At 47.1% G+C, this 64044-nt stretch overlaps 2 protein-coding genes and 1 pseudogene across 2 annotated transcripts; 2 read left to right on the plus strand and 1 right to left on the minus strand.

Annotated features, from left to right (window-relative positions):
- The first annotated feature begins 1183 nt into the window (after nucleotides 1–1183).
- Nucleotides 1184–4274, plus strand: LOC115318850 (annotated as a pseudogene).
- Nucleotides 4275–12951: 8677 nt separating this feature from the next.
- LOC115309428 (transcription initiation factor TFIID subunit 4-like) lies at nucleotides 12952–13698 on the plus strand. Its single transcript, XM_029967681.3, has one exon. The coding sequence runs from the start codon at nucleotides 13009–13011 to the stop codon at nucleotides 13696–13698; it is 690 nt and encodes a 229-aa protein (XP_029823541.1). The 5' UTR covers nucleotides 12952–13008.
- Nucleotides 13699–38200: 24502 nt separating this feature from the next.
- On the minus strand, nucleotides 38201–39766 carry LOC115309431 (transcription initiation factor TFIID subunit 4-like). The gene has a single exon (XM_040500398.2). It carries the CDS (start codon nucleotides 39764–39766, stop codon nucleotides 38201–38203), a length of 1566 nt encoding a protein of 521 aa, XP_040356332.2.
- Nucleotides 39767–64044: the final 24278 nt, after the last annotated feature.

Raw genomic sequence — 64044 nt, forward strand, 5'->3', positions numbered from 1 at the left:
TCCGCTCAGGACAGCCGTCTCCAAACCTCAACATCAGTGTGTTTGAGACCGTTGTCCTGTCCCCTTTTCTATTTCTTCTTACACTATTTCTTTCGAATTTTATTCCCAGTCTCGGGATTTTGCATCATGATCAACATACACCAGCTCGCCTGCAAGGGATTTTGCATTTCAAATCAAATCAAATCAAATTTATTCGTTGTCACATTTTACATGACAACAGGGACTGGGGCAAAAAGCTGCTAAAGAGCAGCTTGACAAGGGTCCCAGCCCCCGTACAGTTTGCGACAGCTTCAAACAATTTAACGACTAAAATTTAGTTTACAACTACACAGTGTTACAGAGACTAGTACACACCAGAGCTGGGCAGTATCGAAGATACATGTATCTTCGATACTATCTTTCGATACAGTTGAGTATCTTGTATCTGGTATCGCTTGCCAGAAAAACATGTATCGAAGTATCGGTATCGAAGATACTTTTGAAAGTATCGTGTATTGTAAAAATACCCGATACTTGCAAAAGTGCGCTTCTAAATCGGAGCTGCGTTTTCTTTCACTCTTGTTCAGGGGAAGCTAGAGCATAGAAGGCCTCCGAAAAGACAACATCAAGTAAACAAATCTTGTGTCCGCGGCTAAAACAACAAACAAAGAAACACGATCGAAAGAAAGTCGAGCGGTTTCGCAATCTCTGCACGGGCATTGTCCCTTTTTTTGTCTGTCTATAGCAAACCCCGGGTTGCACGGCCGCCCAGAGCACTACAGGAGCCAGACAGGAGGGGCCGTTTGCAAAACGCTAGGCGGCCAGGCTGAGCTCTGTCCCTGGTTTTCTTTTCCGCGGAACTTCACTTGATATTTCCGACTGTATGGTGCGCACTTCGCAGTCCCAGTCTTAGAGTTGAAAGTTATTTGTTCCGCCGCGTCGATGGGCTAGCAATGGCAGACAACGACAATACTCCTCGCTGTGCCATCTTGGACGGGAAGTATTTTACCGTGATTTCATCTAGGGACGACAGAGTAAAGGCTGCCTGTTCGTTTTGTAAAGCGACCATCTGTGGCGCCTACTCGTCAACCTCGAATTTCAAGCTTCACCTAAAGGTAGGTGCAGAATCAACGTAAATTAAATTTTTTGTTTGCTCGTAACATGCCAAGAAATGCATTGAGTCGAACAGAGTGTATCTATATGTATCTAATTTTTCAGTGCTGTCTTATGTATCAAAACGGTGCATTTGCATAGCTTACGGAAGTACGCTTTGTGTGATATTACTTGTGTGGCGGCTATATAATTAATCGATACTTATTTTGTTTCAGCGCGTGCATCCACAAGAGCTAAGAAGGTTCGATGAGTACAAAGAAGGGTGGAGAAAACAAGCAGTCAAGAGAAAGGCCGACGCCCCTGCTGACAAAATGCGCCAAACGAAACTGTTTTGCTCTCCCGGGAGTCAACTGACTCAGCCTAAAGTAGACAATCTGATCGTCAAGTTCGTTGTGGATTGGTTGCATTCATTATCGATAATCGAAGAGCCAGGCTTCATACAGCTTGTAACAGGTGAGCTTTCAATTCTATGCGAAATCAGACTGCATTATAATTGTACATTGTCTCTTTTTCTATTTTAGGCTTGCGCCCAGGAACTAGTGTGATGTCGCGACGCTCCCTAGGTCGGCGAATTGATGAGGAATGGGAAAAGTTTCTGGATGACGCGCGAGAGAAGTTGTCTGGTCAAAGCTATGCTGCAACCACAGCTGACATCTGGTCCACTCACCATCGTAGCTTCATGGGTGTCACGGTTCATTGGGTAAGCGCTTTGTGTTTTGAATAAAACAAAATGTGTCCCTTTCCTTCACTACCGTGGCAAAGGCAGTGGTAACACAGAATGTGTACGCATTATTTTTGGGAGCTTCCATCAGCTTGCTGAAAACAGCGTCTCCGGAAGAAAGCCCTGCCAAAAGTAGCGCTCGAGCGGGGGTGGAACGCGTAGGTCACGTAGATTTTATGCTTCGCCCACGTATAAGGTGAATCGAAGCATATGGTTTCCTCATAGAGCGGTAGTACAGTGGTTAAGACATCGGATTCACAGTGCGAGGGTCAGAGATTCGTAAAAAAGTCGCTAGTAGTTCAGTGTTTAAGACATCGGATTCATAATCTGAGGGACGCTGGTTCGTATCGGAGCGCTGCCGGTGTCTTTTATATTTCAATTTTCGTGTTCCGCACCTTCGTTACCTAGAAGGCGTCGCTGGAAGTGCCTGAGGCCATTCCTATAACATATTCTGTATTAAAAAGTAGAAGTTGTGGAAAATCATGATTAAGTAACTAATGAATGATAATATTTGTATATTTATTTAGATCGATGCTGACACCCTTTCTCGGAGGTCGCTCGCACTGGCCTGCAGGAGGTTTCCTGGAAGCCACACGTACGACAGGATAGTAGAAATGCTGGAAGACATTAGGCAGTCCTTCGACATCTCGCGGGAGAAGGTCGTAGCCACGGTCACAGACAACGCCAGCAACTGCGCCAAAACCTTCAGGGAGTTCGGCTTTTGTTCTGAGATTACTGACCAGGGTAAGGGTAATGCTGTACTTATTATCAAACATTTTTTTCAGATTTTTAAGGACTGATTTACGTCTGTCTCAATAACCTAAACCCAAGTGGGTAACGTGCGATTACAAATGCAAGAAGTGTGAAAAATATCCGTCATGTTATGCACCGATTCTAATTTTCCTCTTGTCTGTTGCAGCTGACTTGGTTAATTTTTGTGACACATATAATTCTTCTTTTGATACGCAATACAAATAATTGAAGATGAAGCCACGGGAGCTAATGCAAGCGAGAGTGTTTTTGATTATTGCACAACTGTTTTTCTTTTAGTTTCTATGAATATGTGTTATTCACCGTAAAAAGTTTCCAAACATGTAATCTTGAGTGCTGTTTTAAGTATTTCGGCTAAATGTGTTCCTTTTTTAACTGGCAGATGATGTCGCCGCCGTCTTGTCCTTTGAAATTATGGTCGAACCCGACAACCTGGACGATGCTGAAATCAACTTGCCTCGTCATCTTCGATGCGCATGTCACACGCTGAGTCTTGTGGCAACTTCAGATGCGAAGGCAGCCTTGTCGACACCGTCCTTTGAACGTGCTAACACATCGGTCATGTCAAAGCGTTCGGCTCTATGGAACTGCGTTCGAAACCCAAGTCGTCTGAAGTTGTGGACATCCTAGGGCATTCTCTGAAAACGCCATGCGTAACACGCAGGAATTCATTGTATGGCAGCATGAAAGACCTCCTTCGCTCGAAGGATAAACTGCGAGATGTCTGCGATGGACTAAATCTGAAGAGATTCCAAGAAAGAGACTTAGCATTTATTGCCGAGTACTGTGAGATCCTGCAGCCCATTGCCTCCGCTCTGACGCGACTCCAAGCGCAGTCCGATTGCTTCTTCGGAGAGCTGCTGCCAACGCTTTTTACCGTAAAATCAAAGCTTCAGGAGAAGGCTAGTATGGACTTCGTCTACTGCAGACCACTTTTGGATGCGGTTACATCTGGGTTCATTCGCAGATTTGACGAGCTTCTGCAAATGAAACCAAGTGCAAATGAAGCGACTGTTGCTGCTGTTCTTCACCCTTACTTTAAGTTGCGGTGGTTGTCACGAGAACCTCAAGATGTCCGCGAGCATGGCCAGCAACTCACAGAAAAAGCTGTAATTGACTTTGTAAATGCAACCAAGCATACCACGCGTCCTTTGGCGTGCGCGCCATCAACCTCTGCAGCCTCTGACGTATCGGCTGATGCATTCTTTTCTTTTGAAGCCCACTGCGGCACGAGCCCCAGTTGTCAGGAAGATCAAGTCAAACTTGAGTTCCTGAGCTACCTGCAAGATCCTCGAGTTGAATTCGATATGCTCCGCTCATACCCTTCTCTGAGAAGCGCCTTCATTAGATACAACACCCCAATGTGCTCCTCGGCTCCTGTAGAACGGCTGTTCTCCTTCGCGTCGCTAATCTTACGCCCGCATCGTGGCGGACTTTCAGACCGGCGTTTTGAGCAAATGCTTCTGCTTAAGGCTGCGGTCCCACAAGTGCCATCGTGACCGAAGGGTTTTTCAACCGCCAGGGCGGCAAAAACGGCAGCAAGCTCTTGCGCGACAATATTACAATAAAGCGACCAGAACGAAAAGACGCAAAACATGGTGCTAAATTGCTGCCTACTTGTACGTCTATCTAAAAGTGTCTGTCATTTCTTGAGGATTCAGAACGCAAGTAAACTCAAGGGACTAATATGAAAACGAGACAGACACCGACTGCCATGTCTGTCTCATATTTCTGTGTGTCCCTTCTTCTTACTTGCGTTCTAAATCCTCCTCATGAATGTTAAACCAACACGCTCTCCTGATTCTTTCAATGCCTGTATTTGTTTTTCGAGCTTCAGCCCCCGACAGCTGCAGTAGGGAGTTTCAGTATATCGTTTTCATTGGATCGATACCACTCCATGCGCGCGCTTCAGAGCATGCTTCGATGTGGCAGCGTGAGCTCCCAGTACAAATATCTTTCCCTGAAAACACGATCTACTATAACTCGTTCACACCACATAGTCCGTGTTTCTGAAAAAAACTTGCGGAGACTAAAACTCAATTATAGATAGAACGTTTTGGTTTGGTAGATTCTGTGGATTTGAAATAGCGTGTATCTTTATACCTCGCTGCTCTCTTGGCTGCAATATTTTTACGGAGGTTTGTACGTTTGTGTAAACGTTTGAAAAAAAGACGCAATATAACAAACACAAGAATTCAACTGATACCTTTGTTAATTAATCTAAAGCAATAAGATACACCCATTTTAAAGTACTTCGGATGAGGTTTTAGCGATGTATCGAGGTATCTAAAATACAGTATTCAGTATCTGTATCGGAGATTAGCTTTGCATCTGTATCTTGTATCGGTATCTCAAATACAATTTTCGCGGGTATCGAGTATCGGTATCGAAGATACAATTTCGAAGTATCTTGCCCACCCCTGGTACACACCAATGCAGAAACTTGATTTATACAATACTAAATTTGTTGAAAACATATAGACGAAAAACACACAGGCCAGTGAAAGAAGAACTCGAATAATTAAAGCAATGATACAATCGTACATGAAATAATACATCCAGTTCATAACGAAAAATATCAGCAGTATTCAAAAATCGCCTAGAAAAGTAAGTTCTTTTAATTCCCTATGTGATAGTGATTCAAAATGGCGACCTTTTCTGTACAAACTATTTAACATGGTGGACAATCTGAAATGGAGCGTCTGATTTAGGTAATTTGTACGCGTTGGGCGAATCATCCAGGGTTCATTTTGTCTTAGGTTGCGTAGGATGACGCGATGTTTTAGGTTGACTAGTTTAATAAAATGAACATTATTGTGTTGAAGAGCCCTGCGATACGTTGACAGAAGCTTGTAAGGATACATTTGCTCAACGGTTTTGACATTTAGGGATTTAAATAGTGATTTAGTTGGATGAAGAAATGGAGTTCCTGAAATTGCACGTACGGCCTTCTTTTGTAATAGATGCAACTTATTCAGATTACTTTTTGTTGTGGTGCCCCATATCAGGTTACAGTAATTTAAGAGAGAAGAAATTAATGTATTATATATAGTTAATTTAATTCGAGTAGGAAGTAAACTTTTAAATCTTGTAAGCAGGCCTACATTTTTAGATATTTTTGCTTGCATGTAGTCTATGTGTGCATTCCAGCTCATATCATAAGAAAACAACACACCCAAAGTTTTAATACAATCCACAAACTCAATTTCTTCATTGTTTATTGTAAGATGAGGTAGGTTATTTATTTTCCTATTTTTGGGCCTAAACAAAATAGCTTTGGTCTTTTTACAGTTTAATTTTAGTTTGTTGTTAAGCGTCCAGGCGGCGATTTTTTTTAGCACTTCGTGCACTGTAGCAATAGAAGTAGAAAGATTGTTATGGGAGAAAAAAATACTTGTATCATCAGCGTAAATTATCAGCTTTACATCATCGCTTTTGGCCACATGCACAATATCGTTTATGTATAGTATAAATAGCAATGGGCCTAAAATGCTACCCTGAGGAACACCCGATTTGATAGAAAGCCTGTCCGAATGAAAATTCAGAAAAGACACGTATTGATTCCTATTTTCTAAGTATGATTTTATGAGATCGAGTGCTACGCCTCTTATTCCAAAAAATGGTAATTTGGCAAGTAAAATATCATGATCGATGGAATCAAAGGCTTTTGAGTAATCAAGAAAGACGCCTAGTGTCATCTTTCTTTCGTCAAAATCTTTCACAATTTGTTCTTTCTGGTTTAATAAAGCCAATTCGGTAGATCGATGTTTACGAAAACCGAATTGCGCATCGGAAATTAAAGCGTGCTTATCAAGATGTGTTATGAGTCTATTGTGTATTAGTTTTTCAAGTGATTTAGAAAAGACAGGAAGGATTGAGATGGGCCTATAGTTATTTATGTCAAGCCTATCACCACCTTTATGAAGAACACTAATTTTTGATACCTTCATTCTCAGGGGAAAACAGCCTGTTTCTAATGCGAGGTTATATATGTATGTTAAATATGGTGCAATAATATCAATGACGTATTTTATAGGTTTTACCTGCATGTTATCAGCGTCGACGCTTTTGCTATTTTTAAGATTTATGACGGTCGAGTAGACTTCTGACTCATCCGTGGGGAATAGGAACATCGATTTCGTATACGATACTGGCATGAAATCTAGAACTTTGTTTAGGCAGGACGATGACACACCAGAAGTACCAACATTTACAAAGAAATTATTGAAAGCATTTGCCATGTTCACTCCTGTTATTTTAATGGAGTTTATACTTATTTCATGGGGCACGTTTTGAAATGGCTTATGATTCAGTACTGACCGTATCTTCTTCCACATAACGTCAGGTTTCTTAGTTTCTAACGGATCGAAAAGATTATTGTAGTAGTCACGCTTAGCATTTCTTAGCAGACTTGTGAGTTTGTTGCGGTATTTCTTAAAGGTTTCAAGCTTGCTAATTTCTTTTGTTCGTAAAAAATTTTGATATAAATTAGTCTTAACCCGTATCATTGAGAGTAGCTTTGGCGTGACCCAAGGCCTACGCGACTTCTTAGATGCTTTGAGGTTGACAAAAGGAAAATGTTTACTATAAATTGCACTAAATGTATCGAGGAATAAATTATATGAGGAATTTGTTGATTTTGTTGAAAAAAATATGTTGCCAAGATGTCTTTTCAATTTCTTCTCGAAAACTACGCAATTGATCAGGGGTGATAGACTGAATTTTAACCATTGGAACAGGGTCACTGCGGTTTTTCTGGGAGTGCTCACTGTACAAGCAAAAATAAATGGGAAGATGATCACTGATATCAGTAGAAAGAACACCTGATGATACCACCGATTTTTCATAGTTCGTGATGAACAAATCAAGCATAGAAGATGACGTATTTGTTATTCTTGTAGGATGTGTGATAATATTCGACAACCCATTTGAAGCAATAAGATTTGAGAAAGAGATTTTTTGGCCAGAGTTCGAAATCATATCAATGTTGAAGTCACCACCCATGATTACCTTGTAATTGTTATCATTGACATAATTGAACAATGTCTCCGCAAAATTAAAAAATGGTATGACCGGAGAATTTGGTGGCCTATATACGACGGAGAGCAGAGTATTTTTGAAACGTACAGTTACAACCTCATAAAAATCAGTAATTTCACAGAACGATTCTAATATCTCACAATTTTTTTCATTTTTTACCAACATAGCAACACCACCGCCTAGCCTATCATTTCTATTTAGGTTGAAATGAGAATATCCCGGAAGCAGAAAGTAATCAGCACTACAACTGTACCACGTTTCAGTTAGCATGACGACGTCAATATTCGGTCCAATGCAGTCAAACAAAACAGCGAGGTCATCGTGCTTATTCCTTGCAGATCGAACATTTAGGTGGATAATTGTCATTTGAAATGCAGACTCATTCTCAAGTAGATTTTTTAGTTTAAAAGGTGAAATGAAGGATTCAGACATCGTTTTTCAAGAGACAACAAAAAAAAAAAAAAAAAATTTTTGCTAGCTCGCCGTTATCTTGCACACGTCATCAGCACACGTTACTTTCAGAAACGGCGTCTGTTCAGCCTTACGAGCAAATATGCTACCGTTTCGGACCCAAACGAATTTCCAGTTGCATTCCTTCTTTTTTGCTACAGTCACTCCCAGCAGTTTTTTTAGCGCGGGGCAAAGGTGCTCGTTCACATACACAGAGCTACCCGAACTAATGCCAAGGTCCTCGCAACTGACGCGTCGTTTTTTGGCATGCCCAAGGAAGTTATCTCGCCTGTCCCGGCGTATGAACTGAACAACAATGTTCCTAGCCGTACGATCATGATGCACGTACTGTGCATCATGATCAACATACATCAGCTCGCCTGCACCTTGACAATTCTTTAGTTTGTGATTGCTTTGGAGGTTTATTTTCCGAGACGGAATAAACGCCGAGCAAAAAGCACAGAAGCTGACAAAACTTGAGATCGAGGAGCGTTCTACCATACCAGTAGCGCCGGAAGAGAAAAACGGGGGGAAAAGGTGGGGGGGGGGGGGGGGGGGGGGGGGCGGGGAGGGCTCCAACCTCTCTCTCTCCCGCCCCCCCCCGCCCCCTCACCCCCCCCCCCCCCCCCCAATATTTCGAACTGTTAAAGAAAACAATACGGGGAAAGAGGGCATGGTCGAGCTTATTTTAATCTGAAATTATTTATGCATATGTATAGCTACTGTCGCTCTTCACTGCATAAAAGGTTGCGTAGATGGTCATTGTTAGAAACTCGTTGTCAGAAGGCACTACTCGTCACATGCTTAGTGGTTCGGAAGTTCAAAGCTGTCTTTTCGACCTAAATACCTGCGCCGATAGTAAAAAAAAAAAAAAAATAATAAATGCGGGAATAAAAAGCAGGAGAAAAAAAAAAAAACTATCAAGAATTCGTCGGAAGTGTTCTATTCTTGCATATTCAGAGGTTCAGAACTTCGAAACAAGTTTCTTTTACCAAAATGTGTACAGACTAAAAGAAACACGTCCCAGGAACGTGAAGCGAAAAAAAAAATGTTTTCGTTTAATGACGTGCTGAACTTAAACACTATTAGATATGTACTGTCTGTGGTGTTAATTTAAATGCGATACCTCAAACAACTTAGACGAAAATAAATATCAAGTTTAGGTCATAATTGCATGCAGATACATGTTTGGATATTTCTTCGAAACTCACGTTGAATAACAATCATCACAACTTAAGACGGCACTTACCTAGGCTATACATAGATCATTCTTAAAAAAAGTATACCATAAATAGCTCCGGCTGCAGCGTGCTTCAAATGCGGCACAAATGATAATCGTCAAAAACCCGTCGTCCTTCCTCGCCCCTTCGGGGATTTATTTCTTTAAACCTAAGCATGCCAGAACATTGAAATAAACGACATTGTCTTTTTTGTAAGGAACGCAGCACCGCGTGTGAAAGTTCGAGAATAAAAAAATACGAATGTACCCCACTACTTGAAATCAAATGAAACCGTCCGCCGGTCTTTCGAAGTTCGACGAACGTCGAACTTTTGCCCTAAAATTTCGAAGTTCGTCGAACTTCTGACATTTCAGAATTCGAAAGTTCGAAACTTTTCGAATTCTCTAGATAAATAAGTTCGAAAATTCGAAATTCATCGAATTTTTTTGGTCAGTCAAGTTCGAAAGTTCGACAAGCATCGAACCTTGCAGCGCAATAAGTTCGAAAGTTCGAAAAAGATCGAATTTTTTTAGCGTAATAAGTTCGACGGTTCGAAAAGCGTCGAAGTTCTTAGCTTAACAAGTTCGAAAATTCGACCTCCGTCGAATTTTACGATATAGACAATTCGAAAAATCGAAATCTTTCGAACCTTTCGAACCGCTTGAATCGATCATCGAAACTTCGATTCGAAAAAAGTTCGCGGCATCCCTAATGCACACGGCAACAATCCATCCGTCGACGAATATTTGGATTCGCGTTCGTGGCCAATGAGTGCCCCTGACGGAACTTATCGTCACTTGGGAATGACAAGTTCTGCGGCGTGCTTAAAAAGCACGGTGGAAGCTAGGAGTCATCGCACCGGTGCCAAAGAATGTTACAACGACTTGATTTCGCGATTCGCCTTTGACTTGAGGATTAAAGCTAAGAAGGAGAAGTAGAAAAAATCGTTTCATGACCCCTTTAAGAGCGTTAGTGTAACTAGGATATGAAACTCCCTAATCAAAATTAGGTGCCGACAAAGGCTCGTGCAGAGGGCTATTTGTTTTAGGTTTTTGCTTTAGAACAGCTACTGCTGTATACACCTCCACGTGCAGCGAGCGAAACGCATTACTGAGCTCGCGCACCAGGCACGGGCTCTGAACGCTCATCCAGGGCAGCCTTCGAACGCCGATAGCTGAGTTTTGCTGAAGATCCACGCAAGAGGTAACAAAGACACGCTTCGCTCCCAAGTTTCACGCGAAGGTAAATCTATCCTGTATCCTATCCTGATATTAGAGTCATACAATCTATTTCATCCCGCTATTTGAGCGAACAATCACCGCTGCATGCCGATAGAACAGAAGCAGTTCTTTGTCGATCCGAGTAACCATCGGCCATGCAGGAACGCTCGTTGACGAACTTCCTCTGTCGCTGGGTTGAGACGCACAAACGCCTAGATTGCTGTTCAGGTGTGTTTGGCGTTTGATGTCTGATCGCCTACTGAGGGCCATCAGGTATTTGAGCTTAGGTTACGGGTCCGAAGGAGAGGTTTTCATCCAATCATTGAGAGCCAGGTGCCGAGTCTTATTAAGGCCCATTCACACAGTATACCGTTTCACTAGGTTTAACTACGTTATGAGGACGCACGTCGAATTGCGACCATGGGTCCCCGGGGCATCGGCGTTTCGAATGAAGCCCCGTTTCTTTCTGCCAAGGGGACATGCAGATGAGAAAGGAGTTTTCTTCAATTGACGCTCAACATCCTTATAACCTAGACGTGATGTGAAATTTTGAAAACTTTTGAAGTTGGCGTACGGGGCGAGAAACGTCATCCTAGTACACGGCTCGAGACCGAAACTAACCCGTTGAATTGCTCATGTGGCGTCGATCCCTTTGCTCTCGGCTTGCGTCGCACTGCTCACGTTACCTGAGGCGTGGGCAGGTGGGTGAGATCGACGTTACTGGCGCGCTTTGGCAGGTTAGTTTCGGTTTGAAGCCGTGCACACAGATGACATTTCTCGTCCCGTAGCGCCGACTAGAAATATAGCAATCAGAATTTCACCTCACGGCTAGGGTACAATGAGGACGAGGTCGATTCTCAAATTGCCCCACTTATCGTGACGATTTTCCCACATATAATTTCCGCCAGTTCATATAACTTACCTGCACAGACCGCACCAGTGTGCGGGTGCGGTCTTTTTCTATCTGTGAATAATATTAATAATAATAATAATAATAATAATAATAATAATAATAAAACTCTCTGTATAACATAACAGCCACTGAAAATAACAATTTCCACATTAGTTATGAACATAAAAACATCAGGTTGGGCCTCTAGCAAAATCATTGCAACTTCTGGCGCTCAAGCGAGGCTTACGTGACGCCATAGTGCCATGAATGGCAATGTAATTACTGTCGTTTTTGCATTCTTAAGAAGCTGTAGCACACGCCCTCAAGACGAAAATATGCCGATATTTAATTACTCTCCGGAACTTGGTAATTCTGCAGATGAACCCTCCAAGGCCGGTGCCCGGTGAGCCGCGAGCACTCGGGCCCCGAGTATGCCTTGAGAACCCAAGTCGACTGACCTCGCAGCCGTTAGCCACCAGAGCTGGAGGGACAACTTCAGCCGTCCAGGGTGCCCTTTCGCATCAAAGTGGGGTGACGCGTGACGCCATGCTGGTGAAGACTGAAGGCGGCCAGCTCCAAATGGTGAACATGAGCCCTGCTTTCAATTCAGGTCCGTCAGAACCAACCCTTATGAGCAGGGAGGCCTTTATACTACGGCCACCACAAGCGCGTGGAGGACAACAAATGTTCCATCAAATGCCGGCCAGATACACTGCACCTACTCAGATGGCGGGAACGGTGTTGCGGCAGAGGCAGCCAGGACCTGGCATCCTGCCAGGTGTTGAACAAGCAAGGTTAATCGGCCACGGGACGATGCAACAGCAGGGTGGCTTGAGCCCGCCGACGGTAAGAGCAGGTCACGGCGCGCAGCCATTCCCTGTTCAGACCACTCTAGCCAACCGTCCCACAGGGACCTCAACCCCGTCTCAGATGTCGCCAGACATGGCAAAAAATAAATGCAAGAACTTCCTCTCCACCTTGATTCGCCTCGCGAGCGCTCAGCCCGGGCACACTGCCACCAATGTTAGATGTCTCATTCAAGGTCTTATCGACGGAACTATTCAACCGGAATATTTCACGAAGCAGTTGGAGAAGGAGCTGAACTCTTCCCCACAACCATGTCTCGTTCCTTTCCTTAGGAACAGTCTGCCATATCTGAGGCACTCGCTACTCACGAAAGAGTCGTCTATCGAAGGAGTGCGCCCGCCAAGAACTGCCGTCCCAATGCCACCGGCGATGACGCCAGCTCAAAGCCTACAAAAAGTTCCCAATTCTCTGTCGATTTTTCCTAGTTCGGCGACACACATGCAAGTTTTGACTCCCAGATCGCTCGCCATGCAGCTTAAAAATCCTTCGAGACTTCAGGCTGTGTTTGCACAACCGCAGAGACTAGTTGCGGCGTGTTCAGCATCCACTGCGAGTGCGGCAACTGCGAGAAACAGCCTTCTACTATCGAAATCGACCGGACTCGCATCACTCTCAAGTGGGATTCTGCCGGTCAAAGGAATGCCACCAGTGGTTAGAGATCCCACCGCGATCCTAAGAGAAAAACGAGCCTCTGTGTCGCAAAAGATTGACGATGACATCAATGACGTTGCGGCGATGGGAGGCGTCAATCTAATTGAGGAAACTCGTAATATTTTGTCGTCAGACGCCGTAGGCACTGAAGTGCGCTCGTGCCAGGAGTACGATTTCCTCTTCACGAAGCCACTTCGAAGACGGATAGCAGATATGGCTGCGAAGTACGGTATCAGCGAGATTCCAGACGACGTTCTGGCCCTCGTGTCGCAGGCTACCCAAAAACGCCTCCGGTCACTCCTGGAGAAACTCATCGTCATCGTTGAGCATCGGCAAGAAAATGTCAGAGTCGACGATCGCTACGATGTCACGCAAGACGTGAGGGGACAACTGAGGTTCCTGGAGGAAATTGACAAGGTTGCGAAGAGACGACGCAGTGAACAGGAGCGAGAGAATCTGGTTCGCGCGGCAAGGAGTAGCTGCGTGATGGAAGACCCCGAGCAACTGAAGCTCAAGCACAAGGCGGAAGAATTGCACGAAGCGGACGCGAAAAAGATGCGCCAAGGAGAAGCCAACATCACCGCGTCGTTAGCAGTCGGATCACGAGAACAGCAAAGCGGCGAGAGCTCGGCTATCACGTGCTCAAGCGCAAGTTCCATGGTTCCGGTGCATCCGCGGTTGAAGAGGGCCAATGTCAGAGACGTTATTTTCCTCCTGGAGCAAGAGCACGGCAGTCGCCGGAGCGAGTTTTTGTACAAGGCGTACTTGAAATAGAGCGACAATGAGTTTACTCTGAAGGTGCAACCCCACCATGTATGTCGATTTGCTTCTTTTTTGACGGTTCATAACTTTTTGTTTTTTGTATTCTACAGTAATGAAGTTAATGTTAAATTAAATACCTGGGGGTACTCCGGCGTTTTTGGAGCTAACCAAAGAAATTGCATTTTCTGACTACACAGCCTTTAATCTTCACGGTATGCTATTTATTTTCTCGAAATTCAAGATAGGAATTGAGAAAACCATAAATGAAGATGAGCCGAAACCAGCGTTCAAATTTCCGCGCGCCCTCCAGTGGTGTAACGTCACAAATGGTACAGACTTTCAGGTCGTGCAGGTAGTCTTAAATAGGGCATGTCGGGTTCTTTTTGCGTGCTTTTCAACGAATCAGCTACCAAGCCTTCCTTTTCCGCCATCAAACGTCTTGTAATCAGTTGGGAACATGGTTTACTGCCCACTTTGTACCATTTCTGTCATCACACTTCAACGTTGCCAGTAGGGGCTCCCGACTTGAGAAACACGATAAAAACGAAATTTAAAAAATCGATAATTTTACAAACCTTTTTCTTTTTTTTTTTCGGTCAATACTTGGGGAATTAGTGCAGCCGTGTCTATCGGCGTGTTGAACGAATTTTGAGGCAAATCAGCAAACATGCAAAAATCACCTTAGTACCCCTTGAACTCTACTTTAAAAAACCTCTGACACGACAAAAAAAAAATTATGCTAGGCGTTAAAGTGATGTATCAGGAGTGAGTGAGTGAGCGAAACATGTCTTTAATATGGAAAGGAGGATCGCCTGCCTTGGCCGAGTAGGTCTTAATCAGGAGGGGTAGGGTTATTTGGGTTGGGGAAGGGGGAAAGGTGGGGGGGGGGGGGGGGGGAATGTATCAGGACATCACCAAAAAATTGTTTTACTTTGGAGTTGCGTAGCTTTTTTTTTTTTTTTTTTAATAGTAATACGAAGCCCAAATTCAAAGTGCCCGCCAGTGCCATGTGACGTAACAATGTACCGCAAGATGTCGGGGCGGTCAGAAGGAAGGCATCGCCGGAAGTTACGTGAGTTGTATCACTCCTCGTGCTTACCTGGCCTACCGCGACCGCGTGTAATATATATATATATATTATTCTTCGCATTTCCGCGAGCGATCCAAGCAGATAAGGTTTCTTTTATTTGCTTTTCATCGCCTGAAGTTGCTGTGAAGGTAGAAAAAGAGGAGTAAGTGAGGCCTAGTAAACAAGTTCTACTCATGTTCTAGACAAAACACGTACTGTATGCTCGACGTTTACTTGTACTTGGTTCACTCACCAGTTCGTATAGACCGGTTGCTCTCGGGCAAGGGGCGCGAGCGCGTCCGCAAGACGCAACCATGTTATGCTGGCAGCACCATTGAGGCGGCACTGTAACGTTCAATTTTGCCCGAGCCACGTTGGAATGCAAGCATCTGTCAGCATCTGTAGACGGGCGATCACAAAACGTCTAAAAAGAAACTAGAATAAAAGAAAAAGAATTATGCTGCTCGCGGCCTCAGCGACCCATTAAGCATTCCTTTCAGCTTTATTATTTTATTGCTCTCTTTCATAGCTTCCGTGAGCCCGTATGTTTCACTTTACTTGATAGCAAACCGAAGCTATACTTGCTAAAGCATGTTCCCCTGAACGATGCTCGCACTGCACGAGCGCGCGTGCCTGCTTGGCAGGGACACTGAAAGCATGGAGCTCGCCCTCGTAGCCTCTGCTACGCTGGCACGTATAATGGGACGGAGTATAAAAAACTGTAGTGGGGAAGCGTGATGACGTACGTTCGAAACGCGAGCCAAAAATTCTATTTTGCTCGCCTGGAGCGCTGCTCAAAACTTGAGAGCTACGGGCCTATTCTCTAGACGGCAGGCATCTTCAGCCTGGAGGGTATCCGATGATTCCACGACCTCGGTGTCTGAACCTTCGCAAATGCGATCGGGCGTGTCCTATGCTAGCAATCCTCATTTCTGCGAGCGTTCTAAAAAAAAAAGTTAAAAACTCTATAGCTTGTTTTGTGCCTAGTATGGCTCTGTACCATAGGACTGATGGCATGCACTCGTACACTGGCTTGTACTCGAAACGCTTTCATCAATGGCCTCCATCACGTCGATAATCTGACTCTTCGTCCTGAACTTTTACAGCACGCAAACTAACCAACGGTGCAGTGATAAAAAGCAAGTAGAACTGAAACTTCGTTTTCTACGATCGCTCGTTGAGAAGACCAGAATAAAAAAAAAAAGAAAAAAAAAAGTCTTAAGGCTCGTTTACACTAATTTACACTGCCCCGTTTTCTTCCGTTACGTTAGAAAAAGTCACCGGGGAATCTGTGCTTCGTATTAAGCGTGGCTACCAATTGAAGGAGATAGCGTGGCACGCGACATTCGAGACACAAATGTTACGGTGACGACGAGCTAGGACGGCGAGTTAGCGTGGCAGCCAAGGACACAAGGCTCGTCGTAACGTAACGTAAGGAGTTGAGCTCGGTTCAACTTTTCACACCCCTACTGAAAAAAACCATTTGGCGCCCATATGAAAATAAACGGGTCCATACCGGTAACCGTTTAACCATACTGGTCACCAGTTTGTCATAGGGGTCGCCCGTATGGCTCAAAGGGGTCCCCCGTATGAGCCATAACGGTCACCTATTTGGCAAACGGGTCGCTCGTCTGGGCAAATGGGCGACTCCTTTGGGCAAAGTTGTCGCACGTTTGCTCAAACCGGCGACCATGTTGCAAACTGCACCGGTTTAATCAAACGGCTCTCCGGAGCCCGTTTGATATTGAACGTACAGATCGGCGGCGTGGGCACGCCTAGCGTTTCAGCCGTGGCAGCCAATGTTTTCCGGAAGGCTGGGAGCGCCGGTTCATCGATTTCAGATCGTCCGCGTAATGCAAGTAATTATATATTTCAATTGCGCTGATTTTCGATTATACTGCAACTAAAACTAACACCTTTTTTTTTTTGTTTTACGTAAACGCGCGACGTTGGTGAGCCGATATTTTTGACAGACCTTCAATACTTTGTCCATCTTTGTTGCCTCAATTTACTTATTCAGCTCGAATCTCTCTCGCAGAAGACGCGACCGCGTGAAAGAATGTATGTCTAGACAGGGACCCCGGAACCGGGGGGGCAACGGGGGCTTGAGCCCCCGCTGTCATTTTCCAGGGGGTGCTGGGCTATATGCTGAGCCCCCGTGCATTTGGCTCATGGCCTCCCTCTCCCCCAGGGACGAATTAAGGTACGGGCTGAGGGGGGCCCAGACAGTGCAGCCCAGGGCCCCGGGTGGCCCCGTGCTGGTCCCCGGAAATTTGAAAAAAAAAAAAACGCTAGTCGGTTTTAGTTTAGAATAGCTGAGACCTAAAAGTGGAACAAAACTCGGAGGAGCCTCTGGGCCCTGGCTTTCTGACGTCGTGCCATCCCATTCCCCCCACTCCCACTCCCCACTCTTTTTTTTTTTTTTTTCAACGGGAAAACAGGGACTCCACAAAGTTACCCTCTTTAGACGAGCTGGTGTTTATGAGCTCGTTGTAAAAAAAAACTGTGCTAGAGCAACAAAATGTAAGCGTTGCCTCCCACCCTCCTTGTCGGGGGGAGCAAAGCTGTCGACGCTGGCGGTCCCTTTGAGGTCTCTTCTAATTGAAACCAGACGGAAGGACGGCCACGGAGTCCTCTATTGTACTGGGGCACCCTCGACACGTTGTACGGACAATAGTGGGTTGGAAGGCAAGCAAGTGTTGCCGAAGGCTACACGAGCAACATACATTCTACACATTATTTTTTCTATATATTTTGGTCTTTTAGTGTCGTTCCACATGGAAAGTTTCCTCCGAAACGACAAGTTTAAAACACGCAAAAACAAATATCGGTGAACCTCCCCAAGTATTATTTTCTAACCACTAACAGGCCTTTCAAGGAGCCGGCTCTTGAGATGTCCCCCAAAAGTTTTCGAGAGGCAGTGGCTGCAGGCAACTGCTCTTTAGCCCGTGTCTGATCCGCCAGTGCGAGACACGTTTTCTACCATCGAGTGATATGACCGCTGCAATTTTTTTTTCCCAAGCCTCTGAGGTATGACTTTTTATTCTTAGCTTAGAGCAGGGGTGGCCAAGCTGTTGCTCTTTGCGTGTTGAAGTGCGGCTCGTGGCTTCATAATATACCAAACTAACACCCCCCCCCCCCCCCCCTTTCCCGCCTCCCTCCCGGCCACATGAGCGCTTTCCCAAGAAGAGAAAAGGAACGAGTTTTAAATCGAGACAGGTTGCGGTTTGGTCCTGTGCTACCGCTACCATACGTACGTACAGTTGAACTGCTTTTGACTTGGATATATCTAAAGTAGTTCAAGTTTCATTTAACGGTCTAAAAAAAGTTTAGACCCCCCCCCCCCCCCCCTTTTTTTTTCTGCCTGTTTTTTTTTTTTTTTTTTCAGGCGTTTTTTGGAAGTTTGTTTGCGGCTTTTAGGCCGGGTCAGCCTAGCCACCCCTGGCTTAGAGTAGTACGTCTAAATCACGACCAACTCTGGTCTAAATGGCTGCGAAGCTCTAAATTTTGTGAACTTAGAAGAAACAAGACCATTTCCAAAACTGATTGAAACATTTTACCCTTGAAACAGACAGCGTGTGGGAGAGGAGTTTGAAAATACCTCCTTGATCTTCATGAGAGATGCCCGTGAATCTGCCCAAAAGGACAGTAGTTGCCATATTACAATTGCGTTCATTCTTAATTATTCCTTTTACTATTTGTATGCAGAAGTTTGTTAGTTTGGGACATGAGAGGTCAGTTATTAGAAGAGGGTGGACGAGGCGGTTTGAGCCCTAAATACTTTAACCACCAAGATTAGTTTGTTGTATGTTTTGCTTTATTGTAAGATGGGAGTAAATAGATGAATTGAAAAAAAGTCACTAATTAAAGGGGTCATGAAATGTTCATGACTCTAAAGAGGTGTACGTACTGGTCCTGAATGTATGGACACATCGAATAGATATAGGATAATTAATCTTCTATAAACAGTAAAATAATTGTAATGGTTTCTTTTTTTCAATCAAAAATTTTTTCACTACCCCCCCCCCCCCCCTCTTTTTTTATTTCGACCTCTAGCCCCCCCATGCAGAATACACTTCCGGGGTCGCTGTGTCTAGACTCCGTTTCACTTTAATTCAAGACGCAGCGAAGGTAGCACGCGTACACGCGGCTGCAAGAACATCGAGCATTGCGAGAGCACGCCCGCCGTTGCAGCCCTCAAACTACAAGCTTGCGCTGAGTTCTTTCTTCGCTCGGGCGCAAGCCGAGCTTCTGGCAGTCCTGCCGCCATTTCCAAAGTTCGAGCGCGCGCGCGCGTTTGTTCTTCGGGACTACAAAAACGCATCTCCCTGGAATGCCTGGGGAGAGGGAGAGGGGCTGTCCCGGTGGTCCCAGCGCCTTGACCTCGCCCCCTCCCTCCTCTCTTGTCACCCCTGTCACGTGACCCACAGCAGCGCGCGAGCTACACGCTGATAAGCATAGAGATCCGGAAGGGCGCGCCTTGCAGCCGCTTTTTTCTTTGTCTGCTTGTTGTCAGTTGCTGCTCGAAGTTCGCTCGTCCTACCTGCTTCAATCTGTCGCCTAACCCTGCGGTCTTGTTGGGATGTCTCTCGACAACGTATTGGATGTGCACCAAAGCTATCAGTGTTCGAAAAGACCCACGTGTATGTCGGCAACGAGCGATTCTTCAAAGAAGTCGCAAATTCTCGCGGTTTGGTTGGGTTCGGCAAATGACAGCTTGTGCGCCGCATCGTGTTGAAACTTCCAAGGAGCCGTTCCCTTTCGTTTGTGTTTGTGTGGTTGTCCTGCTTTGACCGTGTCGACAAATATCACGGATTACCTCTTTCAAGTCCGCTATTGTTATGGTAAGTGCACTGCAACCTACGTGTTGGCAACGATTGACCGTTCTTCTACGCGTACTCTTCTTAATTATCTAAAGAATTATGCAGCGCCTATTCGCGCGGCAGCCAGGAGAATAATTTCCCCGAAAGTCTACCTGTATAGTGTTCACAGATCGCTTGCACGTTTGTACTTGTCTACAGAAGACGTAATAAACTTCGAGGAGAATTGAAAACAATCCTTTGTGTCGGTTTTCCTGTCCACTTACAAGCACCTACGCGAGTGCAGTTGTTCTACGTGTTTTCTCCATGTTATAATTACGTTTATGAGTTTCGGGACGTCTTAAATATGTTTAAGATAACCAACCTCCCAGACGATACCCATTTAGGGCTAGCGCATAATTTGGCATTTCGAAGGGCACGTTCAAACGTGTGGTCACGTGCCATGTCAAACGGGTACTCGTACCATACGGCACCCGTATCAAACGGGCACCTGTATCAAACGGGTACCGTTTCGAACGGGTACCGTTTCCAAACGGGTACCCGTATCCCATAATCACGTTTGATCCAAACGGATCGACAGGTTTGATTTCAAACGGGCGACCAGTTTGCCACCCGTTTGAATTTCAAATGGTTTTTTTCAGTAGGGACAGCACCGTTTTCTTAGGTTACGTCTAAGTCACCGAAACATTCGATTCTCGAAAGTCGCGTGCCAGGCTATCTCCTTGAATTGGTAGCCACGCTTAATACGAAGCACAGATTTCCCGGTGACTTTTCGTAACGTAACGTAAGAAAACGGGGCAGTGTGAACCAGACTTAAATATTAGTGTTGCGCGAGCTCCCGCGGCGACGGCAGCTTACGACGTGGGAAGTGACGTCACTAGCCTCTCATATAAAAAAGAAAAAAAACGCCTAGCAACTGATCTGATTGTTGTTGCAGCAGCGCTATGGGTAGGCCACGCATGGTTAGGACTCCCGAAGAGCAGCGTGAATCCTAGGAGCGGCAAAGGGAAAAGAAACGGCAAAACGACCAGCGGCTGCGTGCTGCGACCAGCGGCGACATTTGGTATAGTGCAGTCGGCAATCGTTGCAGGTGATAGCACAGCACTGCTGGCCAACCGCCTTCACGTCGTGGATTGGAGCCCCATTTTTTTTTTCCTGTTTGAATTAACTTTTTTTCTTTTTTTAATATACAACATCTTCCCAGAACTTTAAAAACTCTGCCTTGTTTCGTTACAAGAGCGCAATCAAAGGTATGAAGACAAAACGAAAGAAAAAAAAAAAAACGCGAACACACACATTAAGGATGTAATGTCAAGGTGTATTCACATTTGGTTTAGCCGATGATCGCACAAACACCAAAAAGAAGGAACTGCGTGAGCGTGCTCTCTTGGTGCGGCTTGATTGGCTTTATTGGCCCGTAGTGTTGGCTGCGCCCTGATCGAAGGGAACGCGAACTCAAACTTCAGATCTTAAGGTCTAACCAACGAAGGGCATCCGGCACGCCCCAGCAAAAGAAATAGCGCGTAAATTCCTTGGCCAACTGGAGATCTTTTGTCGTGCAACCAAAATCTCGAATGCAGGGCGCCTTCTCAGTAATACACTCTTAATCTGGGGCCGGCAAACGTCACGGCTATAGACGTGACGTTCAAAGTTTGAAAGCGCTCGTCGTCATAATAGCCGGCCCACCGGAATAGCCGCGTACTCCGTCGCGGCGGCGGGTGCTCCTTTTTTAAGCGGCCCGTTCATTTGGGCGGCCCGTTATTGAAGGGACAGCTAAAAATGGGCCGGCTTCTCATTTTCTTTCTTTTGAATTCTTACTCCAAAGTGGACGCGTATGCAGCGGTTACCTTTCTTTCTTTGTTCGGGCTCACCACTCTGCACGGCCGTTAAAACATGACGTCACTCCTTCGGAATAACGTCATCGAACGCGATGGATGTCGGGAAACGAGCGTATGGGAATCGGCTAGTTAATAAACTACGTATAAATAAAGTAGAACCATAATTGCTAACTTCCGTTTAGCCGGCATATTTAGATGTCTGAAGCCTCTCATTAACATGGACTGAAACAGTTGGAGTGTTTGCATATTTGAGAACGTGATGCTGGTTAGCCGTTCGAAGGATCAGCCACCGCGTTAGGACACTTTTGATATAGCAGTTAGTTTGCACGGCTCGGAGGCAAGGTAAACCATCGAGATAGAATATTTCTTGTGCGATTACGGGGTGAATCGAGAGATATTTTAATTAACTTATTAATTAGTGAAATTAGCCTATAGTTCCAATCTGAAATTTACAGGGCATTACAGAAGACCTTTAAGTCAGTCAACTTCAAAATGATTCGAATCACATATGAAGCGTAGTGATATGCAGAAGTTGTGATACAAGCGCAAGGCAGGTGAGCGAAAATGCAGATAATAAGGATCGGGAGAAATATCGCATACGGACGTATTTTTTTGCGATGCTCGCGCTCCCAATATTTAGGAGTTTGACGGACTTGGTGGTTTTTGATTATGCCCAACAAGTTTCTAATTTAAACTATCTTATGCTTATTTTTAATAACTAAAACGTTAATCAAATGATATGTCAACCAGACGACTGATTGCACAAGCATAATTTTCATAGTGACCGCAAAGCTTCTAATAAAAAGCTCAACAAGTTTTTTTGTTTTTTTTTTGACCAGCGCTTGTTATATACTCTGTTTTACGAAGCACAGTCTACATTTTCTGTAAGACTGTCCATCGAACTCCATATTGGCAAATGCGCAAGTAACGGTTTTCCTGCTTCAGGTGTTTCTCAAGTTCGCTTTCCTTTCCCAAGGTCTTTAAAAAAGGATTACCTTGCCTACATCGTACTTCCAAGATACAGTATATACTGCACTCACACGGTGGGTGCGTGAGACACAAAATAAATGGAATATTCCTTTGAGGACATACTAAGCTCCAAATTAGGGTAAATATTTTATCTGGAAAATGTAATAAAATTAAAAAGATTACACTAAATATAGATGGTTCGAGCCTTCAAGCTCGAGTATTGTCTAAAAATAAATATTTAATTTATAACTCGATTTAATTATCGTGTTATCATTCAGTGGCGCGCACCTGCCGCCTCCACGAAAATACGCTGGTTCCCACTCGGGGGTTCTTCTTTTATTTTGTACTGAGCACAGTCTCCTAAACTTTTATCAGCGACGGTAGCCATGTACAAAGCATAAAGTGCTCAGGCGCAAATCATATCACTCTGGGTTCCAGCGTCTTCGTCGTTATTCAGCGGGGGAAACAAAATACTCTAGAAATTCCTCTAGAAACGCCGTGATTGAAGCCACTCAATTCCAAACGGGTTCATTGCGACCCTTGCCATTATACCGTATACCTCGGCTTAATCGTACTGAAGTTGCAAAGGGATTTCCTAGAACCCCTAAATATTGAATTTTAGGTACCCGCGTCGGTTTATTTTACACACAGACACGTGCACACACGCACACACGCACGCACATACGCACACGCACATGTACCGGTACGTATATGCACTCGCGCGCACGCGAACAAAATCTCATTGCATATTGCCGCACATGTAAAGCTCGGCTGACTGGGAAAACCGTTAAGGCCGGTTCACACATACAGCGGAGCGCTAAGTTAGCGCTACGTGAGCGCTCCAAGGAGCGCTCATGTGGCGCTTCTTGGCGCGTGATGTAGCGCTCTGTTAGCGCTTCAGAAGCGCTTTGTTAGCGCTCTGTTAGCGCTACAGAAGCGCTCTGTTAGCGCACTCACGCCCCTTGTGCCGTGCTTGCTGCTGCGGAATAGCGCGTGCACGGCGATTCCTTCGTGGTTGTTTTTCCTTTGGCATTGAAAGAAGAGGAAGTAAAGTGGCCGCTCTCCAAGCAAAGGGTCCGGCAGGCGACCCAGAGTCATGGACTCTGAGCGACTAATTGATTGGGTACGAGCTCATCGCTTTCTAATCGATATGCGTGACCCTGCTTTCAAAGACACACATGCAGTTAAAAATAATCGCCTTCGAAAGAGCTCTGTGTCTCGGTCCCTCAGCCTAGGAACATGGTTCGCCGGGTACCCGTCGGTATCTCGGTGGCGAAAGATTTCGCGCACCCAGAAGACTCTTCTGGGAGTTAAACCGTCCACACAAATATGCACTAATCGCGTATCTAAGAGCACTTGTCGCATTTCTATTTCAGCATCCCACATGTCCGCCATAGTGCTGCTGATGCACACCCAACCACAGGAACCGAAACCGCAGTGCACCTGCTAATCCGCAGCACCGCGGTACAAGAAGGGCTAAAGCGCGAAACACATGTACGACGAAACCTTCCGATCCGACGTGCGGACTGCCGGAATGACGTTGGGAGGAGAGGGTTTTCGTAGCATCGGAGAGCGTTGAAAACCCTCGCCTCCGACCGTCGTATTGCGCGGTCGGACGTCGGATCGGACGGTTTCGTCGTACATGTGTTTCGCCCTTAATGACGCGCTAACACGGCGCTACTGAAGCGCTAACAAGGCGCTACTGGAGCGCTAACAAGGCGCTACTGGAGCGCTAACAAGGCGCTACTGGAGCGCTTACAAGGCGCTACTGGAGCGCTAACAAAGCGCTACTAAAGCGCTAACCACGCGCTATATTAGAACGAAGTCACGAAGTCACGCGTTGGAAGCGCCACATGAGCGCTCCTTGGAGCGCTCACGTAGCGCTAACTTAGCGCTCCGCTGTATGTGTGTCGACCACGACCCCGACCACCACCACCACCACCACTACCACCACCATTACCACACACACACACACGCACACACACACACGCACACGCACACGCACACGCACGCACACGCATGCACACACACACACACACACACACACACACACACACGCGCACGCACACACGCACGCACAGCGGCGATCTATGGGCCTTTTCCGCGTAGTCGTCGCCATCTTGCGTGTTGCAGCGACAGCCGCGCCGTCTGGCGTCTGGCGTACGGTTGTTGTGCGCCCATTTTGGTATGCGGAGAGCAGCGTTGTTCCTAGCTCCCGCGTTGTCCCCATTGACCCCGTGCATCGTATCTTCATTGTTTTCCTTTTAGTGAGTTCTTAATTTGTTTGTTATTGAAAGTGTGAATTACTCTTGTGTTCTGGCGTGTTTATTCGCCCTCATGGCGCCCGTTGTTGCGCCAGCAGCACCGAGAGGTTCGTCGCCAGCGTCGCCGGTAATCGAAATCGGAGGCATGTTCACTTTTCCTGAGGACGTTTACCAGTGTTTACTCTTCGCGTGTTGTTGTTTGTGAAGAATGACTGCCTTCTGCGAATGACTAACGGAGGGTTTCTATGCGCGAGCGAGGGCGACCCTGGGCATAGAAGTATCATCGTTTAATCGTAGAAATACTCACAATGGGAGTTGGCGACGCGGGCCGAACGGTTTATTGTTATGGTGCACCGTCGAGGTACGATCGCTAGTACCGGGACATCTGTACTTCGTATGACGCCCAGATGCTTCGGAACTATTCAGGAGATGGGGGTGAAAGGGGGGGGGGGGGGGGGGGGGAGGACGACGACGATTTTGCGCCCTCTTTTTGTATTGTTTCCATTAACGTACTTTAACGGGCGTCGCTACCGAGCAACACACAAAATTATAGTGCACATCCTCGTAGGAATGAACGGAATGAAAAGCAAAACATGAGTAGACAATAACAATCATTACACCCAGGGTCTTACATTTGCACCACAAGCTGCAAAATTCGTTCTGCATTTGTCTTATCGAGGCCTGTTACTGCACTTGTAGATGTCCGTTTCTATACTGCCTATTTGCTTTTTTTTTATGTGCTGATATTGCAGAGCTTCCCCGCTGATATCAGCGGGGAAGCGATGCAAAATGTATACGTTACAGCCGCATTCGCTTTGCGGCTTCTTGTGTTCGGTGCACAATTCGTCGCGCGCTATCTTCCGTTTTCGGAAATTGCTGCTGCAGCCAACGACTGCGCAGTGGCAGCCCGATGACCAAATATGCGCGGACATGATACATCGACGTATAACCCACGTTATTACAACTCACTTTGCTGTCAAGGGCTTCAAAACCCATTTAACGCGCACCACTTCAGCATCTTGCCAGCCGGCTAGGCCTGCTCCCGCATACCGGAAGTGTGAGAACCGGAAGAACTATTCCCGCTGTGCGCCGAGTCGCCGAGTCGAGGCTACGCACGTTACGCGCTGGGTCGAGGTTAGACGGAAAAGGTGTATACGGTCTCGCGATCTGTCGGTGTTGCGTTGCCACCGCAGACACGTTGATATTTTCATTTAAACGCGAGAAGTTCGCCTGATTGAGCATCGGTTTTTAGTCTAGTTCAGGCTTCTTTCTCAGGGTGTCGAAATGGTCATTATTTCAGTTCGGTTCGGGTTCGGGTTCAGTAGCGTTGTGTTTTGTTCCGGTTCCGTTCCGGTTTAGGGTAGCGCAGATAATAGAGAATTGTAGTCGACCGTTCCCGCAGCCCGCTAAGCACCCGGAGAGCGCTCCGCAATCCTACACAAGACCTTGAGCTATGCAGAGAATGCTGGCGGCGCGCATGCGCAGCTGCGGTGTTTTCTTCGGGGATACCGTAGCGGAGGAGAAAAACGATCTACTACAACTCCCTAATCCGGTTACCGGTTTTGATAAGCGCGAACCGGTTCAAACCGGTTCCTAACTCGACCTTTTAATATTGACCGAGCACTCTCTGCAGCCTTTTCTGAGCACGAGATAGTTGCAATAGACCCCATCCCAATACTACTCCCTCTTCAGGCAGATATGAAAACTCTGCACAGTGACGTGCGCAAGACACCATTTATGTGGTCAGGCTATTACTTGAATATTACTGTTCTTAAAGGGCAACTCCGCTCAATTCCGAAAAATTTAGGCTTACATGTGATTCCGTTTCACAAAGCACTACTAAACAACTCTACGTCTTCGGATTCGCGAAATGTGAAATATTATTTGTGTAATCCTAATTTAAACACCAGCTGATAACGAAACCGAAACTTCGGTTGCGTCAGGCAACATTGGTCTCGTGTGGTCAGAGTCATGGGCACGTCACGTCGAACCACGTGGTCTTGTGACGTTCAGGAGGGGGGCGAGGGACAGGACACGCGACGCGCGAAGGTCGCTTCGCGTGGCGTGGACGGAGACGGCCCGGGCGAGTGGGGGAAGGGGAGAAGACGAAAGAGGAGAAGGGGAGCGGAGAAACAGACCGATAAGCGCGCAGGGCAGCGCAAACTAGCGCATCCACGTTGCGGTGACCACGTGAACGCCCGGTCAGCCAACACCGGGAGGAGAAACTCATGACGTCATCGTTCAATTTCGCTCTGAGAAGTAAAAACAAACAAAACGTGAGAATGACGTACACATGCCTCTGACGTAGTGGCTCAACGTTTGCCGCTCCAACTCCGTCGCATTGACTGCGCTGACGATTGCGCCTCGCGTCGCACGCTAGAGTTGGCAGATTTCGGCGACTTGGCTCACTTGAAGGTTTGCTGGCCAGCTTATTAAATATATAGACGGAATTAGATCGTAATATTTGACATGGGGTCTTCCTATATGATACTGAAGAGGGCTACATAGTTTTCTAAATATCAAAAATGAAGCGGAGTATATATAAGTGATCGGCTTTCTATTAGAGCGCAGCTCTTAGGCGCCCGTTTCCGGCTTGAGCGCCGTCGCCGTCGGCATAACCGCGCGGTGCATTATTGGGCAATTTCCCGCTAAATCTAGCGGAAAAATTTTCCCGCTAAATCTAGCGGAAAAATTTCTCCGCTAAATCTAGCGGAAAATTTTCCCACTAAATCTAGCGGAAAAATTTCTTGGCTAAATCTAGCGGAAAAATTTTCACACTAAATTTATCGCAAAATTTCCCCGCTAAATCTAGCGGAAAATTTCCTCGGTAAATCTAGCGGAAAAATTTCCCCACTAAATCTAGCGGAAATATTTCCCCGCTTAATTAAGCGGAAAAATGTCCCCGCAAAATCTAGCGGAAAAATTTCCCCGGTAAATCTAGCGGAAAAATTTCCCCGCTAAATTTAGCGGGAAAATTTCTCCGCTAAATCTAGCGGAATAATTTCCCCGCTAAATCTAGCGGAAATATTTCCCCGCTTAATTTAGCGCAAAAATTTCCCCGCAAAATCTAGCGAAAAATTTCCCCGGTAAATCTAGCGGAAAAATTTCCCCGCTAAATTTAGCGGGAAAATTTTCCCGCTAAATCTAGCGGAAAAATTTCTCGGCTAAATCTAGCGGAAAAATTTCCCCAGTAAATTTATCGGAAAAATTTCCCCACTAAATCTAGCGCAAAAATTTCCCCACTAAATCTAGCGAAAAAATTTCCCCGCTAAATCTAGCGGAAAAATTTCCCCGTTGAGTCTAGCGGAAAAAATTCCCCGCTAAATCTAGCGGAAAAATTTCCCCGCTAAATCTAATGGAATAATTTCCCCGCTAAGTCTAATGGAATAATTTCCCCGCTAAATCTAGCGGAAATATTTCCCTTATAATTTAGCGCAAAAATTTCCCCGCAAAATACTTCCCCGCTTAATTAAGCGCAAAAATGTCCCCGCAAAATCTAGCGGAAAAATTTTCCCGGTAAATCTAGCGGAAAAATTTCCCCGCTAAATTTAGCGGGAAAATTTCTCCGCTAAATCTAGCGGAATAATTTCCCCGCTAAATCTAGCGGAAATATTTCCCCGCTTAATTTAGCGCAAAAATTTCCCCGCAAAATCTAGCGGAAAAATTTCCCCGCTAAATCTAGCGAAAAAATTTCCCCGCTAAATCTAGCGGAAAAATTTCCCCGTTGAATCTAGCGGAAAAAATTCCCCGCTAAATCTAGCGGAAAAATTTCCCCGCTAAATCTAATGGAAAAATTTCCCCGCTAAGTCTAATGGAATAATTTCCCCGCTAAATCTAGCGGAAATATTTCCCCCATAATTTAGCGCAAAAATTTCCCCGCAAAATCTAGCGGAAAAATTTCCCCACTAGATTTAGCGGAAAAATTTCCCGGTAAACCTAGCGGAACAATTTCTCGGGGGGGGGGGGGGGGGGGGGGGGGGGTGACGTGACCTTCCCAGGTCAGGTAGCCACATCCCCAGGTCACGTGACCCCCCCCCCCCCCCGAGAACACGCGACCCTGAGTACCCTTCCCTATGTAAGCGGCTTTAATTTTTTTTTTATGGTGTCTTTTGCACACGCAGCTGTGTAGTAGTTGAAACCGGTGCCATCTTTAGTTTTCGTGCGTATAGCGCGTGCATTGCTCGCTTTCCGAAGCGACAAGCACGCACGTGCTGGGCTGTGAAGATCACACGCTGGGCTGTGATTTTGTAAACAGTAAAAGGTATTTAACTAGATTGCTTGTTTTCCATATGTTTTGGTTTGTTTTGCTTGTTTTGCACACACGAGTTTTTTTTAGTTTTTTTTTTTATACATGCTATCTGTTTTTGGCACCCAGTAAGATGTCACAGCTATGCCCCAGAGTGGCTGACAGGGGCACGAAAGGAAACAAATGTGCCGTAAAACACAGAAACAGGTACGTCGAGTGCTCAGTTGGGGTGGTTTAGCTAATCCCGTCAAGCTGTGGTCGTGTATATGTCGGTCAGACTGGCCGATGTGTCAATGACCAGGCACGTGAACACGCACGTATATATAATGAAATGTGACTACATCTTCACAGCGCTTCGGGTTCCGGCGGAAAAAAAACGCTCTTCTAAACATCTCGTGGTGATGCTTTATCTAGAAACTTCGCCGTTTTATTGCTAACAACGCTCTATGGAAATGACCTGGTCTGAGGGACTCAGACCGGCTGATTTGTACCTGTCAGCCATTTAACAAAGTTCCGGTAATGCCACCACAGCGAACGACGTTTCTCGAATACTCAGTTGAAGACGATGAAAGAGCACTTCAAACAAAAATGAGAAAATGGTTGAACAGGCGACACGCTGGCCCTTGCTAGTCTGACAAACCTACAAAAAATAAACACACACATTTTCTTCTCCCCCCCCCCCCCCCCCCCCCCCCCCCCCCTCCTACCCCTGGCCTCCTTCCAGGGCGCGGTGCGTCGGCGAATCGTCGTCGAGTAAGGTTGCCTCCGACAACCAATGGTTTTTTTTTTTTTTTTTTTTTTTTGTAAGGTAACACTTTGAGCACGTTGAAGAAAATATTGTTTTTCATTGAAATGGACCACAGGCGACCCTATAAACTATGCTGCCGAAGCAGCGCGGTACCCCCTTCCTTCAGGGTGTCGCTGCACTCAAGCGGAAGCTCACGTGGTGCGCTCTCGGTGCTCGACTGGCTAAATGGCTGATCGACTGTAACTACGGTCCATCTTGAGGTCAAACATTCCCGGACGCGTAGGCCTCCGTGCCTACAGTGGCGCAATCCGCTCCGACACTTGGGACATTTCGTAGCCAAGCGGCCAAGCGGTGCTTTGAAATAGCCGCCGCCGCTACCGCGCTGCCAGGGTCAATCCAAGAAACAAAGCAAAGTTGGAGCTCTCCAATGATGTATCTTTGATTACGTATGCAATAAAAACGAAATGTAAAAATATTTCGCAGTATGTAGGATTAGTTTTGGCAACATAAGAAAAATACACTCCCGCAACGTTTCCAATTTAGACCAATTATTGACACAATTGGCCTTGAGCCGTTTTCGTTGAACCGGTAACCACCACATCAAATTATGGTTTCGTTCCGGTTCGGGTTCAATATGAAGCGTTCGATTTCGGTTTCGGTTTTGTTCCGGTTCGGTCAAAAATAACGGTTTTGATCCGGCTTTCGGTTCGGGTCGGGTTCGGTTCGACACCCTGTTCTTTCTATTCATGACATGCGATACTCGAATGAGAATAAAAGACCATGGCCTCCGGCACTGATTTCTAGGACAATGAGCTCCATAAGCAGGCGACAGCGCCTCATTTGATCTCCGCTAGATGGAAGCAGGAGCGGCGAGCCTACTGCCACTACCGCTGGCGGCGCGCGCGTGCGCAAATCCTCTTCTAGTTTCGAAAATGACAGGAACCCCGGCGCCACGCCATGTTCGAGCGACGTTACCACGTTACTTTCGTTTCGCGGTACTGGGTGTAAAGTTTGTGCCTTAAAGTATTCCCAACTTGCTGAAGCGTATGACCCTCGAGACGTAGGACTAGTGGTGATTTCGTCAAAATGCTCACCCGAAAAGACATGAAGGGTGTATGACGCGGGCGGCGTAACCAGGACTGCACATGTGAGTGTGATGACTAAACCCGGCCCAGCGACTTCGCCGCACCGCCGCCACTTCTAGGTCAGCTTGGGTGGTGCTGCTACTGTGGACACAGCCCTCTACAGCACAACCGCTTGGGTAATTATTCTCTCACTGGATATTTATTGGCGTTGAAGGAAAGGTAGAAATATTTCTTAGTCGCCTTACGTTGTCCGTTACTGAAGACATTTTCAACCCAGGCCTGGCTTTCGCGCGGGGGAATTTAATATAATACCAAGCTCGAGCGTGCACCCCCTAGGGTTTACCGGAAGGGTTCGGAAGGGAGAGAAGGGTTTATTAAGGAAGGACAAAGGGTTCGGAAGGCTAGCTTATTAAGTCATAGAGCCATTCGCTGAAGTGTCATTCGATGAAACAACGCGGTTTCGTTTTCGTTCGATAAAACGTCAGTCGATCGAGTGGACGCCTCTCGCTTTCTTTCATAAGAAGGATGATCGGCGTTATTTCCTTGCCGGGCCGGTTGCCGCCACACGGGGAACGCGGAGACTATTTTACCTTTTGATGTACCGCGGCTACAAGCGCGAGCTCCTTGCTCTGGGGTAGATATCGGCGGCACAAGCTCTCCTGCATTAAGGACAGCTGCCAATGAGCTCGCGCTTCTAGCCTTCGCTGCGGTACAAGATAAGGTGAAACGGAGTATAGGATGGAAACTGCGCTCTCGTTTAGTGCCCACGTTGCTCATTTATTACGTTCGGAGTCCTGAAAGGCAGCCGCTTCCGAATGCGGCCATTGGCGGCAGTATCTGCGCGCTTGCGTCGACTTCCCAAATTAGATGACAAAAATGCGAAAAATAATAGATGAAAGATATAGTTTTCACATGATGTCAGTCTGGTTGCCATGCCCAGGTACTAAGGGTTTAATACAGTGGAAAGTATGTTGCCTCTCGCTTCTGCGAGCGTTGCAAATCGTGCTATACGTGTGCTGTTGATAATTGGCCACACGTGCAAAGGACTCAATTTCTAGGTACAGAGTTACGTCAGTCAAAGCTATGTATTTTAGATCCTCCCCAGCAATTGTATGAACTGGTGTAACTCCAATGGATGAGCTTTGTATTTGCAATTATAGCTTATACCCGTGCCACACGGGCAACTCGAATGCCATTTGCAACGAATGACATTTGAACGATCGGCCAATCAGCGCGCGACACTCCGAGCGTGGGGCGTTCCACGTGCGACAGATAGCGAGCCGATTCGTTGATCAGACGAATGTCATTCGTTGTAAATGGCATTCGAGTTGCCCGTGTGGAACGGGTATTAGCCCTCAGAACCTCAAAACGGAAATAAAAGCGGCAGGTGCAGTGTTAAATTTTATTTTTAAGTCCTATTTGTTTAATTAATTATTGAAGGGAGTGGAAGGTAAGTTGTGCGGGAACACCTGTTTGCGTAGGCTTTTGCTTTTCCACAAAATTCGCACGGCCACCGCACTCCTTTTTTCTTTTTTTACGTGTAATGATGTGATATAATGGTGACCGTTAATCAGTCTACTGTCCGCCAAGCCAGATTTAATATATGCATGAAGACAAACGCATATATATATATATATATATATATGGAGAGAGAGAGAGAGAGAAAGAAAATAAATTTGGCTTGCCGTTAACATTATATTTAAAGAGTCTGTCATTGCATCAACTTACTCTTCGCTTACCACGTCTCCCGGCTCATTCCCAACTCCGAGTTCAACTGTAAATGTATGTGCAATTTTTTTTTCTCAGTTTAGCAGAATTGTTAATAAAGGAGATAATCGGTATCTGGATGCCACTTTTACTGAGTATTTGTGGGGCTCGGCTTGCGTGCTTCAGACAGTTTCTTTTTTTTTTTTTTTATTAGGGGCCTCTGAAAAGTCCTATTCAGTCCGCAAGAGTTGGGGTGTGTGTATGTTTGTACAGCCTAGAACTCAGTGTTGGGAAGTACTTTGAGTACATTGTACTTAAAGTACTACTTCAAGTAGGTTTAAGAAAATCGTACTTTACTCGAAGTACATTCACTGACTATGTACTTGTACTTTTAAACTATTTTTTTTTCGGGTACTTCCGAAGAAAGAACAATTCCCGACTTCTAAATGCATTCCCCAAATTCGGTTTTGTTGAATTTTTATCACGAAATGATGCTTTGCCAACTCCAAAGAAATAGTGGGAGGAATATACCACTCTCACCAGAAACGTGAGCAGACGGCGCATCGCTCCGTTTGTTCTGGGGCCGGCTTTCACGTAGCTTTTTGAACTCTCGCAACTTCTCGGTCGGTCAGCGCAAGGGAGGAGGTTTAAAATATGAGGAGAGAAAAATTTATCATAATGTAGCAGCTGAGACTGTGGGGTGGAAAAAATTAAATTTTCAAGTCGAAGTAAAAGACAACAAAAGAAAACGTCACAATGTTTTGAGACATTCTCTTTTGTCTTTTCATTCTATTTGAAAGTTCCTAAGTTTTGTGACACCCAATCTCGGGTGTCACATTATGATTAACTATCACCAGCTCGCTTGCACACTCACTGTCTTTTTCATTAAGGAGAGGACACTCCTCTATGAGAGGATTGCTTGTGGAAGCTACGTGGCTGACGTAAGGCTCTTTCCTGGTACATCTAACCCCCCTGTGTACAACCATCAAGTGCAAGGGACGCCAAATTCCGAAGAGAGACTTCTGAATTTGGCTCCTTTCTTGAAAATAACTACTCTCTAGCAACTTGACTTTATCAAACATTCACCGCTGTTTTTAAAAATAGGTCATGCACCTAGTACCCTGGGCAATGCATACTAGTTAAAAAATCACTGTATAGGGGAATGAAAGGGCATCATGAAAGATTGTGTTCAAATACCTGTATTTTACTTTAAACGTACATTGTAATTATAGTACTGTACTTCAAGTATTAAGTACACTAGATGCAGCATCTAGTGTACGTTATACTTTACTTAAAGTACATCACGTCTCATTTACTTTGTACTTTACTTGAAGTACCTTTTCGATGTACTTTACCCAACACTGCTGGAACCTAATCTGCCTCACAGGGGCGACGAGTCTCCCAGCTGTAGATGAGAAATTTAGCCAGTACAGTACAACCGCTATCCTGGGGTCTTTAACGTGCACCACGCAGTAGTGATACTCGACCGCCCGCCGGTACGATGCTCATCCAGATCGAAACGGGCAGGGCTGGGGATTGAGCTCAGGATCCCTGGGTTCTGCAGCGCGAGCTTTCGCTTCACGTGCTCCGAGCTGGTGCGCGCTAGCCCACTCGGCCACCGATTTGTTTTTTTATTTATTGCTCGGTCACTGACTCCATGGCTATAGACGCTTTACAGCAGCTGTGCATGGGCGCCGCCATAACCGACCTTCAGTTTTTGTTCCCTCTTATTCCGTTCGCTCCACTTCATCATTACCACAGCAAAACAGGTTATTGCCATTTTAGATGCTACTGTGTTCTTGTGCCCAGCATAGGCCCTTGTGAAGACCCGTCAACGCCCGCTTCAGTGGCTCGGCATCTCGGTAAGACAATCTGGCGCGTGTGTAAAGCGTCTATATTGACGTGACTTTATGTCAAGGCAATATATCCATTACACGAGATCCAACTTGTCACGGCTACATAGCCGTGACATGCTGTCACGGCTATACAGCTGTGACAAGTTGGATCTATCTTCTCACTGCTATAGGCGGCCCAATAGCCGGCCCCAGACTAAGAGTGTAGGCTTCCGTCAGACTGCGGACACCTCGGACGGGATTAGAAGCTGCCAAATGGCCAGCGCTTTGCCTCAGATGTCACCTAGACTTTTTTTATATAATATTTACGGTTAGAAGCCACCGAGACGGTCATGAAACAAAATATTGTCGCATCATTCTGACAAGCTATAGTGTGATTGCAAAAATAATTTCTGAAATTGATGAGAAACAATTTAATTTACAAATATGGTTGAATTGCAACCGCCGGAGTCCCTTTCACGGCGTCAATTTAATTTGGGTGTATGATACCGATACAGCGTGAAAGTCGTGTAAACGAAGTTGCGTTTCATTCGCAACCTCAGGCTTGTTGTTTTTGCACTTCTGGCTCGCTCACTGCGGGCCAGGCATGTGACATGTGACACAAATCTGGTGCCATTTCTGTCTCTCACGTGGCGTTCCATGCGGCACATGACGACAAAGGCAAATCAAGTTATTCTTGAACACGTGTCGCCATCTGTATTCCAAAATAAGAAACGGCAACTTGCCATAAATGAATGGGAAAAGGTCAAGGTGTTATACTAAACTTCACGTGCAATCTATCGACATGCAGTTTCTGAAAAATATATCAAAAGATGCTTCGTACTTTAATGTCTGGTTATTTTCGTTAGTTGACGTGATTCTGTTTTTATAGCACGAGGAAATAACACTATTTTAAACTGTCGTTTATTTAAAATGTTTATAATGTGTACAGTTCATTGCTTATTTTTTTTTAATTAGCTATATCCAACAGACCGTTTATGTAAATTATCGTGAACAATGGGACGTTTTAAGTTGAGAAAAAAATAGTTCCATATAAAAAACTGTGGTCCATTGAAACTTAAATAATAAACTAACAACAAAGTGTAAACGTAATATTGAGGCATTAAGCCCCTGACATGGCAAAAATACGGTTTTTCATGCCAGGCGTTAAAATTGTGTATCAGGACATCACCGAAAAATTGTTTCACTTTCAAGTCGCGTAAGCTTTTTTTTTTTTTATAATATAAAAAAAAAAGAATCCCAATGCAAAGTGCCCGCAAGTGCCCTGTGACGTAACAGTGTACCGCAAGGTGTCGGGGCGGTCAGAAGGGAGGCATCGACCTACGTCATTAAAAGTGGGTTCGCCGGAAGTCACGTGAGTTTCACTCCTCGTACTCTCCACGACCGCGCCTAAGGCTTTTTCTTCTTTTTTTTATTGTCTTTTCCACAAGCGATCGTAGAAAACGAAGTTTCAGTTCCACTAGCTTTTTATCGCTGCACCGTTGGTTAGTTTGCGTGCTGTAAAAGTTCAGGACGAAGAGTCAGTGGATCGACGTGATGGAGGCCATTGATGAAAGCGTTTCGAGTACAAGCCAGTGTACGAGTGCATGCCATCAGCCCGATGGTACGATACTCGGCACAAAACAAACTATCGAGTTAAAAAAAAAAAAAAATTAACGCTCGCAGAAATTAGGATTGCTATCATAGGACACGCCCGATCGCATTTTCGAAGGTTTAAGCACGAAAGTCGTCGAATCATCGGATACCCTCCAGGCTGAAGATGCCTGTTGTCTAGGGAATACCAACCAGTGAGCCTACCAAGTAAAAGTGAACGTCGAGCATAAAGTACGTGTTTTGTCATCAACATGTGTAGAACGTGTTTACGGTTCACTGACTCCTCTTCTTTACCTTTACACTAACATTAGGCGATGAAAAGCAAATAAAATAAACCTTGTCTGCTTGGATCGCTCGCGCAGATGCGGAGAATATCAACAATATATATATATAAAAAATAAAAAAAAATATTACACTCGGTCCCGGTAAGCACGAGGAGTGATACAACTCACGTAACTTCCGGCGATGCCTTCCTTTTGACTGCCCCGACATCTTGCGGTACATTGTTACGTCACAGGGCACTGGCGGGCACTTTGAATTAGGGCTTCGTATTACTATTTTTTATTAAAAAAACAAATACGCAACTCTAAAGTGAAACAATTTTTTGGTGCTGTCCTAATACACCACTTTAACGCCTAACATAAAAAAAAAAAAAAAATTTTTTTTTTTTGGCGTGTCAGAGGCCCTTTAAAGTAGAGTTCAAGGAGTACTAAGGCGATTTTCTCATGTTCGCTGATTTGCCTGAAAATTGGCTCGACACAGATAGACACGGCTGCACCACTTCCCCAAATACTGTGTAAGAAAAAAAAAATTGGGAAATTGTTGATTTTTTGAATTTCGTTTTATCGTGTTTGCCAAGCCGGGAGCTACTGGCAACATTGAAGTGTGACGACAGAAATGGTACAAAGTGGGCAGTAAACCATCTTCCCAACAGATCACAAGACGTTTGATTGTGGAAAAATAATGCTTGGTAGCTGATTCACTGAAAAACACGCAAAAAGCACTCAACAATATCTGTTTAAGACTACCTGCACGACCTGAAAGTCTGTACCATTTGTGACGTCACACCACCGTGGGAGAGCGGGGAAATTTGAACGTTGGTTTCGGCATCACCTTCATTTACGGTTTTCTCAATTGCTATATTGAATTTCGAGAAAATAAATAGCATACCGTGAAGATTAAGTCGGGGTGTCTAGCGCCCGGGAAAACCGGGAATTGTCAGGGAAATTTTAATAACCGGGAAAAATCAGGGGATTGTCAGGGATATTGACAAAAAGCGAGCCCAGCCAGGGAAAAGGAGCCGAAAACGCTATCGGGTGTCCTGAGCCAAGCTAAAGGCTTGAGGACTTGTGGGCAGAAAAATAGGCAATAACATTCTGCTTGGAGCAGGGCCCGCGGGCTCTGCTCAATCGATGTAGAGTGTAATACCCGATGCAAAGGAAACAGCCGACAAATCCAGGTTAAGCCTTGGATTGGATTGGATTGAGGGCGCGACGCTAGACTAGATCCAGTTAGAGCTGCTAGATCTATTAATAATGACAACTGGGAAAGCTGCAGACCCCAATCCAATTCAATCCAAGCCGAAAGTATCGGAAGGTGTGCATCTGGCGGCTATGCCATGCTACCATTTGGTTATTGACGTGTGTGGTTGAGCGCATAGGGGTTGAGCGTCGTGTTGTCATTATGTTTCCGGAAGTGGCTTCTTCACTGACAATGTCTGCGGCAAGAAAGGGCTCGTTTAATCCGGACTGGACGAACCCAAATATTTCGGAATATGCAAGTTGGATTGAGCTCGTGCTAAATTATTGTTACAGTTCTGAATGCTCACTGCCTTGTGTTGTAATGGTCTTATATAGACAATTGCAAGCATGGCGCCACAAGTGGTGCCCCATGCGTGCAAGCGCGTGCAACGCGCGGGTGAACGTAGCTTTGGCAAGCTCGTAATCGCACGGGCGTGCCTGCTCGAGCAGAGACATGGCGGCGGCCAGTCGCCCAGCTTGCAATCGTCTATATTTAACCGCTTCTACCATGGTCAGGGAATTTCACCTGAAATTGTCAGGGAAAACCTGAAAAACTCTTGGAATTTCAAAGATTTCAAAGTAATAATTTTCTAGACACTGATTAAAGTCCGGGTAGTCAGACAATGCAGTATGATTGGGTAGCTCAAAAACGGCCGGAGTAACCCTTTAAGAAACAGATTTTTATTTAACATTAACTTTATCACTGCAGGATACAAAAAAAAAAAAAAAAATGAACCGTCAAAAAAGAAGCAAATCGGCATACAGAGTGGGGTTGCACCTTAAGAGTAAAATCATTGTCGCTCTATTTCAAGTACGCCTTGTACAAAAGCTCGCTCCGGCGACTGCCGTGCTCTTGCTCCAGGAGGAAAAGAACGTCTCTGACATTGGCCCTCTTCAACCGCGGACGCGCCGGAACCATGGAACTTGCGCTTGAGCACGTGATTGCCGAGCTCTCGCCGCTTTGTTGTTCTCGTGATCCGACTGCTAACGACGCGGTGATGTTGGCTTCTCCTTGACGCATCTTTTTCGCGTCCGCTTCGTGCAATTCTTCCGCCTTGTGCTTGAGCTTCAGTTGCTCGGGGTCTTCCATCACGCTGCTACTCCTTGCCGCGCGAACCAGATTCTCTCGCTCCTGTTCACTGCGTCGTCTCTTCGCAACCTTGTCTATTTCCTCCAAGAACCTCAGTTGTCCCCTCACGTCTTGCGTGACATCGTAGCGATCGTCGACTCTGTCGTTTTCTTGCCGGTGCTCAACGATGACGATGAGTTTCTCCAAGAGTGACCGGAGGCGTTCTTGAGTAGCCTGCGACATGAGGGCCAGAACGTCGTCTGGAATCTCGCTGATACCGTACTTCGCAGCGATGTCTGCTATCCGTCTTCGAAGCGGCTTCGTGAAAAGGAAATTGTACTCCTGGCACGAGCGCACTTCAGTGCCTACGGCGTGTGACGACAAAATGTTACGAGTTTCCTCAATTAGATTGACACCTCCCATCGCCGCAACGTCAATTATGTCATCGTCAATCTTTTGCGACACGGAGGCTCGTTTTTCTTTTAGGATCGCGGTGGGATCTCTAACCACTGGTGGCATCCCTTTGAATGGCAGAATCCCACTCGAGAGTGATGCGAGTCCGGTCGATTTCGATAGTAGAAGGCTGTTTCCCGCAGCTGCCGCACTCGCAGTGGATGCTGAACACGCCGCAACTAGTCTCTGCTGTTGTGGAAACACAGCCTGAAGTCTCGAAGGATTTTTAAGCTGCATGGCGAGCGATCTGGGAGTCAAAACTTGCATGCGTGTCGCCGAACTAGGAAAAATTGACAGAGAATTGGGAACTTTTTGTAGGCTTTGAGCTGGCATCATCGCCGGTAGCATTGGGACGGCAGTTCTTGGCGGGCGCACTCCTTCGATAGACGACTCTTTCGTGAGTAGCGAGTGCCTCAGATGTGGCAGACTGTTCCTAAGGAAAGGAACGAGACATGGTTGTGGGGAAGAGTTCAGCTCCTTCTCCAACTGCTTCGTGAAATATTCCGGTTGAATAGTTCCATCGATAAGACCCTGAATGAGACATCTAACATTGGTGGCAGTGTGCCCGGGCTGAGCGCTCGCGAGGCGAATCAAGGTGGAGAGAAAGTTCTTGCATTTATTTTTTGCCATGTCTGGCGACATCTGAGACGGGGTTGAGGTCCCTGTGGGACGGTTGGCTAGAGTGCTCTGAGCAGAGAATGGCTGCGCACCGGCACCTGCCCTTACCGTCGGCGGGTTCAAGCCACCCTGCTGTTGCATCGTGCCGTGGCCGATTAAATTTGCTTGTCCAACACCTGGCAGGATGTCAGGTCCTGGCTGTCTCTGCCGCAACACCGTTCCCGCCATCTGAGTGGGTGCAGTGTATCTGGCGGGCATTTGATGGAACATTTGTTGTCCTCCACGCGTTTCTGGTGGCCGCAGTCTAAATGCCTCCCTTCCCATAACGGTTGGTGCTGACGGACCTGAATTGAGAGCAGGGCCCACGTTCACCATTTGGAGCTGGCCACCCTCAGTCTTCACCAGCACGGCGTCACGCGTCACCCCACTCTGATGCGAGGGGGCACCCTGGACGGCTGAAGTTGTCCCTCCAGCTCTGGTGGCTAACGGCTGCGAGGTCAGTCGACTTGGGTTCTCAAGGCATACTCGGGGCCCGAGTGCTCGCGGCTCACCGGGCACCGGCCTTGGAGGGTTCATCTGCAGAATTACCAAGTTCCGGAGAGTAATTAATTATCGGCATATTTTCGTCGTGAGGGCGTGTGCTACAGCTTCTTAAGAATGCAAAAACGACAGTAATTACGTTGCCATTCATGGCAATATGGCGTCACGCAAGCGTCACTTGAGCTCCAGAAGTTGCAATGATTTTGCTAGAGGCCCAACCTGATGTTTTTATGTTCATAACTAATGTGGAAATTGTTACTTTCAGTGGCTGTTATGTTATACAGGGAGTTTTTTTCTTATTATTCACAGATAAAAAAAGGCCGCACCCATACACTGGTGTGGTCTGTGCAGGTAAGGTATATGAACTGGCGGAAATGTGATGTGGGAAAATCGTCACGATAAGTGGGGCAATTTGAGAATTTACCTCGCCCTCATTGTACCCTAGCCGTGAGGTGAAAATTTGATTACAATATTTCTAGTCGGCGCTACGGGACGAGAAATGTCATCTGTGTGCACGGCTTCAAACCGAAACTAACCTGCCAAAGCGCGCCAGTGACGTCGATCTCACCCACCTGCCCACGCCGCAGGTAACGTGAGCAGTGCGACGCAAGCCGAGAGCAAAGGGATCGACGCCACAGGCGCGCTTGAACGGGTTAGTTTCGGTCTCGAGACATCTACTAGGATGACGTTTCTCGCCCCGTACGCCGACTTCAAAATTTTTCAAAATTACACATCACGTCTAGATTATAAGGAGGTCGAGCGTCAATTCTCCAACTATACATTATGCATCCAAAACTAAAAATTAAAAACAAGTGTTTTTTTTTTTTTTAATTCGTTAGTTAACTATTTAAACAATTTCGCATCTTTTCTAGTGGCTCGCATGGCCCCCAACTTAGCCCCAGGGCTGAAGAAACCCTAATGCAAGTACTTCATTTATTTTATTTTTTGTTTGTTTAAGCAAAGGAAAATATTTTGTACAGGGCGTATTCGCAGGATGTTCATTCGCCGTTTTCTTGTTCGATGTCATCCTGATGATGCTTAGACTACACATTTGATGGTGTCATGTGATTCCTCGAACTGCTCGCCGTAGGCATGCGCCAGCCCATGACATCAGACTTGTGGACGAGTTTACATCAGTGGACACACCCGCGTTCGTTCCGATGTGTACAAAATCACAGTTCAGAGCATTGGAATATCACAGCGCAGCACGCCCATGTTCGTCGCATCGAAAGCGAGCAAAAATACACAAAGAACATACGTATACGAACGCAGCCCGTTTCTGGAATGCATTTTAAAAACATGTTTCCAGCCATTTTTGGGAGCGACGAACATAGACGTGCTCGGCTGTGGGGTTCGCAAATCGGGCTGCGATTTTTGTAAACCTTGGAACGACAGTATGAGAACGGCACGGAGCTCTTTCAGTTGTACCTCCAGCGCAATCGGATGTCTGGTGGGCTTCGAGCGTGCACTCGCATCTAAAGCACGGCGGAGGGCAACGAGCGCCTTCAGTAGGCCTGGCATCTGAAGAAGACTCCTTTCTCATCTCTCCCCCTGGCAGAAAGAAACGGGGCTTCATCCGAAACGCCGATGTCCCGGCGACCCGTGATCGCAATTCGACGTGTGTCCTCATAACGTCATTAAACGGTCTACTGTCTGAATGGGCCTTAATAAGACTCTGTACCTGGCTTTCAATGATTGGATGAAAACCTCCGGACCCGTAACCTCAAATACCTGATGGCCCTCAGTAGGCGATCAGACATCAAACGCCAAACACACCTGAACAGCAATCTAGGCGTTTGCGCGTCTCAACCCAGCGACAGAGGAAGTTCGTCAACGAGCGTTCCTGCATGGCCGATGGTTACTCGATCGACAAAGAACTGCTTCTGTTCTATCGGCATGCAGCGGTGATCAGTGTTCGCTCAAATAGCGGGATGAAATAGATTGTATGGCTCTAATATCAGGATAGGATACAGGATAGATTTACCTTCGCGTGAAGCTTGGAAGCGAAGCTTGTCTCTGTTACTTCTTGCGTGGATCTTCAGCAAAACTAAGCTATCGGCGTTCGAAGGCTGCCCTGGATGAGCCTTCAGAGCCCGTGCCTGGTGCGCGAGCTCAGTAATGCGTTTCGCTCGCTGCACGTGCAGTTGTCTACAGCAGTAGCTGTTCTAAAGCAAAAACCTAAAACAAATAGCATTCTGCACGTGCCTTTGTCGGCACCTAGGCTGTGTTCTAAATCTTACCCAAATGGATCCGAGTTACTCCGGCGGGTCGTGTCACGTGACAACACAGGTTGAAAAGCGCTGAACGCGGGTAGGTTTTAGAACGCCAAGGGACCGAACTGCTACCCTGGAGTAAGATGGAGTAAATTTTGGAGCACGGCCAAAATTTTGATTAGGGAGTTTTATATCCTAATTACACTAACGCTCTTAAAGGGGCCATGAAACGATGTTTCTACTCCATTCTTAGCTTTAATCTTCAACTCAAAGGCGAATGGAGAAATCAAGTCGTTGTTACATGCTTGGGCACCGGTGCGATGACTCCAAGCTTCCACCGTGCTTTTTATGCACACCATAGAACTTGTCATTCCCAAGTGACGATAAGTTCCGTCCGGGCACTCATTGGTCCCGAATGCGAATCCAAATATTCGTCGACGGATGGATTGTTGACGAGCGCATACGTCCAAGTGGCGCAGTTCTCGTTGCGTGAGCTGGAGTCGGCTGAAGTCATTTTGGCACTGCTGACGTGCTTTGGGTACCGCGGATGTATCATGTGAAAAGGCGGATAGCTTTCGAAGGAAAGCAGGTACGAAATAGGGTGCTATATTTTCAAATATTCATACCGAAAAGCTGGTTTTTGACTTTTTACCCTCTTTCTTTTGGCTCACTAAACGATAAGCGATTAGTAAAGGCACAATTTAAAATCATTCATACCAGCCCAAAATTCGTTTCATGGTTGCATGTTTTTTTTTTTTTTTTTTTAACTGTCATTAAACCAACGATCGTCGACATCTCCCAACTGTCATTGAGCTATACTAAGCTGCCCGGTGTTACACGATACACTAAATAAGCTACACTTCAGAGTAACGACACTTAACCATATTGTGGCTTAAAATCATGGTTGCAGTTATCTGAAGCTTTATCTGAAATCACAGGAAACACTTTTCCGTCCACCACAAATGTTTAAACAGTTCGCGACAAAGCAAAGCAATATTACATGAGCTTCGTCACACCGAATCTAATGCTGAGGAAGTCGCACTTTTGAATGCTGGCGATCGGCAGTTGCGTCTGCTCTGCAAACGAACCAAAATGGCGGCGCCCACAACAATGTTGGGGAACGGAGTGCCGATACGCTAACGCAGCTAGTTTAGTGACTCTAGGCCTATCAACCCCGGTTGAGATGCGCGTCAAGGGACACAGTTTAAACCGAAAGACTTTGGCTACTGTGCCTGGGACACCTGGGACACGTCTCCGACTGGTGTGTTTACGGCGTCCAAGAAAAGTGGTCCCTCGATTTCCGCTTGATGACGTCATAAAAGTGTCATGCTCTCGCCGGTCGCGATCCTTGCGGTGTCCCAACAGCTGTGGTGAACGCGTAAGACGCCAGTTCTGCTACGGGTCGCTCTCCAGCGTGGCATTCTACGGAAGTTTGAGCAGCGAGAATTTGGGACGCCGTGACGACGGCGACGCTCGCGTTCGGTTGTGCTACTCGCAGCTTCTCGTTGGCATTTCTACAAGTAACTGCCAGGATTGCGACATGCAACAAAATGACACTTGGGCTTCTGTGACGTCATTTGTTGCCTCTCCGGGACCACTTTTGATATATGGGCAGCGCAGGACGGCTAAATGCACCAGTCGGTGACGCGCTCCAGGCACCATACTTTGGCTTTCGCGACGAACCGTGATCGTTCTAGCAGCAGCTCTGGCTCCGGATTTGGCACGTATCCAGAAGAGGGGGGTGGGGGGGTAATGCATAGAGGCCACCCCCCTCCCCCTTATAAAGCATTCTCTTATAACCCCCCCCCCCCCCCCCCCCCCATAAGCCCCCCAAACAAAATGCTGGCTCCGTGCCTGCCCCGAATCATAGGCCAGATTCATAAAAATAACCTCTTACCTACGACAACTTAGCTATGAAGTTCGTAAAGTTACGATCATCATAAGATGAGGCGAGAACGGTATTCACAAACGCGTTCTTAAGTGAGAGGAGGAAGGTTACGACCTCGTACGGAAAAACGACGACTTCCGGTGCTGTTGATATGGCGACGGCGTCTTCGGCAACACGAGCAACCAATCGGAGAGCTCGGCATAGTTCGGAGAACGTGGATTGGCTGACTACTCGTTGATAGCCAGCTCTGTGTGTGTCCTGTCCTGCCTGTGTGTAAGTTACAGTGTTCAGGCTGTTTCCCACAAACACAGGCGGCCTTTCCACCACCGCTTATCTGGGGTTCGTGTCCGTGCAGTGATATCATCATCATCATCATTTATTATTCCTTGAGGTCCAGGGGGCATTACACAAGGAAGCTAACACTTAAAAAAAAAAAAAAAAAAAAAAATAAGGTAATGGCTGCAGAAAATTTCCCAGTGTCAGATAAGGAAACAATTACGTCAGGCATTGAGTTCCAGTCGTCAGTGGCTAATGGTAGACATTTGGTGAATGACGGTTGACGATTAAATTGGACGGAGTTTACAAGAATGGTCGAGACGAGGGAAAATGCGGTAAGGAGGTGATAACAAACTTTGTCTGAGATGTCTGTTGTAATAAAAGATTCGATGAAGAAGAGACTCGACGAGACGCCCTGCGGCGGTGAGAAAGAGTGTCGAGGTTAGCTGATTGGCGAAATTCTGATATGCTTGCGTAAGGGGAATAGTCCGAATAAAACGGAGGGCTCTACTTTGAACGGATCCCAGGTTGTTAGCTTGGTATGCCTGCCACAGTGACCATATAGAAGAAGCGAATTCTAGTCTAGTTCTGACTAGAGCCACTCTATGTGGCAGCGTAGCTGCCAGAGTAGCGCCACGCTTTTCCCTGTGCCGCCTCTCACCGCGATTGGTCACACGCGGTACCATAGCAACGAGCTGAGCTGGCTTGGTTTCCGTAGCAACCGAGTGACGACTCGTCACGTGACCTCGCAAGAGCCGTGATGTCACCGGTAAGATGGCACCACCCAGAGCTGGTAAATGCGAGTTTGTTCGGTGTGGCGGAGTCTTGATGTGCAGCTGCTTGCCGACGATTTCGGTCTTCTTCGTGCTCTCTGATGTGGGTACAACGTGAAGATCTGAAAGAATTAAACTTTATACCTTTCCTGCGCAAGGTCGAATCAGTCATTCGCCGTAGTGGTGCCCGGATTCCCGGATGTGTTCGAGGATCGATAAGACTCTTAGCATACAATTTTCGCATACTCTTGGCTTCGTTTCAACGTTGGAGTGTCTGAGAACCGTTACGGAATGTATGAGTCGCTAATTGGGCCTTGCGGAAGTTGTTTCAGCCCCAGGTAACCGCATAATCATATAAAAGTTTAGCGAGGAAGCTCCTGCGATTTTTAACTTTTGTACTAATCAACGATTTTACGAATTGGCAGTTCTAAAGACTTTGATTTAACGTGCTTTCGTTGCAATGGGTTGCATTAGATCGCAGTGTTTTTCGGTTTGTTTTTTCAAGTGACTAGCTGGCGTTTCCTCAAATGACGTATATGAAATGACCTGCTATATAACAATGCATTAACAGAAACTATTAAACTTAGATGTTCAGAGATGTGTTCGTCTTTGTAATTAGCAAGTTGCAGACATAATTATTTTTACGTGCAATATTTATTTGCTGCAGCTGGGCCCGCTTTGTGCTCATTAATGTCAGTGTGCTATGATGTTATCATCTGTGTATGGTTCTAAATATCCTACAAGGCCAAAATGACGTCAGCCAACCCCAGCTCGCGCATTGGACATGAAAACTGCGTCACCCGTACGTATGCGGTTGTCAACAATCAATTCGTCGACAAATTTTTGAATTCGCGGTTTTTTTTTATTTTTTTTTTTTATTTGCTATTTTGGTTCATCGAGCGAGAATTCGCGTTCGTGGCCTGACAGAACGTATCATCACTGGCGAGTGCCCAGTTCTATGGTGTGCTTAGAAAGCACGGTGAAAGCTTGGGGTCATCGCACCTATGCCCTAGCATGTCACAACCGCGTGATTTCACACTTCGCTTTTGAGTTGAGGATTAGAGCTAAGAAAGAAAAAGTAAAAAAAAGAATCATTTCATGGCCCCTTGAACTCGGATATGTGTGCTACAGCAGATAAAAATATGGACTTTTTGCATGCCGGTAAACTTCCGGACGACCGCTTGGCCTGTCGACAAGAACACCTCATATCCGGCGTCCGTCTCATTTGATGGCGTTAAGAATATTCTTGAGACCACCATGCTGTTCTTCTTGGTTTAACCCCGTCGACTGTTCATCGCCCAAACGAGAATGAGACCGTCGTCGACGTCGCTCCTCGCCAGTCGGTGAGATAATGTCATCTTGAATGAATGATTGGGTCTTGAAGAAGTATGATGCTAAGCATACATTCGCTTACTGTGGGGCAGTCGAGCAACAGTCATGTCCCGAGGCAATCGTCTTGTCGTGGGCGGCGTAATTCGGATTTTCTTTCATAGGAGCGAAGTCCGAAAGTAAAAGGAGGGTACGTGCGTCCCACGAAGCGGCCACCATCCCGGCGACGCGGAAAACCACTCTCCTTGTCCGTGCACCTACGATACTTAGCAGCTGTTGTCGCCCGACAATCCCCGGGCTGCAAATCTTCTCACTTCACAGAAGAAACAGGCACCGTTCCTTCAGAGGCCCGTGCCGTATACTGCCATGCCAAGCGTCTTTTACCACTTTTCAATGGACGAATGGAGATATCAACTAGCAAAAAATTGCCGCCCGGCGTCGCTAGCGGCACGGTTACCATGGCAACCTCCCAGGCCCAAAATGGAGATTTCTATTGGCGCTTCTCACGTCGTGCATCTAGATAATTTTACTTCGTGTCACTACTCTGGCAGCTACGCTGCCATATAGAGTGGCTCTAGTTCTACTCTATTTCACCTTATGATGTACCGCAGGAAAGGCTACAAGCACGAGCTCCTTGCTCTGGGTCACATTTCGGCGGCACAAGCTCTCGCGCATTAAAGAGATACTTCAACGAAATTTGAAATATATCCGTCGTGCTCAAAAATAGGTTGAATATGATCCACAATACCCGTAAATGACAATCGCACGTTTGTATTTTGAGCCTGGTGGCTGTATTTTTGTTATAAACGGCCCCCTCTAGCAAGCGCTCGGAGAAGGCCCAGCTTAGAGCACATGACATCCGACGCAATCGTGACGTAGGTCGTCTCGGGACGAGCAAAGCTACGGCGAGGCTGACGTCGAGGAGATGGCCTAGTCGTTCCAGCCACCGAAGCGGCTGCTTTTGTACGAATTTTGAGTGTCGGTTTAATCTTCTATAATCTTATAGGGGGACAATAGCTACTTCTGGAACACACAAAAGGGATTCTCGGGAAGACGGGAGTTCCTCCTTCCCCTCTTCTCTCGTCGTCGCCGGAGACGAGACAGTTACCGTCACTAGCTGTCAAGGTTTCTAGACGGGCATTACAGACGAGGCGTTAGCGACATCCACCAGATGCTCTTTGCTAATCGTATAATTCGTTTTAAAATTCCTTTTCGTGTCTTTTTTAACAAGATATTGGAGTGTCCGACGTGATACTGCTCCTTTTAAGGGCAGGTGCCAACGCTATCAGCTCGCGCTTCTAGCCTTCACTGCGGCACAACATAAGGTGAAACGGAGTATAGTTGTTTTACTGGGGATGTATAAAATAAACTCTGTTTCATGCTTAGCGTGCAACGTTGCCAAAGCTACTGGCGCGAGCGTAAAACTTGATCTCGTTGATCATTTGCATGCGTTCTCGCGCAGTCAAAACCATAGATGAAACCACGCGCTCGCGCCAGTAGCCTTGACAGGGTTGCACACTAAGTATGAAACATTTTTTTATAGCTTGTCTGAAGTTACGGCGGAGAAATCCGAGAGTGTGGTTAGCATCGGCGATGACAGATGTTATGTGAGTGGTCCATGACAGGTCAGATGTCAGATGAATTCTTATATTTATACGATGAACAAGGAGTTACTGGGATGGATGAAAGGTGGTAAGAGGAGGATAGAACATGTGAACTGCGGGAAAAAGATTGCCATTTACTTTTATTATACTTTAAAGCCATTAGCCATTTATGACACCACTGAATTATAAGTTAGAGATCGTTCTGCAAGATTAATTGATCGTGTCGTGAATGAATAGGTCTATAGATGACACAGTCATCGGCGAACAAACGTGCTTCAGAAGTGATGCCATGGTGGAGATCATTAATGTAGATTAAAAAAAAAAAAAAGAAGGGGGCCAAGAACGGTTCCCTGAGGGACGCCAGACGTTACTGTGCTTGTGGTGGATTTTATATTGTTAATAGAAGTGTACTGAGTGCGATTCGCGAGGAATTCAGAAATCCAATTGACTACAGAGGGGTGAAGATTAATATCTCTTAGTTTCATTAAAAGACGCTGATGAGGGGACCTTGTCGAATGCTTTGGAGAAGTCAATGAAGATGGCGTCACTTTGAACATTGGAATCGAAATTTGAATAAACGTCAGTTAGAAATGCTGCTAGCTGAGTTTCGCACGAGTATGACATGGTATGACATGTGAAATCCGTGCTGGTGCTTGAAAAGGAGGTTATGAGAGTCACGAAAGTTTATTATGTTAGAATAGAGAATATGATCCAAGAGTTTGCATGAAACGCTGGTGAGCGAGATGGGACGATAGTTGCTGATTAGTTGGCGATCGCCTGTTTTATGAACGGGTATGACGTTAGCAATTTTCCGATCGGATGGAACTTCAGAGAGTTTAAGAGACTGAGAGAATATGTCGCAAAGGGGAAAAAATGTGTTTAGTGTTTATTAATACCTTAGAGTTCATTTGGTCATCTCCGGAGCTGGAAGACTCCTTCAGTTAAATCTCGACGCTAACGCGATTTAAACGCTTCGTTGACTGCTATCGAACTCGATCGCTACGAAGTCAACACAACTGTCATCGTTGGTAAAAGCCCCATGCCAGTCGTTTGCAAAGCGACGTAGATAGAAACAAACCGTCGTGGCGTTTTTCGCGGCCTCGGAAATGCAGGAGCGAGCCGACGTTAAAAAATATACGTTTGAACTACGAGAAGTCAGCAAGAGCCAGGCAAATACTTGTTCACCCTTGGAGCGGACGCGCGCGTTTGATCGAAGTGCATGGATTCGCTCTGTTAGACCGCGTCTTGGTAAGCGCTTCGGGACCGATCTTTTACGATTGCAACATGGTACTGACGTGACACTCAGCAAAAAAAAAAAAAAAATAAGAAAGGTTGGACCGGCATCGCGTAGCTCCCACGAACTGTTATAGCTCGACAGCGACGTAGCGTCGTATCAGAATAAAAATGGTATACTAATAACAAAGTGTACATACCGTGTTGCGAAGGAAATTCATACGGCGTTTATTTGAGCTCTGTATCACGCAAAACAAGGAGATAGAATCAATGAGAGTCCCTTTTCGATGACAGCGTTCGTCACCGCTGCTTCGGAAAGGAGATCGAGATGACAGGGGGAAGAGATTGACCTCTGAAATTTAGTTCAGCGATCAAACTATTCATACGGGATGGGTCCACAAGGGTCGCGCGGGCTTATTCCATTCAGCAAGCCAGCCGCTTGGTCGGTGGGATCGTTGCCTTTATTGCTTTTCCCGGGTGTTTGTGGATCCAGCGTTCATGTTCGTCGTGGTCGGTTTCAAGTACTTCTTCCTTTTTTTTTCTTGCTGCTTGAAGTCGGGACGCGCGAGAAGATCACGTAGAAAAATAAATGTCCGTTGGTCGTCGTGACCAAGTAACTCAACCACGCTGTCGGCCATGTTGATTTGGTCGTAAAAAGTGCGTAAGACAGCTTCGGAGCTGTCGTAGGATTCTGTCGTAACGTGCACAAAAGTTACGACAGCTTCGTTTTGAGAATACGGATTTTCTCAAATTTGTCGTACGCACTTTTTGGTCGTAAGTTCGCTTTGAGAATCCGGCCTCATACTCCTTCAGAGAATACTTGCTGCTACGATACTCTATAGATATCTTCCGCAATAGTAAGTGCTTCGCTGGCGCTGGCCATGGGCGGCGCTGTGGCGGACACCGCCATCTTTAGCCCATCTGCATTGCCTCCTGTGTACTCCGCCGGAAGCGCTTACAAAGGCCGTCGTGTTGGGTAATTCCTCATCTTCTAACGCGCGTGTGCGCCGCGAAACGACGCCGCCGACGTTGGAAGGCTATAGAAAGCCGATTGAAGAGATGATCCATCTAAAACCATGGGGAGCGTTTGTTATTTAATGGTGGACATCTCCTGCGGAGATTGGCCCTAAAGTGCGCATGCGCTGCGTTTTCGCGTGGCAACGAGGAAAGGCGGAGACGTTTACAGACGATCAACGTATTGCAAATACGGCCTATAAAAAGTACGTGACCTCGATCGAGCAGTTGGAAACTCTGTAATAGACCATTTGCAGTCCTCCCAAGCGCCCCGGCGCGCGCGCGAGGAATCTTGGGATCGGTGTTCTGTCGGCCCCCGTCGTCTGGCTGCTCTCCGTTGGAATCGCATCACCTCGCTCTAGACATACTTTTCATCTTCGTTGTTTATACTTAATAATCCTCTTTTTTATCTACTCCAGTGTATTTTTCTTGTTCATAAGTGTATCTATTTCGTTCAGCGCTTTGTATTTCTTCTGTATATTACGTGTTTTTGTGCATATTCCATCGTTTTCGACGCGGCCGTCGACGGACACCACGCCGCTTCGTTCGCCGCTCCCGGGGTGAGTACTGACTGTTGCCGTTACGCTCTATCCCGCTCCTAGGCCGTTCATTTAACTCGTGTGCGGTCGCGAGAGAGCAGTTTCGAACATCACTACAAATGTCACCGCTGTAAGCAGAGAAATAAAGTAGTCATCACGAAGCGAAGGCCGACATGCCTTCGCTTCGTGATGCGCTCGCCCTGTGAAATGTGAGCGTGGGATATCGAGTACTGCTTGCGTGCTCAACATTCGGGACGGTGCTTTGTCGTTGCGATCTTTTTGCCCTTCGGACGCTTGCGAAGCTGTACCAGCGGTCGGCGTGCCTCGGCAGCGCTCGTCAACAACCGTCCGCGCGGCGTCACTTTTCTCGCGTTCGCTGACCGTCCGCGAGCGCCGGTGATTCATCGTCGCGGCTGGTATGCGTATGTAGTACATCGCATAGCTTCACAATCGCTCTTAACAGCGGTTGTGAGTTGAGCGGGCCCTTAGCAAGCGAGTTATGTCAGCAACTGCAACTTTGAAACTGATGGTCACTTCACTTATTTATTTCACTATTCGAGATGTCAGCTGAATGTAGTATCTTCTTAGGTCACCCTCAGAAGCCACATGACGGGCGGTACAACCTGCTGTGTACCGGGCTGTGCCCACACCACTCTCACTGCCAAGCATGTGTCCTGGAATCGCTTTCCGAAGAACAGCCATCTACGCAACATTTGGGTACAGCGAATCAACAGGAAAGGTATTTACCATATTTTTTTACTTGTTATCTACACTTTCCTGACAATGATCAGGAAGGTACAGTGTGTGTACTGTCCGACGTGGCCCAAGTCATTTTACCCATATGTACAACATACCTGCGAAACACATTTTTTTTAAAAATAAAAATAGCATTCATTATTTTTGACCTATAAGTGCAACATACGACTGAAACAAAAAAGACAATCTCAAAGAATCCCAGATGTTGCATGTGCCCTTTTCACTCTCTTGGCCACTTCCACCTGCACCGACATACCAATATTTGATTGCATCGCAGGAATGTCGCTTCATCTCACTACCCTACAGCTAAAGCAAAGATACTCTCACAGTGCTTCTATCATTTTCAGCGTGCATCCACTCCAGGTTTGTTAGGCATAAACTATGTGCTTGTTCTTAGTGCCCGCTGCACAATGGTACTGGAAGTGTTTAGAAGGCGGTGGGGTGACGATGGGGGAGGAGGAGAACTGAATTCTACCCCCTTGCCCGGATAGTTTACTGACGCCCCTGTTCAGACGCCACGGCTGCTGCATCCATTCTTACCACTGAGATTGAGTTGCACTTGTTCCAAAGTTGAATGGGTGAATCTTAATATGGTGCTAACTGCTTCTTTTGCATGCAGGTACCACTGGACGGTTCTCTCTGTGGACGCCAACCTCTGACAGCAGAATATGCGGCGCTCATTTTAACGAAACTGGGAGAAAGAAGTACGAGGACAAAGCTCCCCGGTTTTTTCCAACCAGGACATTTCCGAAGTGTATGTTATTTGCCTATTTTTGTTTCTTTCTGCAATAGTTGTTTTTCCCTGCTTATATTCTTGCTTGTGATCACTGTATACATGGGTCGTTTCTCACGTGAGCTACGTCACTGCTGGTGGCGTCTGGTGATTTGTGGACAGCGGTGCTACCCAGTGAGCATGGCGAAATACGTGACCTACGGAAGCAATCATCGCTCTCATAGAAAAAGACGGAGCTTCAAGCAATCGTAATGTCAGATTTTGTAGAGCTGCAGACATAATAACAATGTTTTGTCTGAATACATGAGATCTCTCAACGGCTAGACGACGCAAATGGACTGCAATCGAAAAGAGGTTTTGCGACGTGCGGTTAAGTAGCATCAAGGATATCACTGAAACTGAAAAAGTATAACATTCTCGTCCGTCATTAAATTTGCAGTGGGAATAGGTGGCATATAAACCTACTGACTGCCTTTTTCAAGGATTTGGCTTGGCTTAGCTAGCTTGCTGCTCAAGGCACCAGGGGATGTCGCTCTGCTGCCTTCATCTCTGATGGCCCCAAATGACAGCTTTTAATCCAGCTCTCTCGTTGTGGAAAGTAGTGAAGGCTCTGCATGTTTCCTGTCGTACATTGAAGTGCCAGCTCATCTCGACTCTAAATAACAGCAGTGTGTTTGAACGGTACCAGACGATGCTTCTTTATATTTCCGACTGCTCTATCTGACACAGTCGGTCACAATGCAAGAGGACTTCAGCGAGCTGGAAAACACTCTCTTAGCACATAGAAAAACATAGGAGAAAATGTACCAACATGAATTCTAGAAATATTTTGAGCGAAAACTGACGTCAGGTGCAAGGACTCTATAATTACTGTCCACCGTGTTTGCTTGACTAGGCAGCTTCCTAGTGACCATTCAAGCAGATAGAGTTGGACATGCCTTGTCAGGAGTTTGCGGTCGTAATATGCTTGAGCCAACTGCTTTGTAAGAAGTTGCAGCTGTGCATATCGTTCGTGTCACAAATGGAAACACATATGAATGCGGAAATATAATTATGTTTAATAAAGGGCCCTTTAGGCAAGTATGGACAGCCTAAGATGGCACCGAATATAGTCGATTTCACAGTAACATGGCAGGTGGCAGACTCTATAACCCCTGTGAACTGATTGAAGTGTTGAAGTCAAATGTATGTGACAGCTCTTTACTAGAGAAGTGTACTCTGATTGGCTCGCTTGGGACAAACCTTTTGTTGTGTGCCAAACTATGTTGAATAAGGATATAAACTTTGTTCCCTTCTTTTATACGCCGGTGGCTGTTGAATGCACTTCGTCTCAGAAAGAACTGCAACAATCGCTATTTGGCTACAACATTCCAGACCAGCTACCAAAGGGTAGAAACAGTGACCGCTATTGATCCAGCTGAGCTCTTGGTTGTTTGACATGTTATGTGCTCCGTACAGTGTAAGCTGTGCCCTGTGCTAGACAGAATTCCAGCCGGTATGTAATGCTTATAAAATAATTGCGTGAACAATTGCCTTATCCTTGCCTGCAGATGTTGCGGCCTGCCCAAAGGTCCCAAACATGATCTGCGCAAGGAAGCGCCATGCGCTGCAGCCGCTGCCGGCCTACTTTCTGTCGGACCTTGACCTGGCACAGACCGTGACCCTGCCTGCTAGCCAGGAGCCAGCACAACCCGGCAGCCCCTTGGCCTCCGCTGGTGCCCCTGACACTGATGATGTAATAGCTAGCGGTAAGCTCCTAACATTGAGCATCAGTGTTGCTCGTCTGTTTATTTGGCATCCCTGTCAACTGTGCAGCAGTCCCGATAGGTGCATGGAACACTTACATGCAGTACGTCGAACTTTACAAACTGTACTAACTCAGTCACCGCTGGCTATAGCACGCAAGTTGTGGCCGTTCCATACTCGCAGCACCATATGGCACGGTGCACTCTAAGATACCGCACATGCAAGGTACCCGCGGAGTTGTTCTTTCAGATTGCGGTCACACCCTCACTTCATTGTCTGCCAGGTACAAAGGAGATGCTGCCACAGCCCTGCTTGCATGTTATTTGCCTCAAGATCCAGATTGAAAAGTGGGGACACATGCTTTTGTTTATCCATTGTTTCCTACAAGACAAGCGGCGATTCTCTGGCGTCCACAAAAAAACCATCCCCACTTTTGTTATGGAGCACGGGCAAGGCTATGCATGCTCTTAGAATTCGCAGTTGACTCCAATGCATGCGCACGAACGCTGCACCGGAGCCTCTCAGGGCTTCGAGTTAGCGTCCGCAGCATTCTCCGTGCTCCAAGTAAGTGTAGAACAAAGCTTAGTTCCGCATTTCCCCGCAGCACCCCTGACGATCGGATCTCAAGGCGAATAGCCAGCATTCCCATTATAGCTCCTTCGTGTGGAACAGAGCAGCATTAAAGAGGTCATAAACCGACTCAGTTACTTCTGCTAAATGCTGCTGTCGCACAATAAAGCTTGAGAACAAGCAATATTCTGCTCTTCCTCACAGCCAGGTAAAATAATCACATGATTACTGTTAGGGGTTAGCTGCTACTGTTGGCGCAGTGATTAGACACAAGCCCAAGCCCCAATAGTTACCATGGCATTGATTGTAACCAAATAGTCAGGTGCTCACTCAGTGCTTGGGTCCAGTTCATAAGCCGTCTGTATTCAAGTGTCGTCACCCTGGTGTGAACCCTAGGCTTTCTCAACATTGTGATTTCTGACTGTAAATTAGCCTTCTATTCCTCAGAATATAACCTTGGCAGGGGAGCCTCTGGTTTGTGGTATATAGATTATTATATAGATTATATTTGTGCTACAGACGTCAGTATGCTTGTATGAGGTGCAGAACATCCAAATGCATATCGTTTCTTGGCCCCTTTAACATGTGATGCTTTTTTTGTATGGCACATGATATGCTATTTGGCAGAGCCAAGGCAATTACAAGGAGAAAGCCTAGTTTTTTGTTTTGATATTTGACTGCAAAAATGATGTGATATTTATTTTGCTATCTCCCCATCTGGCAGACCACCAGTACAGCATCACAGGATGTATCGATCAAGCCCTGCGTGATCGCATCAGGCAGCTAGAGGAGCTCGCTTCTGCAAACGAGAAACTGCGCAAGGACAACGACCGTCTACAGAAAGAAAATGAAGCTCTGCGGAAGAAAGTAGCCCATCTTGAGGAGATGTATGACAAAGCAGAGGAGGTCATCGATGCTACAATCCCCTTTCAGAACTTCACGCTCACAGCCGTGCAACAGGACCCAAAGAAACTGGCCTTCTACACGGGATTCGACTCCCTGGAGAGATTTCTCGCCTTTTACAAGTTTGTTCAGGCAGGTTATGAAGCTCACAAGGAAAGTCAAGGTCCGCAGAGAAGGTCACCTTATCTATCCATGGATGATCAGCTGCTGCTCGTGTTGTCCCGCCTGAGGGTGGGACTTTTGGAGCAGGACCTTGCATACCGGTTTCGTATCCACATCAGCACAGTCAGCCGGGTGTGGACATTCTGGATTGGTTACCTAGCGGACTACCTTGCTCAACTCAACTACTGGCCGTCGCGACAGGTTGTGAACAAGCACATGCCGGAGTGCTTCATCGAGGCGTATCCATCGACGAGAGTCATTCTGGATTGCACGGAAATCTTCATCGAGACACCTAGCGACTTCAGGGTGCAGAGTGATACCTACTCAAGCTACAAGTGCCACAACACTGCCAAGGGACTGCTGGGCATCACCCCCAATGGGTTCGTGTCGTTCGTGAGCGACCTTGCCCCTGGCCGCGTCTCTGACAAAGCCCTGACCGCATGTTCCGGGCTATGCAACCTTCTTGAGCCCGGAGACTCTGTCATGGCGGACAGAGGCTTTTTGATCACTGAAGAGGTCGAAGCTGCAGGGGCTAACCTGAACATTCCACCTTTCCTTGGGGGAAGGCTACAGCTCTCCCTGGAGGACGAAGCGAAAACTAGGGCGATTGCGAAGGTCCGGATCCACGTGGAACGAGTGATTGGACAAATGAAGTGTTTTCGAATCTTGAGGGGTACTTTCCCAAACAGTATGAGCAAGAGCCTGGACTCTATCTGGAAGGTCTGTGCTTTGCTGTGCAATTTCACGAGAGAGCCACTGCTCAGTCGAAGCTAGAGCTGCAGTCTTGTGGCTTCGTAGATGGTCGTGGAGAAAAAAGAGGCCATATCTCTCTATCTAGCTCACTTCAGCTCCGGCAACTTTTTGTGCCCACACGCCCTCATGACCCATGACGACCATTAGCACCGACTACGGCCCTCGGGACTTTCCTCTACCCAACGAAATGGACTCACAACCCACCGAGGCCACGCTGGCTTCTCCCGCTGTCTGAAGCTTACCGCTCAATGCACCACCCACAGCCGGTGCAACCACTCCTGCCGTCACGTCGCTTCTTGATGCACCACTTGTTGCCGCGTGAATTCAACCTGCGGTCTTTACTCAGAATCCATTCTCCATCCTCGGCGACGATGATCCCGAAAGCAAGTTGTCGCCCCTCAACAACAGTTGCCACATCCGCACTGCCGCCAATGAAACGAAGCGTGCTCGTGGCATTTTTTTCTTCGGCGCCGCTGCGACTAAGCTTACCACCTCACCCCGGTGCATCCAACGTGACTCGAACCCTGACTCGTTCCCCCTGGAGGACGGATGGCATCCTGTCTCTCGCCGACGTAAGGCGGCCCCGCCCGCGGCGCCTCCAGCAGCATCGTTCTGCAGTGAGTTCTCCCACACTGTCATTCTACGGCCGGCCAAACCATGCCGCATCATGGACGGGGTCTTTCTTGCCATTGACTCTGCAGTTGCTGCACAGATAGACCTCAGGTCTCCTACACCATTGCAGCCCCCTACCAAGTGAGGTACCTCGACTGCAGTAATCAACTTGCAGTTGATGCTGCTTTGTCTCAAGTGTGCGATGCATTCCTCAATGTAACATACATCCCGATCGGCACTCTGCAGGTCTCCGTGCAAGGCTACGAGGCCATTCGCCGTGGCCAGGTTCGCGGATTCATAAAAAAAGTCTGGCGACCTGGATTCTGCGTCCTAAAAAACCTTCATTGCCGGAAATCTGCTATCCTCCAGGCCGGTCCTCTCACAAACTCTGGGTCGGCACTCATTACATTCGACGGCACCAGCCTCGCGTTGCCCAGTGCCCCAACAGCACCCAAGCCAACGGCACAACACAGCGTCGTCAGTTGCCTTCATCAACATCCAAAGAGAAGCCGGCGTCACCACCAGTGACGCCTGAAACTAGCTCCTGCTCAGCAAGCTGTGCTGTTATCTGCGCCCAAAGCCCTCATCGCAGCACCGAGGTCTGCGAAGCAGAAGACTGACTCCCGCCCGGTGCTCGCCACAAAACTCCTAACGCCGGCACACAACATCACCGCCGACCTCACACAAGTCCCAACATCAGAACCGCCTCGGACCACCTTCGCAGAATCAGCGAGAGCTGTCAACAGCACTAGTGAGACGCCTGCCCTACTTCCGTCAGGGTCAGACTTTACTGGCTTGCAACAACAAATCACCCTTTTCACAAAACAAATGCTGGCAGCCACGCAGCGAATTCCGACGATGCAAAACTCGCTGTTTACTCTCGTGGATACCTGCACCCGTGCAGTAATCGGGCGCCTCGCGATGCAGGGCATCATTCCGTTCGGCGGCCCCCCACTATCACCACGCAAACATGGTTAGCGCCCCCAGGATTGTTCAGTGGAACTGTTGCTCGCTTAAACAGAAGAAGGCAGACTTCATCGAAAAATTTTATCTTCACTCGTCATCCGACATGGCCGCTGCGTTTGCTCTACAAGAAATCAACGGCCCCCTCCCTTCTTTGCCACAGTACGATGGACTTGCTCCGAACATTGAGACTAGTGCCCCCTTGCCTTGGATTCGTTCCGCCCTGTACGTTCATCGATCAGTGTGCTTCACTCTTCTCGACACCTCACAGAGGTGCTCTGCAATGACCAGCGTTACGGGTTGCCGCCAATTCCTCAACGGCCCGTTTTTCTCTTCTCTGTCTATGTGGCTCCAGACACATCGCTAAACCGCTGGACAAGGCAGCCGCTAAACATCCCTTTTTTTAAGCACTTCGCCCGTCTTTATCCAAAAGACGACGTTCCCGTTTGCGGTGATCTTAATGCCAAACACACGCATGGGGCTACGACATTGACCTTCCCCACGGCACGCGGCTTCTTGCAGACCTCACAGGGCTGAAACTTTCGTTCCTCAACATCCCAGACACCCCCACACGTATCAAACAATCCTCCCAACAGCAGGACACCTGCCCCGACTTTACCTGTGCTCGTTACCCTCGACGCTGGAGATGGCATGTCGCCGGCGACCGCCTCGGCGGTGATCACCTCCCCATTATTTTACGCTACGACTTCCTATCCGCAACCCTATCTCACTGTCGCGCCTGCTGCGACACATTCTTCACTAAGTGGGACAACTTCCGAGCAGCTCTTTCTTCTGTCATGGAACTTGCTGGCTTTTCCGACATTATACAAGCTATCCAGTCCGCCCACAAGTCTGCCACAAAGCGGCTAACCGTACCGGACGATGCCGCTTTGACGAGCATTTACTTACTGGACCGCCGCATTCACCTGTTGGCCTGTTACCGCCGTTCTCGCAGACCACGACGACTCCTCAAACCTTCACATAAACTCCAAAAGACTATCTCGTGCTACACTTCGGAACTCGCTTCCAACTGCTGGACTTCCCTGTGCAGATCCATCTCCGGCAATAGCCATCTTTCGAAAGTTTGAAGGCTCCTCCGTTCTCTCCTCGGGGACCACAAACCTAGGCAATTTGCTGCCACTGTTGCCCTTCGCAAAGGTGTCTCTCCCGAGGAGCTAGCTGAACGGGCCTCGGACGTCTTTTTTCCGCAACCAGCGCAACATGACTCTGGATGCTACACTTGTGTTCACCCTGTCACCAAGCTCTTGGGATGGATTGCCCGTTCACCCTCCACTCGCAGTGCACCTGGCCCCCAACAACGTCACAGTCGGGCAACTTCAGAACCTCCCTACGGCACTCAAGGAAACCATACTCGCCGAGATCAACCAGGTGACTCCAGACTACTGAAGCCCCAGGAGTCCCTGATCGCTGCCACTTGTCTCATTCGCCCTGGAAGCTCCCGAGAAGATTAAAAGCTTTTCCTCTTTTTATGCCCAAACAGCAGGGCAGATATGGTGGCCACTTCTTTGGTCGTTAAATAAATGTTTCAAAGCAAAGGTAGATGGTCATGATGAAAGAAATCAAGGACGTTAGGATTCCTGTCAGAAGTACTCAACGCAATAAAATGTTGTCCAAACTTGCCAGGTTTTAATTTTAGATTGGTTGCACACTACACGACAGAGTAGCGAGCATTTGATTATTCTTAATTTTTAACTAGGACTGATTAAATTAATTTCAATACTTTTGGATGTTTTATTTTAATACACACATATCCTCTAAAAAGGGCGGAAATGTAGTGGTTAATAAAGAAAAATAGACGTAATGGTGGGGCCACAGTCGACTCCTAGCAGAACTGTTTGGTGGGGCAACAGGCAGACTGAGATTAAAGCCCCTCTATCCTGGGAAAAGTGGCGCCATTCATTGTTGTGGAAATTCTCGAGACACGTACCGTGTGCCACTTCTGGGAAGGACATGGCGTCTGAAATCTAGCTCAGTGCTGCGCTGTGTCGCCATGATCTTCCCAAGGGCTGCATGTTGCACGTGCCTCGTGCATCGACGCACTTTGCGCTACTTTTAAAACATGAAGGGGCTTTAACTGAGATGCCATTGCGTGTGCCACAGGCAAAAATTCAAGATGTTGAAAACAAGCTGTTGCATTGTAAATTGTGCGAATTACTAAAATTCTCCGTCAATATGCCCCAGCAAATGAAGATTAGAGGGTTTACAGATTAAACCAAAGGAAGATGTCTGTCACCCCAGAGGAAGAACATGTGGGGACCTTGACGTGCAACCAAAATTTCACCATCAATAGCGCTGAAATCAGTAACGACACTACCGTAAACCAATTTTGCTCCCAGGTGGGCCGCCGGAAGCGGCGTTGGTAGCCACAGCACATGGTCGTTGTTGGAACTTTCGCGCATAATGCAGAAGAGGATCATGCCCTCTTTAGGTGTCACACGCTCTCATACCATCTTTAGTGTTTGTGTGTATGGCGCGTGCTTTGGACGGTTTCACAACTGACGACCACGCGCATGCTAGGCTGTGAAGATTACACGCTGGGGCGTGGGTTTGTAAACAATGGAAAAGTGTATGAAATTTAGCATGCACAGTGCACAAACTCTATTTTCAGTACACAAATATTGCGACTACTATATCGGACAGAGGTACGCGCTACAGTTTGCAACAAATTCTTGTGCCGACATGAGCAGTCTGAGGCATTCCAACTACTTGTCATGACAGCCACTTTCAGTTCACAAAAGTTGGTTTATTATATGTTCTCCAAGTCTTTGGCATTAAAAATGAGGTTGATTCCTTTGTGACACTGCCGTGCCGGGCTGTGGCCGGCGGTGAAACTGCACAGCCCACCAGCGACGGCAAGCAACCAACTGAGCGTCCAGAGCTAGGAACCAAAAGGCACCTTTATCACACGAGGCAATGGCTTTTTACACAAGACGTGGGCACAGTGTTTGCAACCCGATTACCGAAAGTGTCCAAACTTGGCACTAGCACCGCCCGCAAAATCCCCCCTTTAGAATGTTCAAGGAGAGTATCGGACACCTTGGCTGTGAAAAAAAACAAAGTTTTACAGATTGAGTCTCTTGGGAGCGACCACTTGTCTTCCAGAATGGGTTGAGTAGTGTCGGCCCGTACCATCACCACGAACACGTGGTGGTGATGCTGGACGAGGCACATCACGATGACGCGAGTAGACAGGTCCACCTGAGGCCGAACCGTCGACGGAAGCTAGGGGTGACGCCGGCCTCGGAGAGACACAACAGCACCTGCCGCAGGCGTTGGTCATGTTCCTTTTTCGTTCTGCCGAAGACTAGGATGTCGTCGACCATGTTGACCAATCCGTCTAGGACTTCCAAGATCCACGCCACCTGTCGCTGGAAAAACTCAGGGGCCGACGTGATGCCAAATGGGAGTCGGCAAAAGCAATAACGCCCATACGGCGTAATGAACATCGTAAGCTCTTGAGAGTCCTTGGAAAGCTTGACCTGATGGAAGCTTGAGGTAACTTTGAGCTTCGAGAAGACTGCCGCATCGCCCAGAAGTCCCAGGACTTGATCGACGGTGGGGAGCACATGACGTTCTCTCGGGACAACTTGATTTAATTTTGTAAAGTCGATACAGACACGGTAACCTCCCGACGACTTTGGAACCATGAACAGTCCAGCGTCCCGAGGTGTGGGGTTGGTGACACGCCGAATGGCTCCGTCTTGCTCCAGTTTGGCCAGTTCTGTTTGCACCACCTCGCGCAGGGGTATCGGTATGCGGCATGGAACACTAAGTGAAAACGGAACCGCATCCGGGCGTAGCCGAATCTTGTACTCCTCCTTGAGCGTGCCGAGACCTCTGAAAAGTCCCTGCGGTGCCGGCACTTTCATGTCGTCCAAGAACTTTACCACACCCAGAGCCTGGATGGCTGGGAACCCGAGCAGGGGCATAGAGAGGGACTTGATCACGTACAGACGCTGATGACCGGTCTTGCCTCGCCACAGGAGGGTAGCCATGAAGTACCCAATGACTTTTAGCGACTGGTCTCCTGGTGCTGTCAGCAGGTCGTCGACCTTGTCCAGATGATGAGGTAAGTTCGGGAAGGCTTCCGAAACAGCAGACGCCTCCGCGCCGGAATCTACCTTGAATATCGCCGTGTAGTTGTCGACATTGACCTCAACGTACTTGGCCTTGGCCTTCTCAGTCTCGAGGATTGCGTGGAGCGGTAAGGAACGCCACCTTGCTCTGCTTTCGTTTCCGAGCGCAACAGACGTCCGCGAAGTGGCCCTTCTTCTTGCAATAATTGCACAGAGACTGCCGAGCAGGACAGTCTGAGCGTGTGTGGGGGGCCCGACTGCAGTAGCTGCAGGAACCTGGGTCGTTATCGCCAAGTGAAGACACTGCTGATGCGTCGTCTGACCGTTTTGTTGTCTTGCGTTGGTGCGTCGGACCATGACAAGACTTGGTGGCGTCAACGTTGACGGTGACCTGGACACTCTCGACTCCCGCGAGCAGTTTTTTTCTTTTTCGGCGTCTTCGATCTGCCTCACCTGCGTCCACGCGTCCTTGAGGCTGAGCTTGGCTTTCCAGCAGAGCTGGCCGGACAGGCGTTCGTCGCAAAGACCAACAACGAACCGGTCGCGAACCAGGCGTTCTTCGACTTTGGGGGACGGGTAGTTGCACCACTTGACAAGCTTGCAGAGCTCGGCGTAGTAACTGTCGACGCTCTCTCCCGGCTGCTGAACCCGCTCGTGGAACCTCGAGGACTCTTACACCTCGTTGACGGGGTACAGGAAGTGTTCCGAGAAGCGCTTGACCACCGTGTTGTAGTTGTTCAGGGAGGCGGCGTTCAAGCCGAACATGTCGAGAAGGACCCGAGCCTCGGGGCCCATGCAGTAGAGAAGTGTCCGCACCTGAATGTCCGGTGGTGCTTGGCGAAGTACGGAGGCATAAGCGTACTCCTCGAGTTGCGTAAACCGGGTAGGCCAAGAACCGGTGTTGTCGAAGTCGAAACCAGCAGGCTGACGTACGGAGCCGCCCACCCACGCGGGCAGTGTTTGCAACCCGATTACCAAAAGTGTCCAAACTTGGCACTAGAACCGCCCACAACAGACACTACAATTTTATGATCAACACTCAGTCTTTCCGATATTTAAAAAAAAAGTCTGTCAGGCGTGGGCACCATAACGTTCACCCAGAGTGCCTCATCAAAGGGCACCCGTGTGACCCAGCAGTCTTTCGCCCAGTCAACAACAAGGTCACACCACTCCAGTCCTGTGAGCGCAAGTTGTCCTGTCACCTGGTAGTAGTGCTTGTGCTTTTTGTCGACACTCTTGTCCGCATGGATAAACTCCACAAACCCTCTGCTCATCACCTCCTCGAAGGTCGTCAGGTTCGCATCTATCGCCCGTGACACGGTCTTCACTTCGACTAGTCCGTACTCCTGTATATCTTCGTCCCAGACCAGCCCGTCTGGTGATGCCCCCAGCATGGAAGGCCAGGGTTGATTGCAAAGGCCAACACTGAAGACTTGGACCTTTTGCTTGGCCTTGTAGCGCTTCAGAGCAGCCGCCTCATTCTGAAGTCCCGCCCTCATGTGACGTGTCGTGCCATGTCCGCCCGAGAAAATCGTCCTGAGAAACTTTTCGTTCACGGGTGCTTGTCGTTTGACGATGTCTCCGAACTGTGATGCCGTGATCCTTTTCTCACGTTCCGTGTGCCACAGCATACTTCTGCTTTGGCCACGTGTCTGTTCCTCCAGGTGCTGAGCTTGTGTAAGAGTCAGGGGTGCAATGGATCGCTTGGTGGCATCTGGTGATTCCAGCACTCTTTTATGGCAAGCTGATCCGTGCTGCAGAGGCCCCATCATCCGTGTTCGAGTGCTCCTGAACCTTCCTTG

This window comes from Ixodes scapularis, unplaced genomic scaffold (assembly GCF_016920785.2).
Source record: "Ixodes scapularis isolate PalLabHiFi unplaced genomic scaffold, ASM1692078v2 PGA_scaffold9__187_contigs__length_104089568, whole genome shotgun sequence".
NCBI lineage: Eukaryota > Metazoa > Arthropoda > Arachnida > Ixodida > Ixodidae > Ixodes > Ixodes scapularis.

Coding starts and splice junctions, on each gene's coding strand:
- LOC115309428 (XM_029967681.3), top strand. CDS start 13,009: ATGGGAGGCGTCAATCTAATTGAGGAAACTCGTAATATTTTGTCGTCA.
- LOC115309431 (XM_040500398.2), bottom strand. CDS start 39,766: ATGGCGGGAACGGTGTTGCGGCAGAGACAGCCAGGACCTGACATCCTG.